The 68,258-nt window shown below is 36.1% G+C and overlaps 9 protein-coding genes, 1 long non-coding RNA gene and 1 other non-coding gene across 18 annotated transcripts; 5 read left to right on the top strand and 6 right to left on the bottom strand.

Annotated features, from left to right (window-relative positions):
* Positions 1-2,958: 2,958 nt before the first annotated feature.
* Positions 2,959-5,524, bottom strand: LOC147532991 (calcium uniporter protein 3, mitochondrial-like). Its single transcript, XM_086647390.1, has 2 exons — positions 4,796-5,524; positions 2,959-3,695 (listed from the first exon to the last, which is right to left on the bottom strand). The coding sequence occupies exons 1-2, from the start codon at positions 5,387-5,389 to the stop codon at positions 3,195-3,197; spliced, it is 1,095 nt and encodes a 364-aa protein (XP_086503516.1). The 5' UTR covers positions 5,390-5,524; the 3' UTR covers positions 2,959-3,194.
* Positions 5,525-9,714: 4,190 nt separating this feature from the next.
* LOC147532990 (NAC transcription factor 32-like) lies at positions 9,715-11,942 on the bottom strand. Of its 6 annotated transcripts, none has more exons than XM_086648737.1 (7): positions 11,760-11,942; positions 11,245-11,493; positions 10,922-11,145; positions 10,736-10,825; positions 10,490-10,637; positions 10,121-10,309; positions 9,715-10,017 (listed from the first exon to the last, which is right to left on the bottom strand). In XM_086648737.1, exons 2-7 carry the CDS (start codon positions 11,441-11,443, stop codon positions 9,944-9,946), a joined length of 924 nt encoding a protein of 307 aa, XP_086504863.1. In that variant the 5' UTR covers positions 11,444-11,493; positions 11,760-11,942; the 3' UTR covers positions 9,715-9,943. The 6 variants fall into 6 exon arrangements, with proteins under 6 accessions (XP_086504863.1, XP_086504859.1, XP_086504861.1 ...); XM_086648733.1 differs by having other exon boundaries at positions 10,415-10,637; positions 11,760-11,941; XM_086648735.1 differs by having other exon boundaries at positions 9,715-9,951; positions 10,415-10,637; positions 11,760-11,941.
* Positions 11,943-16,233: 4,291 nt separating this feature from the next.
* On the bottom strand, positions 16,234-18,284 carry LOC147532989 (NAC domain-containing protein 92-like). 2 transcript variants are annotated; one of them, XM_086651050.1, is made up of 6 exons: positions 17,969-18,284; positions 17,466-17,713; positions 17,142-17,365; positions 16,953-17,042; positions 16,770-16,854; positions 16,234-16,570 (listed from the first exon to the last, which is right to left on the bottom strand). In XM_086651050.1, the coding sequence occupies exons 2-6, from the start codon at positions 17,662-17,664 to the stop codon at positions 16,437-16,439; spliced, it is 732 nt and encodes a 243-aa protein (XP_086507176.1). In that variant the 5' UTR covers positions 17,665-17,713; positions 17,969-18,284; the 3' UTR covers positions 16,234-16,436. The 2 variants fall into 2 exon arrangements, with proteins under 2 accessions (XP_086507176.1, XP_086507175.1); XM_086651049.1 differs by having other exon boundaries at positions 16,674-16,854; positions 17,969-18,156.
* Positions 18,285-21,746: 3,462 nt separating this feature from the next.
* On the top strand, positions 21,747-25,219 carry LOC147532988 (ALA-interacting subunit 3-like). Its single transcript, XM_086648348.1, has 8 exons — positions 21,747-22,426; positions 23,073-23,131; positions 23,226-23,300; positions 23,390-23,503; positions 23,595-23,665; positions 24,094-24,391; positions 24,482-24,771; positions 24,883-25,219. The coding sequence occupies exons 1-8, from the start codon at positions 22,345-22,347 to the stop codon at positions 24,935-24,937; spliced, it is 1,044 nt and encodes a 347-aa protein (XP_086504474.1). The 5' UTR covers positions 21,747-22,344; the 3' UTR covers positions 24,938-25,219.
* Positions 25,220-27,583: 2,364 nt separating this feature from the next.
* LOC147532987 (uncharacterized) lies at positions 27,584-30,811 on the top strand. The gene is made up of 8 exons (XM_086647633.1): positions 27,584-27,878; positions 28,849-28,998; positions 29,160-29,336; positions 29,451-29,539; positions 29,617-29,681; positions 29,826-29,928; positions 30,352-30,462; positions 30,568-30,811. Exons 1-8 carry the CDS (start codon positions 27,752-27,754, stop codon positions 30,685-30,687), a joined length of 942 nt encoding a protein of 313 aa, XP_086503759.1. The 5' UTR covers positions 27,584-27,751; the 3' UTR covers positions 30,688-30,811.
* Positions 30,812-31,058: 247 nt separating this feature from the next.
* LOC147532986 (B3 domain-containing protein Os01g0723500-like) lies at positions 31,059-34,032 on the bottom strand. Its single transcript, XM_086647634.1, has 4 exons — positions 33,710-34,032; positions 32,268-32,688; positions 31,616-31,761; positions 31,059-31,463 (listed from the first exon to the last, which is right to left on the bottom strand). Exons 1-4 carry the CDS (start codon positions 33,794-33,796, stop codon positions 31,224-31,226), a joined length of 894 nt encoding a protein of 297 aa, XP_086503760.1. The 5' UTR covers positions 33,797-34,032; the 3' UTR covers positions 31,059-31,223.
* A 1,853-nt stretch (positions 34,033-35,885) lies between these two features.
* Positions 35,886-39,251, bottom strand: LOC147532985 (Haloacid dehalogenase-like hydrolase (HAD) superfamily protein). The gene is made up of 4 exons (XM_086647857.1): positions 38,786-39,251; positions 37,194-37,617; positions 36,469-36,675; positions 35,886-36,384 (listed from the first exon to the last, which is right to left on the bottom strand). Exons 2-4 carry the CDS (start codon positions 37,449-37,451, stop codon positions 36,097-36,099), a joined length of 753 nt encoding a protein of 250 aa, XP_086503983.1. The 5' UTR covers positions 37,452-37,617; positions 38,786-39,251; the 3' UTR covers positions 35,886-36,096.
* A 16,521-nt stretch (positions 39,252-55,772) lies between these two features.
* On the top strand, positions 55,773-57,031 carry LOC147532984 (uncharacterized). Its single transcript, XR_015227969.1, has 2 exons — positions 55,773-56,065; positions 56,678-57,031. It is a non-coding gene; the product is annotated as an uncharacterized LOC147532984 (long non-coding RNA).
* Positions 57,032-58,538: 1,507 nt separating this feature from the next.
* LOC147532983 (GTP-binding family protein) lies at positions 58,539-63,328 on the top strand. 2 transcript variants are annotated; one of them, XM_086647884.1, is made up of 10 exons: positions 58,576-58,653; positions 58,885-59,415; positions 60,368-60,457; positions 61,132-61,280; positions 61,460-61,618; positions 61,708-61,774; positions 61,900-62,007; positions 62,097-62,236; positions 62,335-62,804; positions 63,261-63,328. In XM_086647884.1, the coding sequence occupies exons 2-9, from the start codon at positions 58,885-58,887 to the stop codon at positions 62,417-62,419; spliced, it is 1,329 nt and encodes a 442-aa protein (XP_086504010.1). In that variant the 5' UTR covers positions 58,576-58,653; the 3' UTR covers positions 62,420-62,804; positions 63,261-63,328. The 2 variants fall into 2 exon arrangements, with proteins under 2 accessions (XP_086504009.1, XP_086504010.1); XM_086647883.1 differs by having other exon boundaries at positions 58,539-59,415.
* A 517-nt stretch (positions 63,329-63,845) lies between these two features.
* TRNAY-GUA (transfer RNA tyrosine (anticodon GUA)) lies at positions 63,846-63,934 on the top strand. The gene is given in 2 exon segments: positions 63,846-63,882; positions 63,899-63,934. It is a non-coding gene; the product is annotated as a tRNA-Tyr (tRNA).
* A 542-nt stretch (positions 63,935-64,476) lies between these two features.
* On the bottom strand, positions 64,477-68,059 carry LOC147532981 (choline-phosphate cytidylyltransferase 1-like). Its single transcript, XM_086648040.1, has 8 exons — positions 67,706-68,059; positions 67,231-67,344; positions 66,120-66,215; positions 65,871-65,913; positions 65,594-65,749; positions 65,374-65,454; positions 64,911-65,021; positions 64,477-64,815 (listed from the first exon to the last, which is right to left on the bottom strand). Exons 1-8 carry the CDS (start codon positions 67,846-67,848, stop codon positions 64,645-64,647), a joined length of 915 nt encoding a protein of 304 aa, XP_086504166.1. The 5' UTR covers positions 67,849-68,059; the 3' UTR covers positions 64,477-64,644.
* Between the last annotated feature and the right edge of the window lie 199 nt (positions 68,060-68,258).

The following is a 68,258-nucleotide window of genomic DNA, read 5'->3' as shown; positions in this document are numbered from 1 at the left end:
AACAGTACAGATTCTGATGGACGGGTTGTCAGATTCTTTTTCAGAAAAAAAATCGTTTCCCGAGAAATTTCGATGGCAATTTTGTAATTTTCTATGGCATGAACGGTAAATACTTTATTTTCTAAGGGCCCTTTACGTAATTTTGAACCCCAAACTGACACATTGGACCTCCCTTTCATTTTTAGACAACCTTGGGTGGGATTTTCATTTTAGGCCCCTTTTTGGACCAATGGCCCAATCCGCCTTTTAGCTATAGGAATTACATTTTAAAATGACTTACACAAAAATAAATTAGAAATGTGAAAGAAGAATGCGATTCTTCCTAAAGGCCTATACCTAGAAGATGCGTAGGTCAGCGTTCTCTTTCCATTAGAGTCGTCAAAATAATTTATGAACAAAGTCGATTTATGCAATCCTTATTCTTAACTAAACTAAACAATGTAATAAGTTATTGTCACTTACAAATGGAAATGAATGGAAAACGAAATACCCTCAATGTCAATGACCAAATTCACATTTTTGTAGATCTTGACAAAAAAATAAAAATAAATAAACTTGTAAATACAAAGGAGATATGTTGTTGTTGGCCGGCATATAAACTGACAACCAACTCTTGATAAAAGATTCTTTCTGCATATACAAATGTATTTTTTTTTTTTTTTGAATGGTTCAAATTGTGCCTCGAACCCTTGACCTCTAAGTGGAAGATTATACCTCTTACCACTCCAATCAAGGATTGTTGGCTGCATATACAAATCTTTATAGTTTTATAAAACCATTAAACTTTTATCAAAATCGAAGAAAATAAAAGTTCAACAAATTGGGGGAGGGTTGGAAAAATTAATTGAAATAACATAACCAAGACAAGTGATTTTTTTTTCTGAAAACTTAGATCGTTTGTCCTACATTCAGGGACAAATAGTTCATTTTGTCCCTATATTAAGATTATTCGAGACAGACGTTGAAATGTTCATCTTTAATATACCTCTTTTTGTAGTGAGTGTCTCTCAAGATACAACAGTTTCACCTTTCTGATCAGGGTCGTTTGGATCAGAAAATCATTCGAACGTTGCGCAAGTAATGTTTCCCATTGGATGCTTCAACTCTCTAAAAATATTATATATCGTAAAAAATATATTATTTCGTAAAAGCAAGATAATAATAAATGCTTACCAATTTTTCACCGATGTCCACAAAATACATAAATATCTACAAAAGTCCGTCAAAATATTTTTAAAATACCAATGGAAATAAGTTACTTTATTTAATAATAATAATAATAATAATAATAATATATCCACCAATTGCTCAACAATACCTAGAAATTCATGTCTATAAAAAGTCTGACACGGACACCATATTTTTTAATGGTCACGATTTTGGGGAATAAAGAAAAATCTATTGTGCATAAAGACTTAGTCAATCAAGATTGACTTAGAGAGTATATTTTTATTTTACCCCGAAAATTTACTTGATTACGCTCTGCCCCTAATCTTCTCTCTCTCTCATGGTGCTCTCTCTCTCTCTCACTGTCTCTCACCATCTTTCTCTTGTTCTCTTACTCTCTCTTCTTCTCTTACCCCCTATCTCCTCCTCATTGTATATCTCAATACCTCTCTTTGTCGTTCTCACTATCTTCTCTTTCTCTTTCTCTTTCTATCGTTCTCACTATCTTCTGTCGATATTTCACTGTTTCCCTTTAAACTCCCACTGTTTTTGTATCGGTCTCTCACTCCCTTTCTCACACATGGCACCGCTTCTGAAGGAATTCTTTTCGGAAGAACATCATTTTAAGTTTTAGTCAATTTTTCGTTCCCCTTTTATTTCTCCCAAGCTTCCACTACCATTTTATCTCCATGTTGGTAAGGGTCGTTTTCAAACTGCCATTGTCGACGACCTTTTATATTTTTTTACAGATCTTTCTGTTACCTCTCCCCCTCAGACCACCACTGTCAAGCACCACCATCTCTTTGTCCCTCTCTCTTCGAATGAAACTCTTTCCACCCTCATTCGCTCTTTGATTGTAACCTAAATTTCAGTCAACTAAGACCTAGCGGTTCAGTTGGAGAGAGTAATGAGAGAAGATTTCAGTTAATGTCTTACATATCTTGAAATATAGTCTTTAAAAGTTTTCTTCGTTGTTCATAAAAAAAGTCGATTTTTCGGCGAAATAAGAATATTTTCCGGGGAAGAAAGTTTTGGGTGGAAACAAATTTTTTTTGTTTCCTTCAAACACTACCCACTTCTTATGTTTTTATTTTCTAGTTCCTCCATGTTCCTTCTCATCACCACCATCAACTCCAACAACCATTAATTTCGGCGACAACAACTCCGGTCGTCTATCTCCTTCTTTCTCTCTTCATCCCTTTTTTTTCATGCTTCGGACGAAGGGGATGCCCCTTCCCCGGAACCCTCATCTGAAAAACCAGACGAGTTGTCTGGTTATGGACTTCAAACTTTCCAGACGGAGGGTTCCGGCGAAGTGAATGGTCCCTTCGTCGAAACTTAAAGAGAAAAAAGAGAGAGTGAGAAGAGAGAGTCGGCTGGAGATGAGAGAGAGAAGAGAGATAAGGTGCGTATGACGATTTGTTTTTTAGCTTCCCACCTTTGTGCCGGGGATTTTTTTTAAACACGATGCTTTTAAGAAAAAAGAAAACGAAATGTAAGCCAAGTCTTTCCAAGGTAGGCCCCAATCTTCCCTTGCAGATCAAAATCAAAACCAATTCATGGGAATGTGTACATGTCATTAATGAGAACCCACCACACCACAAAGTTGTGGATTTAAATTCAACAATTGGCTAAGAAACAGCTACTACCAAACTAATTATCTGCTGATATATACCAGAAAACACCTCAACTGCTGATGACAAACTTTTGCGTGTCTAACTCCAACGATACTGAACCTCACATTTCAAGGAAAGAAATCGTCCAGAGAAATTAAAAAAGCAAGAAAACAAATAATATAAACGAAGTTTCTTATGGAGTGGTGTGGCATTTACTTAGAGAATACACAACACGACAACAACAAAATACTAACACCTTACCTACACCGAAACAAAAAGGAAAATGTATATAAAACTACGATAAAACTCATATCAAAATTCCATTACTTATCCTCTACCACCATTATCGAAACAATAGTATTAGACCATCCTGCCCCCATAGTACTTGCTGTCTTGTTTCTTATAAAATTTTCAATTCTGAAGAGCACTCATCAAAGTCCTCTCAGATTTATCAAGTGGTGTACAAGTATTGGAACTTGACGTCGTTGACTTTGAAGAAGAAAAAGGATAATAGATCCTCTTGAGCTCATTAAACCTCTCAACATCGAATTGCTTCTTCTTCATTAACTTTTTCTGTTTGGCAGTAAATCGACTCTGGAAGAATCCTTCGAATGAAGGTTCCTTTGAAGTGCGCATGAAGAACGTGTAGCCAGCCATGAAGTACATGGATGTGACAAAGAAACAAATTGGCTCCATCACGTCCCACGAGAGTTCCCAGAAAGTTAACCTCATGAACCCAGCTGTTTGGATCGTCATGAAACCAAGTCCAGCCCATAACTCTCTTTTCACCAAAATTTGGGCTCTTTCATCTATCTCCGCCTTTTCCTTCTCCATTTTCTCAAGTTCTATCTTTCTTGGATCGTCACGTTGAGCCACCGGTAGAGGAATTAAGCCTCCGATTGCTCTTGTTACCTGCAACCACAAAATATTGTAATGATTTGGGAAAATCCGCAATTTCAAGCGGACTAGTCATCGGGTCTTGGATTACTCAATAGGGCTATAAGAATCAACATGACTACTTAGACACTTAAAAGACCTAATCCAAGAAGCACCCAAACAAATAAAATTGCATAAGAAATTTTTTACTTTACAAAAGCTATATTCTAATCCAAGAATCAACATGTTCTATATCAATGAACCCACTAAAGTTTTCATGATAGTTAAATCAATGCCACAAATAAACAAATCATCTTCTGTTTGATTTAAACCTTTAGCATGATACACCTCCCTAGAATAAGCATTCAATAAATAAAATGGGCATAAAAGTACTCATAATAGACAAAGAAATAAACCAAGAATCGATTTTTTAATCAATTTATAATGCTCAAATTCTCATGGGCAATTAATCCCTCCTAATCCTATACTAAATGTGATTATTTTATGAATTTGTGCTTGCCAATGTGATGTATATCTAGATCTGAGTCATCAACACCTAAGTAATCAAAGAAAAATAACTAAGAGGCCAAACAAATCAAACACTATCAAGCTGGATTTCATCATACATGATGACTATATATCTAGGGTTTCTATCACTTTTTTCCCCGAAGTGGTTGAGTGACTTTATGTCTTTTTGATTTTCTTGGTTTGGGCTAGGGTTTGTTTTTGTTTTCTTTCTCTAATTCTATGAGGTAAGAACAAGATCAATGTGGGTTCCAGACTGACTGACTGATGCAAAATAAACGCAACCACCTCCAAAATTTTTGGTCACAGTAACAATAAGGGTTTTTCTTTTGGTCATTCCGTAACGTTTGTACACGTTATTAGATCTGGCGAAATCAAGGTTTCCTGTAGAAAAAGAAAAACATGGATAAAACTCATCAGATCTTTTGTCTAACAAAAAAATTGATTCTTTTCGTTTTATATTTTACTTAATTTTCACTTGAATGAAGGTTGAAGATCGTGAATTTCTTGGAGTTTGGGCTTTTGATGCAAAGCCTGACACAAAACAGAAACGAAAACCCTAAAAATTGGGGGAAAACTAAAAACAAGAAGATAAAGATTATTATTATTACCTCTTCAGGACGAAGGAAAACAGTTTTTCCTAAAACGATAACTGATCCAGATTCATCCAACATCTTCGCAAACTCTAATCCTTGATCTGAATTCGAACATTCAACACAGATTTGAACGAACTCCGAATACGAAATACTTTTCTTCTCAATCTGTCTCAGATTCATTTTCAACATCTCTAAATGAGCTAATTTCAACAATTTCTTAGCATCCTTCACAGAAATCATATCTAATCCATAATCTGATTCCTTCACCGGAGGAGAAGAAGGAACTGGTGTTATTAATCCATCAAATCGAATACGATTTTTACAAACATTAATCGATTTCAACTTCTCGATCAATTTATCACCAAACGGCAAAGACGTCGTCGGTACCACAGAAGATTGTGTACCTATCTCTCTTTTCTGATGGATTCGTTTATAAAAACTTAACCTAGGATCAGCACTAGTAAGAAACTCTCGATTAAATGTCGTAATAGCATGATTTTGAAGGATTAGGTTTTGTGATTGAGATAATGATCGGTTTAGGGCTTTGATTTGTGAGATATTGTTGTTAAGATGGAGGATTTGATTGATTAGGGTTTTGCGAAACGCCATTGATGACGAACAGATGAACAAAAAGAAAAAGTAGAGAGAGAGAAAGAGGAGGAGATCCTCCGAGCTCCGATTAATGAGGATTGAATTCTGTTTTATAACGCATGAATGCTGGTTAATTTATTTTTCTATGAAATTGATATCAGTATTTATAGGTCTCTTGATTTGAGAGAAATTCAATACTCAAAATATCGCGATATGATAAAATGAATTAAAAAAACGCGAGAATTTCAGAATATTGATTATTTGTTCGTGAGAATATTCGGAGATTGTGATAGATTATTAGTGATGGATTAATTAGGAAAATCATGATTAATTAGCGATAAATTAGGGAAGTAGATGGGGTTTAGAAAGGTAAGAAGACGAAAATACCCTTGAACACGTCAAAGATGATCGGTTAAAGATGAGGACAAACTGTTAAGAGATGAATAGGAGCCAGCCAGTTAAATTAGAAACGTAATTAGACCGAATAAACGTTGGTTGTACATTAAATGCGGAGGATTCTCCTCTATTATTTTTTCCTTATCCAATTAATTGGAAGTTGTTTAAGATCTTGTGTCTATCACTCTCTAGTGAGTCTTTTTTTGGTTCTTTTATTGATTTAGGGCTTCAATGGCTATATATTTGCATGGAATTAGTACGTTTATGGACGCTTCAAACGTTAGCGGTTATTGATATTGTCGTTATTTTAGAGATTCACGCTCAAGTTTAATAAGTGCGGGGTTTTGTTTTTGACGAAGACTCTACTAACCCATTTAAGAGACCTCTTTACTTAATAATTTTAAATATTTACTTACGACGCTTAGGACTCTTCCAAGTGATGCACAACTATCACTATTTTTTACCAAAGCAAAAGCCATTATTTTGTTATGGAACAAAATTTAAAAACACACACTATTTTGAAGAATATGGGCCACCAGCTTGTTTTGAGCAGTGAAATTTAAGGCCTCTCACCTAATATTATATTTTAAAAGAAAGTTAAAAAACACCCAAAGCACCTATTGTTTTAGTCCTCTCAGTTAACTTGTTTACAATCTGTCTTTGAATTTCGTGGACTTGTCTTTGTTCTTCTGAGACATTTGTATCCTTTTATTATGAAAGTAATCTTATTTAAAAAAAAAACACCCAAAGCACCCATTGTTTTAGAGGATTTTTAAAAGCACCCGATGGTTTAAAACGAATATGGGGCCACCAAACTCATTTATAAGGGATCGAGCAGCACCTCTCCACCTCTTGACGTTTTCTAGAGAGAGGTGGTTTGTTCAAGAACATACCTCCTCTCTCTCTAGATCTAATTAGAGCATCTCTCATGCAAGACTCAATCTTAAAATCTTAAGTGCCATCTAGGACTTTAGAGTTTTTTTTTGGGAAGTTTTATAGGGCCTCCCCATTTTTGTTAAAAGGCCTCCCCATGAACCATTTCACTTGAGAAATAATCATTGAGGGGGGCCTTTTAACAAAAATGAGGGGCCCTATAAAATCTCTTTTTTTTTCTTTTTGAGAAAAAACCTCTCCAATGCAAAACTCAATTGAGATCTTAAGATGATGTGGAAGCATTAAGTTTTAAGATGTCTCAACTAGAAACTCTATTTTTGAAATCTCTTTTGAGAGTCTTAAGTGTCCTAGTCATCAAATTTAATTTTTGGACCAACAAAAAGCCTTTCTTTCTCAACCACTTTTTTCTATTAAATGTATGTGTGACATGTGTCTCTATTAGAGTTTTGTAGAGTGTTGCATTGGAGAAGGACTTGAATTAGAGACACTCAAGTTAGCCACATAGGAAAGAGAATCTCAATTGAGACTCAACACATAAGCCAATTAGAGTTTTTTTTAGTTTTGCATTGGAGATGCTCTTAGAGAGGGAGAAGAGGAAAAAAAATTTAGAGAGAGAGGAGAGAAAAAAATTAATGTTTGAAGGTCGCCAGCCGAAAACTTGCCGGCCGGCGACCCTCGCCGGTAAAGACGGTCAGGTGGTGAGAAGATGAGGTGGCAGAGAGAGAAGATGAGATGGAGGAGAAAAGGTGATGACTAGTTAACAGTGTGCTAGCGTTAACTGAAAAAAGAGGTCATATGGGAATATTTGATAAAATTAGGAGCTAGGCAGGAAGATGGTGACAAAGTTAGGGGCTATTTGAGAAATAATCCTAATTTTTTTTTTGTTATTCCTCTTACCCTCCCCATCCTACTTTCTAATTTGTAACCCAAACTAATAGGTTAAGCTTGAGGAAATTCTTTTTCTCAAATTGCTTGCCCCAAAAATCATTAACTATTTAATCACTTCATTTTTCAACTTCAAGAATAAAGAAGTTATTGGTATTTTTTTTAGAGAAGTTATGGGTACTGATTATTTTAGAGAGTCCATAACATTTAAGAGAATTTTCAAGAAGTTTCATAAGAAGGAACTCTGGTTGAATCGCTTGAAGTCAGAGGTTTGCATATTTTCAAGTTCGAATGCTTTATGATTCGAAGCACCATTAAATCCAAAGGTTAATCTTTGTATCCTGTGAGACAAACGCTGGTAACTATGTGGTATTACACAATGCATACATTTTTCTAAGGAAAGAGGAATAACTCGCCTCAGTTAAAATCTTCTTTTTCTAATCCTCAGTTTTTTTTTCTTTTACTTTTTTCGATTATTTAATTTCTAAATCAAAGACATTCTGATTTTTTTGAATCAGAAATGTATTGATTTTAAAGTAATAAATCAGATAAAAAAATAAGAATACAATTCATCTTTCCAATCTTAAATTGATAGTGAGTTTCGACTATGAATCGTCTGTTTTTTATAACATGCATTATTGGTTATAAATACGAAAGATATCGAATTGTTATCTTCCTTGGTCTTTCTCCATTAATTTTGGAATGAAAGTGTTTTCGATTGATTTACTAACAAAATCAAAGTAAGAACCTGTTTCACCAATGACTTGGATAAGAGACTCATTAAATCAACTCGTTAAATTGGTACGACGAAAACAACAATTTCCCAAGGTAATTCTGATTGACTGAAGCCTTTATGCTTTAAAGAATATTTTTTAACGCCCTAAAGTCACGACCTTCATTTTTCAAGTGATTTGCGAGTCTATCCTTTTGTTCAAAAGATTGTTATAGTTAAAGAGAAAAAAAAGGTTAATTCCTTTTCAGACCCTAATTTGTGAACAACTAATCATTTTAATCCTCAATTGTGTCTAATAGTTCACTTTGGCCCTCATTAAGGTGGTTGAGGTACAAATTTGAGTGTTTTTTTGTGACGGTGATAGGAAGACAAAAGATGATGCCATAGGTTATGGATGAAGACCAAGTTGACCGACAGAACAAACTACTAAGTATAATTAAGAAGGACAGAACTCTAGAAGTCTAGATTGGAACACGAGGTTGTTTTGGTGTTGTTGAGATTCCGAAGGTAACAGTTGTCTCATATGATTTCATGTTTATGTTAGCTAATTGGGTATTTTGAGGGTATATGTTCATATTACTACGTAATAGTTAGACTTGCTATGTTATGTTCAAATTAAAGGTAAAGGCAAAGAAAGATCTTCAGGATCTCCATTAATGGAGGACCTGCATGCCCTCTTAGAGAAAGAAAAGAAAAGAAGAAAAATCCTGTTTTAATTACCAAATGATTTTTTAGAGAGAGAAAATCTAGGGAAGAGAAGAGAAAGAGATGATAGGAAAGGGAAATAATTTTTAGAGAAAGAAAGTTGACTATGTGGTAACTCAAAGAAGGCATTTCAGTAAAATTTTAAAAGAAGTTAACAGTCAATGGACGGTAACATTAAAAAGGAAACCATCTAGATATTTTCGATAAACAGGGACTAGACGGAAAATTGGTCATAAATTAGGAGGACATTTAAAAATAACCCAATTTTTAATAAACACTTGAGCTATCCTATGGATTGTTAACGTTCTGAAAATTTGGCTAAAAACTTACCATTAAAAATCTCACTCTCACACCTCATTTTGTTGATCTATCCTATGGATGGGCACAAGAACTACCTTTTCAAAGTGTATATCTCAAACCCTTGCCTAAAAAGATCTCCTCTCATTTATAACTAACTCATCTGTTTGAATCCTACATTTTGACTATCACAAATATGTTTAAATCTTCTTCTCTTTTCATAAAAAAAAAATGGAATCGGATGGCCCGAGTCCCTCTATTTTCTTCACCGAGGAGCAGACCTGACCCCTAAGACCACAATGATTTTGCCCTCAGAGTGATTTATGAAATGGACGTTACAATTGCTTGCACCCCATTTGACTCATATATACATTCCAAATGTTGGTATCGAACAACTTTAACAATGTGACCCAAGTAAAAGGATACTCGAAAATGAAGTGTTAAACAAAATTTGAATTTTATTAATACTTCAGTAAGATATCCTATTCGAAAATGAAACTCTTATGGAAATAGAATTAAAGAATCAAGTTTTGCCTGTGCTCATATCATGTCTGTACAAAACATATGTATCTAAAACCTAGATTGCCTAAACATATATCAAGCTTCACAAAGATCCATGTGAGCCATTATTCGCATGGTTTTGCTGGTTGATCGGAATGTTCTCAGTCTCCTACAAAAAATGCATCCGTGTCAAAATCTTCTGGGTCAATATAATCATCCGGTCCTAAATTTTCATCTGCATTAGTCCCACATAGATAAACCAAGGTTAGTCTATAATACAACTATATATATATACACACAATATTGTAGTGTGCTAAAGTGAGTCGAAATATCTTAACCTGGAGGATCTAATGGTGGCTCATTAAGATCAGGCAACTCTACGCGGCTCTCATTTGTAAAACCGTAGTCCTCAATATTCAAATCGTTGTTCTGGTTAACACCTTGGTTGTTCTGGTTAACACCTTGGTTGTTCGGGTTAACACCTTGGTTGTTCGGGTCAATAACTTCATCCGGTCTTAAATTTGCATCTGCATTAGTCCCACATAGATAAACCAAGGTTAGCCTATAATTCAACTATATATATATATATATACACACAATATCATAGTGTGTTAAAGTCGAAATATCTTAACCGGGAGGATATAATGGTGGCTGAACATTAGTAAAACTGAAGTCCTCAATATTCAAATCGTTGTTCTGGTCAACACCTTGGTTGTTCTGGTTAACACCTTGGTTGTTCAGGTTAACACCTTGGTTGCTCGGGTTAACACCTTGCATCCAATCCCGAAAACTTGGGTCTCTAGCTTCTTCTGTTGGCTGAACATTTGGCACAGGCGCCTCATCCTGAATGATTTCCTGCAATATATATGACATCGAAAAACTTCAATATCGAATATGAAATAACACAACAATTCTTTTTTACTACAAAACAAAGTTAAGTTCATAATCTTTACATTCAAATTATCCAAGATATTATCACTTCCATCTTGGTTTTGTGGAATTAGTTCGCCATCGTAGTAAACTCTACAAAGTGATCTTGTATCCTGCCAAAAAAAAACATGGGGTTCGATGAAAATTAAAGAAAAATGACATATTTGTATTCGAATATCGGATTAACAATTAATCGGTCTTTAACTTACATGTTGTTGGTTGATTTCAAGTAGTCTTATATAATCAATCTTATATAAAAGCATCCTCCAATTGGTTTTAGTCCCATTTGGGAATTTGCCTGTATTGAATTGAAGTTGTGATTTCACACCAATTGTAGGAGAATTCAGAAATCTATAGGTTTCTTCTTCAATCGTATCCCAATAATAGTTTTCAGGAATTTCAAGAACTTCCTCATACAAGTACCAAACATTTGCTGCCCATTATCATATACATCAAAAGTTAGTGAATTTTGATATATTTATGACTGACTTCTTAAGAACTGCAATAAAAAATGAGATAAATTGAATGGTACCTGGCAATGTTGAAGGCGACACATTGAAAGGGTTTACATTTGTAAGCACATTAGACGGGATACGGTTTTCGGCTATTATTTGTTCTAAATATGTAAAGATTTGTTCTTCAGTCCAATCAAAACCAATATCTTCAGGTGGTGGTGGTGGTGGTGGCGGAAGAACAACTGGTGGTTGAAAAATGATAGGTGGTTGAGACATTTTACCGGAATTTGAAACAAGGCGGAGCAACTGTCTTGATCGGTTCTGACCTAGAAGATGATAAAGATTTCAAGAATTAAAAGGAACCCCAGATATTATAATTCAAAGTTTTGAGGATAAATTGTACTGGAACTAAGAATCAAGAACATCAACAAGAATTTCAATCACATTGAAATTTGATTAAACCCAGAGACACAAATTGAAATTTGAAACTTAGAAATCGAAACAGAGGAGAAAAGATTGAAAGAACTAGTAAAGTTGTACAATCACATAATTTACGATTGGGTAATGAAAGAAACAGTAATTCTAATCTGACCTTGTAATTAAGATTCTTGAGAATTGTTCTGAAGATTTGAACGAGTTGTTCTTAATCCTTCTTCTTCTTCTTCTTCTTCTTCTTCTTCTTTCTCCTGTACTCTGCTGTAAATCCTCTGTTTCAGAGGTTCATGTTTGTTCTTATTCTTGCTTCTGTTTTTATAGTTGAATACTGAGAGGGAAGGGAGAGAGTTAAATACTTAATATCTTTTTTAATATTAAATTGTAAGAATTTATGAAATTTCTTAAGCCGAGGTTATAAACGGAACTCCATTCATAGAGTTTCACTAGTGGAGTTCGGTGCTCTTAGCATTGTATTCTAAGTGGTCAAGTGATATTGTAGTTGCAGTTTGGGCCAAATTTTGGTTTGGGTATGTGTACTTTTATGACGGACTTTGGCCGTCACATAAACTCCGTATTTTTGTAGTGAACACTACTTAGATGATTCGGGTAGTCTCAGAGACATGTAATTCCCACCAATGAACTCCAAATTTCTATCCGTTTTTCAGATCATCAAGCCTTCTTAGAAGATTATTTTAGAGAGTCTAAGCATAACATTTAAGAGAATTTTCAAAGAGTTTCATAAGAAGGAAGTCCGGTTCATTCACATTAAGTCGCAGATTTAACATATTTTTAAGTTCGAATGCTTTATGATTCAAAGTACCATTGAATCTTAATCTTTGTATCTTGGGAGATAAACACTGGTAATTATGTGGTATTATACAATATATAAATTTTCTAAGGAAAAATGAATACCTCCCCCCTTTTAAAATCTTCTTTTTGTAATCCTCCGATTTTTCTTTTACTTTCTTGTTTATCTAATTTCTAAATCAAAGACATTTTGATTTTTTGAATTAGAAGCGTATTGATTTTAAAGTAATAAATCAGAAAACACAAAAGGAATGCAATTCCTCTTTCCAATCTTAAATCGATAGTGAGATTCGACTAAGAATTATCTTATTTTTATAACATGCATTATTGGTTAGAGATACGAAAGATATTGAATTGTTCTCTTCCTTGGTTTCTCCATTAATTTTGGAATGAAAGTGTTTTCAATTGATTTACTAACAAAATCAAAATAAGAACCAGTTTCACCAGTGACTCGATTAAGAGACTCATGAGGTCAACTCGTTCGGAACATCAAAAACAACAATTTCCCAAGGCAATCCTGATTGTTTGAAGTCTTTATGCCCTAAAGAATATTTTTAATGCCCAAGTTTTCACTCGTTGTCTGCAAGCCTATCTTTTGTTAAAAAAAAAATTATAGTTAAAAAAAGGTTAATTCATTTTTAGTCCCTAATTTGTGAATAACTAATCATTTTGATCTCCAATTGTGTCTAGTAGTACACTTTGACCCTCATTAAGGTGGTTGAGGTGTAAACTTGAGTGTTTTTTCTAGAGATATGTTTATTGTGTTTTTTATGGTGATAGGAGGATAGAAAATGCCTAAGCTATTGATGAAGATGGTATTGTGGTTGGAGAGAAAAGAGAGCGAATGTATGGAAGGGAGAGAAAGTAATAGAACAGTTCAACAAAAAAAAGTAATAGAAGAAAAATGAAGAAATTAAAGAGTGGAAAACAAAATAAAAAAAACAAACAAAATTACATAAACGTCATAAAAATAAAATAAATAAGTTTGTCAAAATTAGAAGCCAAAACGAATTACCAAACACACAATACACAAAACGCCTACTAGATCCAACTGATTATTGATCGCCAAAACGTACTATTAAATACAATTAAGAGGGTGAGTATTCTCTCTAAATTGGAACATGAGGTTGTTTCTGTGTTGTTGAGAGTCTAAAAGTAACATTTTTCTAATTATGATTGCATGTTTATGTTAGCTAATTTGGGTATTTTGTAGGTATATGTTCATATTAGTATGTGATAGTTAGACTTGCTATGTTTGACAAAGAAAGATCTTCGGGGATCTCTATTAGTGGAGGACCTTGATGCAACAGACCTAGCAGCGTTAGTATTTTATAATAAATGGGACCGTGATACAACATAGCTCAACCCTGCTTGGTCAGACCTGGGTTTAGCAAGTCAGCCCTGCTAGAGGATTTTCTATCTTTCTACTTTTCTAGTTTTTAGCAGTTTTTCAGTTTTGGTTATTTTCTAGTTTTTAGCAGTTTCTCAGTTTTGGCTATTTTCTGGTTTTTAGCAGTTCAATTTTGGTTGTTTTCCTAGTTTTTAGCAGTTTTCTAATTTTGGTTGTTTTTCTAGTTTCTAGTAGTTTCTAGATTTTAGATATTTTAGAGTTTTAGCAATTTTAGACTTCTATTATTTTAGGGGTTAAAGGCTATAAATAGGCCTTTTATGTTCATTGTTAAAGGAGCTTAGTTTATCGAATATAATTTTGTTTGATTTAATCAATCATAGAGGAGCGATCACTATACTTTTAATCTCTTGCCTACTACGCGCAGCATCAGTTGGTACCAGAGCTTGCGTCGATCTTTAACAATGTCATACGAGAAGACAACCTGCTAGAGGTAGGGAGAATCACATGGATATTGTTAATGAAAGAGATGAAACTATAAATCAACGATTATATGGTGTTGACGAATGACGGCAACAGATGACTCAAATGATAGAAGGGTTGACGCATTGGATAGATGCATTAATTGTTCATCAAAGGGAACCGACTTCACCAAAACGTCACTAAGAAAAGGATGATGGGTCTACTGAAGATGATTCCGATAACCCTTTTGCTAAAGACGTTCAGGTGAGAAGGAACCAACCCAATCACGATTCTCGGAGATGGGAAGCGGGTTTGAGGATTGATATCCCAGAATTCGGAGGGCGTGGTCAACCTGAAGAATTCCTTGACTGGCTAACTGCGGTCGACGATAGAGTTTAAGGAGGTACCCCATGACAGGCAAGTTCCTCTTGTGGCTACTAGACTTCCTGACAGGGATGCTGCATGGTGGCAACACCACAAGTTAATGCGGTCCAAGACAGGGAGAAGATGAAAAAATATATGCGTGCAAATTTTCTTCCACATAACTACATCAAGTTAATGTATCAAAAATTGCAACAATTGAAGCAAGAGTCTCGTATTGTAGACGAGTATACTACTGAGTTTCACTTTCTAATTTCTCGCAATGAACTTGCTGAAACCGAAGAACAATTAGTCGCTCGCTACATTGGTGGTCTTAAGGAAGACTATCAGGATACAATCAATATGTTTGATCCATTCACGATATCAGATGCTCATCCACGTGCCCTTATTTGGGAAAAACAAGAAAAAAAAAGAGGTAGAGGAACATCTTGGAATTCGTTGTTTGGGAGTAGTCGTGTTGAGTTTAGGCCAGTTGGTGGTAACCAACAACGAGGCAATACATCGGGTCCTATACAAATACCCATAACTACAAGACAACAAGCTAATCCAGTTAATCCATCTCAAACTAGTGGTTCGACTATTCAATGTTTTCAATGTGGTGAACTTGGTCATCGTGCTAATCAATGTTCGAAAGGATGACCACATGGTAAAGGGTTGTATATTGATAACATTAGTCAAGAGGGGGCCGATCAAGAAGATGGTAGTGATCCCGTGTATGATGATGATCAGTTGGAAGAATACGTCGAGGGGGATGTTGGTCCCTTACTGGTTGTGCGGCGGGCGTGTTATGCACCACGTAGTCTTGAAGGGGAAGATTGGTTACGAAATAATATCTTCCAATCTACTTGTACGATTGGGGGAAAAGTTTGTAAGCTTATCATTGATTCTGGTGCATGTGAGAACGTTATTTCTGAAGAAGCAATAACCAAACTTAACTTAAAGACAGAACAACACCCAAATCCTTACACATTGGCGTGGCTTAAGAAGAGAATTCAGGTAACTGTTTCTAAACGGTGTCTTGTTTCCTTTTCTGTAGGAATAAAATATTGTGATAGTGTGTGGTGTGACGTCGTCATTATGGATGTGTGTCATCTATTATTGGGTAGACCTTGGCAGTTTGATAGGTCAGTCCTTCATGATGGTCGAAAGAACACTTATAGTATTCTATTCGACAAGAGAAAAATTGTGTTGTTACCAAGTAGAGGGGTTCCTCCTACGACTGAGAGAGGCGAGACTTCAAATTTATTATCTCAGAGGTTGTTCGTTAAGGAGGTTAAACAAATGGATGTTGGATATATGTTAATTAGGAAGGAAATTAGAATTGAGGATGACGTTATTCCTGATTCTGCTCGTCCAATATTGGAAGAATTCACAGATGTTTTCCCTAAAGACCTATCCGACGGCTTACCACCGTTGAGGGATATTCAACATTAAATCAATCTTGTCCCGGGCGCAACACTGCCTAATAGAGCTCATTATAGGATGAGTGCTGAAGAACGCGAAGAACAGAGACGTCAAGTGGAAGAACTGAAAGCTAAAAGGCTTCATTCGAGATTATGAACTGAAAGTTAAAGTTGGTATCGAACAACTTTAACAATGTGACCCAAGTAAAAGGATACTCGAAAATGAAGTGTTAAACAAAATTTGAATTTTATTTTATTTTTTATTTTATTTTTTGGAAAATTGAATTTTATTAATACTTCAGTAAGATATCCTATTCAAAAATGAAACTCTTATGGAAATAGAATTAAAGAATCAAGTTTTGCCTGTGCTCATATCATGTCTGTACAAAACATATGTATCTAAAACCTAGATTGCCTAAACATATATCAAGCTTCACAAAGATCCATGTGAGCCATTATCTGCATGGTTTTGCTGGTTGATTGGATTATTCTCAATCTCCCACAAAAGTTCATCCGCGTCAAAATATTCATCCGGCTCAAAAAAATCATCCGGTCCAAAATTTTCATCTGCATTAGTCCCACATAGATAAACCAAGGTTAGCCTATAATTCAACTATATATAGATATACAATATCATACAGTACATTAAAGTGAGTCGAAATATCTTAACCATATAATAGTGGCTCATCAAGATCAAGCAACTCTATGTAGCCTTCATTAGAAAAATCATGGTCCTCAATAGCCAAATCGTTGTTCTCGTTAACACCTTGAATCCAATCCCCAAAACTTGGGTCTCTAGCTTCTTCTGTTGGCTGAACATTTGGCACAGGCGCCTCATCCTGAATGATTTCCTGCAATATATATGACATCGAAAAACTTCAACATCGAATATGAAATAACACAACAATTCTTTTTTACTACTAAACTAAGTTAAGTTCATAATCTTCACATTCAAATTATCCAAGATATTATCACTTCCATCTTGGTTTTGTGGAATTCGTTCGCCATCGTAGTAAACTCTACAAAGTGATCTTGCATCCTGCAAAAAAAAAAAAAAAAATGGGGTTCGATGAAAATTAAAGAAAAATGACATTTGTATTCAAATATCGGATTAACAATTAATCGGTCTTTAACTTACATGTTGTTGGTTGATTTCAAGTAGTCGTATATAATCAATCCTATATGAATGCATCATCCAATTGGTTTTAGTCCCATTTGGGTATTGGCCTGTATTGAATTGAAGTAGTGATTTCACACCAATGGTAGGAGAATTCGAAAATGTTTTAGTATCTTCTTCAATCATATCCCAATAATTGTTTTCAGGAATTACTACATCTTCCTCATAGAAGTACCAAACATTTTCTGCCCATTATCATATACCTCAAAAGTTAGTCAATTTTGATATATTTATGACTGAGTTCTTAAGAGAAATGCAATAAAAATGAGATAGATGAAATCGTACGTGACAATGTTGAAGGCAACACATCGAAAGGGTTTACATTTGTAAGCACGTTAGACGGGAAACGGTTTCCGCCTACTATTTGTTCTAAATATGTAAAGATTTGTTCTTCAGTCCAATCAAAACCAATATCTTCAAGTGGTGGTGGTGGTGATGGTGGAAGATCAACTGGTGGTAGAAAAATGTAAGGTGGTGGAGACATTTTACCGGAATTTGAAACAAGGTGGAGCAACTGTCTTGATCGTTTCGACCTAGAAGATGATAAAGATTTCAAGAAAATTGGAGATTATGAGAATTTAAAGGAAACCCAGAGATAAAAAGAATCAAGAAGATTATGAAGAATTAAAAGGAAACCCAGAGAAAGTAAATTCTTTGATTAAACCTAGAGACTCAAATTGACATTTGAAACTTAGAAATCGAAACAGAGGAGAAGATTGAGAGAACTAGTAGAGAAGTTCAATCACATTACGAGTGGGTAATGAAAGAAACAGTAATTCCAATCTGACCTTGTAATTAAGATTCTTGAGAATTGTTCTGAAGATTTGAACGAGTTGTTCTTAACCCATTTTCTTCTTCTTCTTCTTCTTCTTCTTCTTCCTCCTGTACTCTACTGTAAATCCTCTGTTTCAGAAGTTCATTTTTGTTCTCATTCTTGCTTCTGTTTTACTAGTTGAAATACAAGAAGAAGAAGAATAATGAGAGAGAAGGGAGAGAGTTAAATACTTAATTAACTCCATATCTTTTTTAATTTTAATTCTCAAACTAACATTTGGTATTATTTGTTCTCTAACCCTTGTATATTGATTTTGTGTGTGGCCTCTCATTTCATTTCAAAAGTTGTAAAAATTTATGAGAAATTTTGGGCGGAGGTTATAAAAATGGAGTTCTTCAAATCGAGCTTCACTAGTGGAGCTCCGTGCTCGTAGCATTGTATTCTAAGTTGTGAAGTGATATTGTAGTTGCAGTTTGGGACATAATTGAAAATTTGAGATTGCGGTGCCAAATTTTAGTTGGGGTTTCTGTATGACTATACGAAACTTACGAAATCAATCATAATTAATTAGGCTGAATGATGAACATGCTCGCATATAGCACTAAACCATAATTTGTGGCTTAAATATTAGTTCTCAACAATAATTTCATTACCTCAACGTCTTGTGTTTCATTTAGATTGAGAATAATAGCTCTAAGAAGATCTTGGTGAGATGAACATGCTCGCATATAGCACTAAACCATCCATGTGTAAAATAACAAACTCAAATCCTCAAAAATGTTTTATGTTAAAGATGGGTTAGGGGTTCTATAGACCATCATTATTGCTAAAGGCGCCCTTTTCCATATCAATTGCATCCCTTAACAAGGTCCCCTCAAAAATGTTTTATGTTTTAAGGCAACTCCCACTCTTACTAAAAGCACCCTTTTCATCACCTTTGGCACAAGTTAACTCCTGATATAAGTAAACTAAAACCGCTTGAGCACTGAAGTCGTTGTAGTATAGTGGTAAGTATTCCCGCCTGTCACGCGGGTGACCCGGGTTCGATCCCCGGCAGTGTTAGACTTTACAGATAAACACAGTGTTAGACTTTACAAAACTATTACCTATGGAAACCTAAATTGGCATTTCAATCCGGCCAACGTAGTGAACCACACCCAACGTAGTGAACCACGCTATCGCCCGTGTCTACAGTTTGGTGGACCGAATAGACTTCCTATCAGTATCAACTTATAAGCATGCATTTACACTACAAGACACAAGACAACACAACCGTTTAATTTATGATTAGGTTGTTTTTGTTTGTTTTTTCTATACTTTTCATATCTGAAATCTGAACAGAGAGAATGCAGATTTCAAATGTTTATTTTTCTTTTAAGCAATATCTGAAAGTTGGGTTGAATCGGCCAGTGTTATTAATGGGCTTAATAAAAACCTAGTTTTTCAGACTTAAAAACAAGTTTGAAATGTACCGAATGGCAATTTTATATCCAGAGGAAATGAAATGTTTCTCTCTCCATCTTCTTTACTTCACCATCACAGACAACACACCGGTGATCACAACCACCACCGACACCATATCCCTCTTCATTCCAGAGAAAGTGCGATTCTTCACCACCGACACCATATCCCTCTACATTCCAGAGAAAGTGCGATTCTTCATCTTCTTCAGTTTTGTCTGACCTTCGTCGTGTAAGTCCTTTTCCGGCAAAAAAACTCAGGTTTGTGTAGTGGATTTAAACTGAGAAAAAATCTTGTGGCATTAGAGTTAGAAGTACCCTCTAAAATATACTCATAAAAGGTGACGCAAGGAATATCATAAAAGATTTTTTAAAAGGTTGAAGAGAGGTTGAAGTTAGACAAAAAAATATTAGGATTTTTAGAAGTTAGGATTCCTAGATTCGGAATAAGCAAAGCAGAAAAGTAAATTGGACTCTCAGTGCGAGTGAAGAAGTAGAAAAAAGAACCATATAGGACGGCATTAAGGTTCTTTATATGGTCATGGAGCCCAAGATATCTTTGTAATAGTAGTTATAGAACTTATTTAGTTCATAATGTATCATGTAGTCATGTAATGATGTAATGACTCTTGAGTCTATAAAAAATGAGGTAAGAGAAAAAAAAATTGGATACGAATATTATGAAAAGAAGAGGTGCATGTCGAAATAACAAGGGGAGGTGTTGTAGAAATAACAATAGGAGACGCCTATAGAAATTCAGTTGTATGACACTAGTACTGTTAAAATAAGAGACACAATAATTCAGATTAAAAAGCAAACTTTCTGACGTGAAAGACAGTCAATTCAAGTTGAAATCTAGCTAAAAGAAAGTCAACACACAAACTTGGTCTTATATTGATAACATTATTTGGCACGCCATGGATACGCTAACAGTAATAACGGACATAAGCTCTGCTCTGCATTCCAGCTCTGTCTCGGAGACCTGCTTCACATATCAGCTCTGCCTCGGTGATCAACCCTATTAACGAATCTAAAATTCTGCACCGAGACCGAAACGGGTTAGCAAGTCAAAAACCTAGTTAAATCCCATATTCAAGACACTTTTAACACATTGAATCTGAGTATCAATAAAATAAAAATAAATTAGATGTGTTTTAGATAGACCCCGCTGACCCCTACTATAACTTTTGACGATTACTTCAACTACTCATGATAAAACTGAAGTCGTTATAATAACTATCCAATGTACGAATCTTAATTTATCTTTGTATTTATTTTTAGTACGATTTACCAACATCTTGTAATATTTGCAACAAAAAAAAACATCTTTTAATATAGTAATTGTTAAAAGAAAAATCTTATTAAATCAATATAAACACAATGGGAGCGTCCAAAAGCGCCTCCCAAAACTACTCCCAAATTACTGTTGGCACCTCGCTTCTGTAGTGGCCTCCCAAAACTATTGTAGGCGCCTCCAGAGCACCTCCACTTCACCTGTTCTTCGTTCCTTTTTCTTTCTCTCTCTTCAATTGGAAAGCAAAGATTACAAATCAAACTCAATGAATAACAATCAAAAAGACATTAAACACTTGTTTATGATAAAAGATACTTTTACAAAGAAATCTCTCTTAAAGATTTTTTTCACCATTAAAAAAGCAAATATTAAACCCTAGATGTCTCTCACAAGATCTCTCTCAAAGACCATTTTACCATAAAAAAGCAAAGAATAAACCCCGAAAATCTCTCTAAAATTTGTGACACTAAACTCTATAAATCATCTTCTCAAAACTAAGTACTAAAAGTTACTCTCTACCCACCCACCACCTCTACCTACATTACAAATCTATACAAACAAAACTACGATTAGAGATAGAGAGATATGAAAGCAACGGTTAGAGAAGGGAGCACTCGTTGGAGAGAGAGGGGAGCACTATGTTAGAGAGAATCAGAGGGATAATAGTGGTGTCGGACGGGCCAGTCTGAAGCTCAAAGAATAACCTCGTACTGTCCCAGTCCGAGACAATGCTATGGGCCTCGGACTGACCCATCCCGAAAAGAGGCGCCCACAAATGTCGGGGTTGATCATGGCCAAACACTCAAAAGAGGCTCCTATAGTAATTATGGGAGGCGGTTTTAGACGTCCCCAACCACAATAAGTCACCAAATAAAGTTAATTGCATCCCCACGTGCGACACCTATAAAAGAGGAAAGAAGGCCAATAATTAACTTTTTCAATCAACTTTATCTTTATTAAACTTCGTGCTAACGTGCAACAGTAACTCCCGCAACTTTCAAATCCATATTTAACTCCCATTACCACTATATAATTTCGTACACTTTCAAAACCTAAAGTTACTTCCATCCATCCATAGTCATTAAAACCATTCATTTTTGATAAATTAACGGCAAGATTGAGATCAGATTATATAACAAAAATAGGAAAAGAAGCACCTAATCATAACTCTTTCTAATTTCTAATATTCAACCAAGAAGAAGAAGAAGAAGAAGAAGAAAGGCCACCTACTAATCAAATCAACCGCGTTTTTTTATTTCATACTTACTTTTCTTCGGTCTTTCCTTCTTCTTTTTTTCATTTCTAGAGAGAGCCGCCGGCTATCTCCCTCCCTCCCTCCTCTAAGACCCAAACAACAATACTCTCTCTCTCTCTAGGATTTTCTCTCTCTAGATTATTCAAAGTCAAACACAAGAGAGAAGGAGAAAAACCCCCCAGAGAAAAGATTATTCATTCATTCATTCATTACCAACCTACCTCTCTCTCTCTCTCTCTAAAATATACCCATTTCATAGTCTCTGAATCAAAACCAAAAATCTCTTCTTTGAACCCTTGATTTCTTTTCAATTTTTATACTTTGGGTTTGTTCTGTTTTTCTTCTTGACTTTGTTTTTTTTTTTTTTTAAAAAAATTTCGATGAATTCTAATGCCGGGACAAGTTCTGGTGGTGGATCTGGTGATGTAACTACACCTAGGAAGGTTTCAAAAAGACCCAAATGTAAGTTTTGATTCTTCACCTTATTTGGTTTAATTTTAGGGTTTTTTTTGTGTTAGTTAATTCAACAAGCTAGGGTTTATTTCTTAGCTTAATTATTCATATTAATCTCTTAAATGAGAAAAAAAATAACTCTAACTTTCATATGTTTCTAACTAAAAATTACCCATATCTTATACTTACAAATTTTTCCAATTTGTGAACTGATAAAATTTTAATTTCTAGGGCAATTAACTTCATATGTATCTGATACCCCCAAAGTATCATCCTATAGCTCAAAGGGGAGAATTTGCTTGCTTGATAATTGAGTTCATAACTAGTACCATAGTTGTTTCATGGGAGCTTGAAGACCAAACCCTAATAGGAAGAAACTTGTTTGTTTCTTGCTACTTTTTATTTTGAACCTTCAATATCATATTTTAGCTGTCGAAATTAAAAGATCGATGTTTCGATCATGAGTTAAGTTGTCTAAGTTTTAGTTTTTATGTAACTTTAGATCACAAACTTATTAATCCAATAACCAAATTGTACATCAATCTTTTAATGATGTCAGTTAGAAAATTACCTTAGACTTGAGTCCGACCCACAAATTTATAGAACCTTCGATGATCTCCGTTCAACTCATATGTACTTCAATTTTTTCTTCCAGATTCAAAGTTTACTCAGCAAGAACTTCCAGCTTGTAAGCCGATTCTAACACCACGATGGGTATGTTAGCGTCAAAATATATACTTTCTTGATTCAGTGTTTATTATGCGTAATTCGGGTATGATAAATTGAACATATCCACTTTTTGGTGCAGGTGATTTCAGCATTTATGCTCATCAGTGTAATCTTCATTCCCATCGGTGTTGCTTCCTTGCTCGCTTCACGAAATGTATGTTTTAAGTCTTGCCCTTGAATAAAACTTTAATTTGTTCTCTATTTATTGGATGTCTGATACTAAATATTTTGCCGTTCTGAAAGGTTGTCGAAATTGTTGATCGATATGAGACTGAGTGCATACCAGAACCTCAAAGAAGTGATAAGGTTAAATTCATACAGAGTGCACAAAACAAAACATGCAACAGAAATGTAACGGTAAGCTCCATTTTTTCTAACAAAACCTTAATAAGGGGAAGAACCATTTCAGAATTGGTATGTGATTAATATCATTTAAATTCATTTGCAGGTGCCAAAGTTTATGAAGGCCCCGATTTACGTGTATTATCAACTTGATAACTTCTACCAGAATCATCGGAGGTATACTTTAACTTTTTGTGCTCTCACATTCTAGATACCAAGTCTAAGTACTTAGAAACCGTTTAGGTTGTCAATCGGAGATGTAACCAAGAATTTCTATACTTTATATTAATCGAAAAAATAGTTTTACCTATTAGATCCTGTAAATGGAGCTAACCACTGATGGGCTAACCAGGCTACATCCAGGGCTAGCCCCTTCATCGTTTTGCCCATGTTGTCAACTATGATAAGAAACATTAAAAATGTAATAGTATGTTCTTAGACTGAGATGCTTCAAACTTTCATTATCTTGTTATGAACTTATTAAAGTGAAAAGAACTACTATAAGAAAGAAAACTAGAATAAGCTGGTGGTTTCTTGCATGGTTAAGAATTTCCTGTTAAAATATTTTTTGTGGGCTTTAATTTCATGATAACTTTGTGTCTCAGGTATGTCAAGAGTCGAAGTGATGCACAACTAAGAAGCCCGAAAAACGAGAATCAAACAGACCTGTGTGACCCCGAAGGTAAAAATGGTGGTCTATCTATTGTACCATGTGGTCTCATAGCTTGGAGTCTATTCAATGACACATACAGTTTCTCTCGAAACAACGAGCAATTGAAAGTGAACACAAAAGGTATTGCGTGGAAGAGTGACATGGACAAGAAATTTGGAGACAAAGTCTTTCCAAAAAATTTCCAGAAGGGACCTCTTATAGGTGGTGGAAGCCTGAACACATCCAAACCCGTAAGTAATTTCACTCTTTTCGAAGTTTTGGGTTCATTTTGGTATTTGATTTAAAGCCCTGATTTTGTTGTTATTGATCTTCTGTTACAGTTAAGTGAGCAAGAAAACCTCATCGTTTGGATGAGAACAGCAGCTTTACCAACGTTTAGGAAACTATATGGGAAGATAGAGGTGAATCTTGAAGCGAATGAGGTTATAAATGTGGTTCTGGAGAACAACTATAATACATATAGTTTCAGTGGGAAGAAGAAGCTCGTTCTTTCAACAACAAGCTGGATTGGTGGGAAGAATGATTTTCTCGGAATCGCATATTTGACAATTGGCGGGCTGTGCTTGTTTTTGGCCATGGTTTTCACCATTATATATTTGGTCAAGCCAAGGTGAGAACTCTATTACTAATACATATCGTATATAAACAATAAAAAGTTCACAGTGTCTTCAAGTCTCTTGGTCTAACGAGATTATAATGTTTGGTTTCTTTTTTTCGGCAGGCAACTTGGGGATCCTTCATATTTGTCATGGAACATAACTCCAGCAGGGCACTAAGACGACGTTTTAAAGAGGTTCCTTCAGATAATCAACCTTGGTTTGTTTCGGGTCGATTAATATATCATTATGTGAACTGGTAAATACAGTTAAATTTACGTGTATACTCTTTGTTATTCTTGTTTTCTTTCCTAGAAATGCAGTAGTTGAAAGACTAAATCATATTGAGAGAGAGAGAGATAGAATTAGAAAATGCATGTATAATTTAGAGAACTTTCATGTAAGTTGCAACTTCATTGTAAAATGTCACACGACCGATACATTAAATTTCTTTTGAAGTAATTTCCTTCCAAATTTTATCTTCTTTAACTAAAGATGGCTTGATTAAACGAACAAGTCGATATGAGAGTATGAAATACCTTTCTGTCAACTATGGGCATGTGGCTCATTTGAAAGCTCCATATGCAGTCATAGCTTCCCTTCATCGACGGAAAATCAGTATAGTTCTACCAATTCCATTGATGGAACAAACTGGGAGTCTCAGTACACAATTGTGGTGCAATCTGTGCCTTCAGTTTTGTGTTAGAAATCATCTTAGCAAACCCATGAGGAGATTTTGAGCTTTATGGGATTAAGAGTTGTAAGAGGATTTGAAGTCACATTCCCAAAGGCAACTTTATATCTCATTTTTCCAAAAAACCATTTACCTAAATGAGCACGAAGGTAAAACCAAGTCGTTTATATATTTACAAGTCAAAGTCTGTAGGTACAAAACAAGTTGTTATCTCGTGCTTATCACGTCTATAGATTTTCTTTCTTGAATTATGTTGACTTTTCTAATCTCAAAATAAACATTCTTTTCATTTTTTGTAACATGACATTCCTTTCATTTTCTGTGACATGAAGGTTGGGAGGGTCTCCCCGTGCTATATAGGACAATGTTTCTCTTTCTTATTTTGTTGAAAGTATTTTTTATTAACTAATAATACCGTGTACTCCAAATAATTATACGTATGTATATTTAACTGGTGGAATCTCATACACTTGGTTGATTTTATCACACGGCTATAAGTGATATGTATATTTCATTAAAATAAACTTTATAAGACTTCTCGACAAAAAGAAAAAAAAACTTAAAAGGCTAAGATATTTTGTATGATTGAAATTTCTTCATGCTCAAATAAGGATTTTTCTTGTTACACTCATATAATAAACTTTTCATGAGAAAAAAAAGTCATGAAACTACAAGAATCTCTTATCCAAAAAGAAGTCTTTCCATATATTCTTCTTATCACTTTGGAGATCCATTTCCTTTTTTATCTCTCAATGAGTGACTGTGGTAACATATTCTTCCTTGAAGTTGCACCCACTCTCAAAATAACAACAAATATTAAAAACAAATGGAGCAGTTGTTTTTGCACTTTTATATTCGCAATTATTGATTTTTAATTTCTTTTTTATTTCTCTTGCTTGAGACGTTATCAACAAAAAAGATTTCTAAACAATAATTCTACAACGATCGTATAACCTTCTATATAACTCTTTTGAGTTATCTTACATTCCAGAAACAATGGTAATATGTTCTGAGATCCCCTAAAGTTCTTGCTCCACTAAAGAGACTCAAGGGAAAGCAAGGACTTTCCAAATTTTGTTGTCAAATTATAGTACAGATACACGTTGAATGTGTCTTGAATATGAGTCAATATCTAATCAGTTTGCGATTCTCGAACTCATTTTTCAGGCACTAAATTTTCAGGGTTGACATTTAAGGTTGTCGAAGTAGGGTTGATCTCCGTTGTCTGCAAGGCAAAACTTTCTCTCTATAATGGGTATTAATGTATATTCCGACATTAGATTGAGAGGTGGGATTAGAGTTTTTCAGTAAACTATATAAACTGAATCCTTGAGAATTGAGATATCTTTGTAACTTATTCTTCATTTAGAGCATCTCCAATGCAAGACTCAAGAAAAACTCTAAAAAAATTATGTGTCAAGTGTGAAAAATGGATCTCTAAATGGTCTCTTTCCTATTTGGCCATTTAGAGACACTCTATTTCAAACCCATCTCCAATGCAACACTCAAGAGAAACTCTAAAAACCTATATTTTTGTTTAAAACTAATTGATTTGCTTATGTGGCACTTAGAGAATCTCAAGAGGACTCTCTAAATTTAGAATGTCCTCTTAAGGATCTCTAAAATAAATCTTGACACGTCACTTCAGAGATTCATGTTGGGTTTTGCATTGGAGATGGATTTTAAAGAAAAACTCTAAAAAATCCTATGCGGCACTCTAAGATTTAGGATTTCCTAGTTTTTTATTACTAAACTAGGAAATAATATAAAAATCTATCTAATATTACCATTAGATCGTTACAAGAGATATTCTGAATATATTATACTAAATATTACATATGTTCACATATCTTCAAATATCTTCATATATCTTCAAATATATTCTGAATTCTTCTTGATCGTCGGATCTCGTTTTCTCGATCCGTCACGTACATGCACGTGTTACACACGCATATTATTTCTGGAACTCATCTTGACCGTCAGATCTCTTATTTTCGATCAGTTGTATCACGCATCCTATTAAGTGTCTAAAACGAATAATACAAACATTTATTCAAATGTCTTCATCTAATGACATCAACTCTAATGAACCCTCAACAAAAAAAAAACTCAATGAACCCCACTAGGCCACTACCCAAGGTGCAGCCAAAACCACACACACTCGTGCTCCACGTGAACCATCAGACTTTTGCTTGCACCCTTTTCTGGTTATGATTATCAAATCTTCATTAATTGACTGACTACTAAGACTCTGAAAGAGAGAGAGAGAGAGAGAGAGAGAGAGAGAGAAGAGAAGATCCATGTTCAAATCAGTGTTTGGTGGAGGAGTTGGAGGTGAACCCACAGCTAAAATCACCTCAATATTCATCTACCCAATCAAATCATGCAGAGGGATCTCTGTTTCTCAAGCACCCATCTCTTCTACTGGTATAAATCCTAATCCCACTCCACTTCTTATCTTTTCCTTTCTATCTGACTTTCACCATCATATACACTTATTTTCAACTCATTATGTAAATGAAAGCATTTCAATTACTTCTAATTTGTGTCATATTTTTTCCTTAATATCTATGATGAGCTAAAGTGATCCACTTTGTGTTATACTTTGAACCTCTGACCATAAACTTATTTATGAACCATCTTGGGTTTCTCTTAAAATTTCATTTAACCAATTTTTGTTATCTTGTTTGGGCTTTTTTCCACTATAATCATTTTTTTTTTTTTTTAATTTACTCGCCTTTCTTTTCGAAACAGTAAGATTCTAACTCTGATCTATTCAGAAGAGAGAAACACACATATTTCATGGTTGCAATTCAATAGTAGTCTATTAAAGTATGATAGATAGTTTTTTGATATATTTTTTTTAGATTTGATGCTTTTACTGTTCTTTTAAAAATTTAAAGAATCATAACCCCCCATAAAATGATTGTTTATATATCTATTTGTGATGTGTTTTATCCAATATTACCGGAAACTTTAGTCCATTCTAGGGACCCTGTGCATACCGCGTACCACCGACCTCATACTATGATTGGGTACTATGTCAATTCATATTCAAAATTTGGCGTGCTGAATGTTCTGTTAGTTTACGAACTTTATTGTAAGAATTTATAGGACTAAAGTAGTGAAGTACAAGATTTGTTCATTTACGTAGATGAACTATTAGAGATAAGTGTACTAAGATTCATTGTTGTTTTCCTTGGTTCTCTTTTGTCATTTTTCATAAAGTTTTGTTTCATTTGATAAGGGATGCATTCATTAATTGATAATTGCAATTTCTTAACTTCTACTTGGATGCAAGAGATGTCGAAAAAAGGATGAACTAGAAGATATTCGATGATTGGTCTCAATGAGAATGCCGTATTCCTCTTATTTTTGGTGTCCTTTTAATACGCAGGATTTCGATGGGATAGACAGTGGGTTGTCGTAAATGCTAAAAGACGGGCATGTACTCAAAGAGTCGAACCAACTCTTGCTCTAGTTCAAGTTGAGCTACCAACTGAAGCATTTAATGAAGTATGGCAACCTACAGATACCTCATACTTAGGTACTACCAAGATCTCATTTTAAAGAGAACTTGTTCATTTTAAATCCTTCACTTTAATTTGCAAATACTGTTAATATTCATCGAATACAAAAATCCTTCATATCAACATTCAAGTTCACATTATTCCTGTGTTTACTTTTAGCTTATACTTTCTCTTGCAGTACTAAGGGCACCTGGAATGGAAGTGCTAAAGGTTCCATTGGGCAAAACTTGTGAAGTGATTGATAATGTCACTGTATGGGAATGGACTGGTTCTGCATTGGATGAAGGTGCTGAAGCAGCGGAATGGTTTTCTAAATATCTTGGGAAACCTAGCCGTTTAGTGCGTTTTAATGCAGGTATATCCCTCTATTTCACATTTTTTTTGAAATAACACAATACTTCAAATCAAGTGTTGATTTTACTAAGTGGAGATCCCAATGACTAAACCATAACTTGGTTAATTGGTGCAGCATCGGAAAAGAGGAATGTCGATCCCGCGTTTGCCCATGGGCACAAAACCATGTTCTCAGATGAATATCCATTCATGTTAACGTCTCAGGTTAGACAAGTCCGAATGTTAAGCCTTCCTCATAATATCAAGTTGCTATTTGGACTAAGTATAAAAAAGTTTTGCAGGGATCGTTGAATGCATTAAACGAGCTTCTCCCAGAACCGTTGCCCATTAACCGATTCAGACCAAAGTTCGTAATCAGATCTTCTTATAACTATTTTAGCCATGGTCTAGTTCAACTTTTTTTGCAGAGAAGTTCTCTACACTTCATGCTTGTTTTCTGTTATCGTTTTGTCTAATAATTATATCGCGTTTCTTACTTTGATTCTACCAGCATTCTTGTTGATGGTTGTGAGCCATTTTCGGAAGATTTATGGACAGATATCAAAATCAACAAGACACCATTTCAAGGTGTGAAGTTATGCGCACGCTGTAAGGTATATTAATCATTATCCAGGTATTAACTAATATGAGAACACAAACGTGTACCCAATTGATTCAAGAACCGATTTCTCTAAGAGCTAGAATTTTTAAAAAGAGATCATTTTTTGTTATGTCCCCCATCACTTCTTGGAGTGTACAGAGCCCACCCGTAGCTGCGAGCTCAAATACGGCAAGTGTTGAGGCATTTTGGGTGGGTTCATGGTGTCCTTGGCCGGAAAGAATACCCTGTACATCAGATTTGGGTCGTTACAAATTTATAGTTATGCAGATATAGACGTCGCCCCTCTACGGGTTCACACTAACGACTCAATTGAATCATTGGGCTATTTGGATCTTTTTGCTCTGATACCATATCAAACACAAACTCTTTTAACTATTATTCAAACTTGATATATGTTTATCTCGTTGTTTATCAGGTTCCTACGATAAATCAAGACAATGGGATCTCAGGTCCCGAACCAACTGAAACACTCGCTAAAATCCGCTCTGACAAAGTTTTACGTCCCAACAAGAAACAAGGAAATAAGGTAATAAGAAAATTGATGTTCTTTCTCTTAGTTCTTTATTAGTGGAATGAACAACGAAGAAACTAAGTTTTAAGTTTTTTTAAGTACATAAAATTTGGTTTGCAGGTTTACTTTGGACAGAACTTAGTATGCAAGGACTCTGCGAGCGAAGGAAAGATCATTCATGTTGGAGATCCAATCTATGTCTTGAAGAAGGTCTCGTCCACAGCCGATGCTGCTGCATGATCTTTCAAGTGTATTACTAGTATTAGTAGTATCAGTGTACGTATTTTCTAACTACGAATTGTTTGAATAAATCTGGGATGTTGTACAAACTCATTTTGCGTGAATAAAATTCGATTGTCTTAAATAATCTCTCTCTCTCTCTCTCTCTCTCTCTCTCAGTTTCTTCTGTCTGTGTTGTTCATAGTCGTAAACTTTGTCTTCCAAGATGTTTTGAAACAAGATTTCAATTAAAAATGTCAAACATGGGTCAGGACGATTTTGTTCATTATACGGCAATAACCTAAAGTGCCTAGTGTTTCCTGAGTAAATTAAGTTTGGTAAGACGATTCAGAAGAGTCGAATTTAGAGGAGCCAAAAAACAAACACCTCCGTAGTAAGAAAGAATATCACCTTGATAACAGGTACAACATTATCAGATAAAAAGCTCCACGAAAATAAAGTATAACCTTAGAATGAGTAACACATTACATAACATTTAAACGGAAAAGCTTACAGTAATCGTCTCTTGGCCTTCTATGAATGATATAGGTCAAGTTCTAGCATCTATATATATGTACTAGTAAGACGGAATGATCAATCAGCTCAAATACACAGTAATCTCCTACCTTCAAATGATTATCTTCGACGAATGATTTGAAACCTCCGCGAATGGCAACTTGATTCTTACGTACATACATACTCACCTCCCATATCCTTCCCTTTTCATTACAGATCTCCAACTTATTATATCCGTTTGGTCTTGAGAGATGTTCACGAGCAAAAACAACTGGTATAGTCTGCAAACACGGTAATGGTATCCTTCTTACGTACATGTTATATATGGTGATTAATGATAATAGATGAACCAGAATAAAAAAAATAAACAATTTCCAACTCTTTGTTAGTTTGTTGTTCTTTTCTTAGAGAAGCCGTACTTTCAATTACTTACCACATTAAATGGTATGTGCACGGCGGATGGCATTAAAAGAGACACGAAATAAGGAAAATGAGATGTAAACGATTTGGCTGCTTCCTCTGCTCCCTTTTTGAATTTTTTCTTAGACCTCTGGGTGGTTGATGGCGAATCTAGTTTGCCTGTATCAAATAGAGAATAGTTAATTGAAGTAGAAGACTAGAGGAGACAACTACCTTCGAACTCTAAAAGAGTCCGTTATAAGTTCAAATAATCTTTCATTCTGAACCCGCAGCAATGATATTGTTGAAATGGAACATACCGTATCTATATGTAGTCTATTATCAAAAGGAACGTGTCCTTTTTGGCAAGTGATGTTTGAAGATATGTAACTACATACAATTTGATCCATAAAATCCTACCCTAGGTTAGCTTCATCTGCATCCATGTCTCTGTACTGTAATTCGAGTTTTGAGATTCTTTAGGTTATCTTAGGGAATACCTCATGATGGTGTTAGGAAACGAAACTAGCACTGATGTTCATGTTACATATAGAAAAATTATTCCATGGTTGATCTCTACAATTCTAAAGAATGATTTCCTTGTCACCACTTTTGACCTTCTAATAGAGTCATATTGTTCACGCAAAAATTAAGTAAACGCTAGAACCAAGTATCACTTTTAATACCTTTTGATGATTTCAAGTTGTCATCTGAATGAGGAATCTGCAGCTCAGATTCAGCGATTTTCTTTTGTTCTGTTCCAACACTTTTTGGTTTGATAGCCTTACAAGGCCTGCCTCTTCTTCTTATCCTTTCGGAAAATTTTGATAGTTGAGTAGGTTTGACGTGAATTGCGTCCTCCCGCTGGCATGCACTTGTACTAAATATTTTTACACTAAATTGCATATTACCATCATATCTGAAGACCAAAAACTCACCTTTCTTTAAAGAGTGATCTTTATAGAAAGTCTCCCAACCATCTTCTAGATACATGGGAGCATTAGTTGAGTTTACTTTAACATACCAACTATTACCACTTGGACCAACTAAAGTAGCAATTTCAGTTGATTCTTCTGCTAAATGTTTAAGAAAACCATCTGGAATCCGCTACAAAATCAGAAAAATGTTGATTTTGAGCATTACAACAATATAGATGATAAATGTGTTCGTAAGCTTAAAACTAATATCCTCTTTTTCTTTTCTTCTATTTTTTTTTGTTTTCAATCAGTTACCAAAATAAAACTTCGCCTACGTACGAATAAAGAGAAATGCTAGGGAACAAGAAAAACCAGGAAGACTTGGGTAGAAATCTTATGCGGCTTGATGTGATTCGTACTTCCGATGATTCTAATCCACTAAACGCGAATCACGGCAAGCCACATAGGATTTTTGTCTAGAGTCTGCCTAGATTTTCTTGTTCCCTGACACTAGCAGTATCTATTTGAAAAACTAGTACTGTTGAAGCTACTAGATATTCAAAGATGGAGGTTCACAATTTTCACATAAAAGGGCAGGAAAAATAAGAGATGGGTTGTGCGCAAAGTGCCTCGCACATGGGGCGACGTCTAACCCACTTTGGAACTACGCCAACGGCGCCCGAATTTTTGGCCCAAACTGTTTACTTATGTTTGCCCAACTCTCATTAGGGGTTGTAACCAATGTAAAAGATCATCCTATTTTGAGGGAGTTAGAGGCAGTTGAGAGTTAGGGTTTTAGTGAGTTACAAATATTAAAACCCTTGATAAATCTATATGATCTCGTCCTTCATTCATTGTGAAAATCATCGCGCCATTCTTCACCGTTCGAGTAGGTCTCACCAACCGAAAACGTAAATATCTCGTGTTTGTGTGATTGTTTACTACGTCGTAACAAGCCGAATCAAAACAAGAAGCATATATTGTACTACAAATTTGATGGTTGCAGCTATTTAGAATGAGAAAAAGGAGTAAACACAAATTGAAGCTACAAACTTGATGGTTGAAGCCAAAGTGAAATCAAACTGAAATATTAGCATTTGGGGAAAATTTAGGTGTTTTTCACAGTTGATGTATATGGATGGGTAAAACTAGAACAAGACAAATAAAATTTTTCATAACAAAATAAACTGAAGGGGGGGGAGTTATTTTACCAGACTGGTCTCGAAGTCTTTGAATAGAACTTTAAAGAAGTGTGGTTTAAATGTTGATGATGAAGATATCCTTCTTTTGTTCTCCATTTCTCTCTCTCTCAAAAGAAATAAAAAACAATCCTTTTCTCCTTCTGTAAAGCCCTAACTTCTAACTCAATAGTTCATAAAGCATGGTTTAGTAGTAGCCGTCCCTTTCTCCCTCTAAAGTCTAATCTCTCTAACTTTGTACGATTTGTTCTGTTGGGTTGATGATTGTACGGAGATTGTACGTGTTGTCCAAGAGCATCATATCACTTCTCCGGTCCAAAACTACCAAAAAAAAACGTCTGACAGTTTGGAGAAATAAGACTGGTGGGTAAAGATTTTGTCAAAAACTAGTCAACTAACAATATATTTTCTAATTGTTATGGAGAAAAAAAATTGTCGATCATTTCTTCTCAATTCCGACAAAAATCGCCCGTAAACTGCATTGCCTGGCGACTTCAGTTTTTTTTTCAAATCTTTCTCTCTCATCTCTACTTTTCCAACCACTAAATCTAGCCACCACCGTTATCATTTACCTCTCTCTCATTTTTTGTCTCTCTATTTTCCTCACTGTATTCCCCTCTCTCTATCGCTATTTCTCTATCCCACTGCATTTCTCTCACTATCACTGCCTCTCTCTCCCTCTCGCTCATTGTGTTCTCTCTTGCTTCTCGCTCACTGTGTTCTCCCTCTCTTTTTGTCTCAATGAATCTTGTTATCTCTGTCTCACTAAGTCTCTCGCAGCCTTCGTGGTCGACTGATCACGAAAAGTCTGTGGTTGGTCGGCCACGAAATGTTTCGTGGTCAACCAGCAGCGAAACCCTCTTCGAGATGTGGTTCCGGTGAAGGGAATGCTTCCCTTCGCCAAAATTGTGTATGCAAAAGAGATAGAGATATAGATTTGGAGAGAGATAGAGATATAGGTTGCGAGAGAGGGATAAATAGTGAGAGAAAAAATTAGAGAGAAAAATGGATTGTGAGAGGGCGAGAGAGCTAGAGAGAGTGAGAAGACAATGAGAGATGGAGAAGGAGAGCAACAGGAAAGGGAGGGATAGGAGGAAGAACAAAGAAGTGAAGATGGTGGTGGTGATCGGAATTGAAGAAGAAGAAGAAGAAGAAGAAGAAGAATATCCTTATTTTTATTGTTTTGTCTATCTTTTTTTCTTAGAGCTCCCATATCTCTTCGATGTAATGTTTTGCCGACGAATCTTCATTTCTCATACCTATTCTTTTACATCTTTCTCTACTTTACCAACAACAATTACCGAAAATTTTAGAATTAATAAATCACAAAGAATACCGATGCAAATTGAAATTATGAATTAAACAAAAAATTAAAAAGTGAGAAGAGAAAGTATTAATTGAACTTACAAATTATATAGAAAAATTCATGAAAGACCGAAGTTAGAGTGTTATGTCAACCGTGAGCTTACAAATTACATAGAAAAAATCATGGAAATGCGAAGTTAGAATATTATGTCGGACGTAGTGATATGAGAGGGAAAAAAGAAAATATAATAAGTGTTGGGTTATTTTCTTACTTTTAAGTGTAAAAAGAAGGTTTCACTAATATCCAATCAGTGGTGAGGAAGTCGCTAATTGGACATCAGTGGTGAAGGGGCATCGTTAAATTCCTCCAAATAAAAATGATTAGTTTTATGTATCAAGTTACAGTTGAGATTTTCATTTGCAAGTGTCGGAAGTAGGGATTGAACAAGAATACACAGCCAAAAAAGCTCATTTGTAAGTGTCGAAAATAGAAATTTTGATCTCATCTCGCAGACGACAGGATGATCAGGATCTGTTTGATGCAAAATCCTGGTTGGATGATCAGGATCTGTTTGATGCAAAATCCTGGTTTGTTTTCTCTTATGAGATTATTATCGAACAAGAATACACAGCCAAAAAAGCTGTCGAAAATAGAAATTTTGATCTCATCTCGCATACGACAGGATGATCAGGATCTATTTGATGCAAATTCTGGTTTGTTTTCTCTTACGAGATTATTATCGACCTCGGAGGAAAAAAGAAATTAAGCCAGAAGTAGGAGTCAGATTTAAAACCTATAGGATGGCTGGCTGCATTTGTTATATTTTGTTATGCCCTCTTCCTCGCAACAAAATAGAATCCTAACCTGAAAACTAGTATCGGTCTACAAGATGTTTCATATATGTGAACTGAATTAAAGTAAAATGTATATATGTAAACTGAATCAGCAAGATCTATTACAGAAAGTAAGCTAATACATCACTTGTTTATTTTTCAACTTTTACGATATCTTTATGGAGACAAAGCAATTAGTGGCTACTTACTAATAAACTTTTCTGTCATCCATCATATACTTTCGAAAAATGAAGAAAACTTCAATTCTCTGAAGTAAGCCAAATTTTAGCAGCATCTAGATCGGGAAGAACAGTAGCACCAGAATCTCTCCAACTCTTAGCATCAGGTGTCTTGAATCTATCCAATAGCAATGCCTGCATTCCCAAACTCCTCGCCGGCAGATAATCTTTCCGCATACTGTCCCCGATATGTAACACTTCTTCTGGTGCAATATTCCCAGCTTTCTCAAGAGCTATTTTGTAAATTCTTGGGTCAGGTTTTTCCACTCCTTCGAGACCAGAGAAAACACCGAAATCCCATTCTGTTCCCTGATTTATCAAAAAGGAAAATTTTAGGATACCATGGTTGCAAATATATGAAGTATGAAGCCGAGTTTCAGCTGATTCGCTTACCTGATTCAAACCCAAAGCTGGGAGGATGACATCTTGGTAGCGGTATTCTGCGTTACTGACGATCCCAACAATAATCCCTTGTTCACGTACCCATCTTAGAAATGGTTGGGAATCAGGAAATATGGTGTAAGGTGCAGAGGATCCAAAGACTGAGTATATGCGCCTAAACACTTTCTCAAACGTCTCATCATCGTAATCATAACCTGCCTGTCAATCAAACAAGACTTTTGTGAGAATAGTCCTACATGGCTTGTGAGAATAGTCCTACATGGCTTGTGAGAATAGTCCTACATGGACATTTGCACTCTTGGCTTGTTTGAGTTAGATGTCCATAAACATAATGTCAATATATAACACCACTGACATATAAATGTTTCAATTTGCTTGGATACTACTTGGTATTCCATGAGTTGTTGCAAATATTCAAAATCTGGTTCATACTTTGGTTGTCTTTCCAAGTACAGACAGGTAGACCAATTTGTAGTTAATCAACATGAGGTCGGAAAATTTTGGTGTGAATATTTATAATCATGTTTAGAACAGCAAATTTTCAAACCTTGTGCTGCAAATTTCATGTCGACTAACTAAGAATTGGTTCATAAGGTAGACCTTAAATAAACACAACCAACTCATAGAAGAAAACACAAATATTAGCGAATACTCACAGGATATCAAAAAAAGGTTCATATGCTAACAGATGATAAGAAGTAATGAATGAATCTTACCTTGATGAAGGAATCTCTCACACATGTCTTCCACCAAACAATGTTCGGCATTTTTGCTGCATGACCAAAACATGGGTACTGCTTTGCCATATCAGTGTACGCATATTTAAACCCTTCGTGCATTCGTTTGTAGTCTGGACAAGGCAACCCAACAGATTTGGCAGCCATGCAGTAATAGTCTCCAAGTTCTCCTTTGTAAGCTATTAACGTTCCAGTAACGTCGATAGTTATACATCTTAATCTCGATAAAATCGACATTTCCAGTTATCAAAGCTCAAGACCACTTCTCTAAAATTGTATGGGTTTTAGTAATGGAGGCAGAGACAAGAAAATTTATATCTTTTATGCAGACGGGTGAGATACACCATATGAAATCAGCTTCTTCAGTGTTTCAAATAGCCCGTACTTGTCCAAACATCAGTACCTGTATATCACATACATACGTTTGTAACATTAAGGAGCAAGCAAGCTAATGAGACTAAATAATTTCAAGAAAGGCAAGAAAGTATATGACAGCGATGCACAATCTTACACCTTTAGCAAGAAAGCATAGAAAAGTGAATGACCGAAACTACATTTTCACGGATATTTGTGTTGTTTCACTTTTCAGTGTTCCTACTAGAGTACTATGCCAGACATTATAACTCATCTCGCATGGGTTTTTAAGTATCAATGATTTACTCTAAGAGATAGCAAGTACTCACCTGAACGCTAATTATAGTGGTAATTATGAACACAAATTTATATTCCCCGACCAAGTAATCACAGTGAATAGCTCATGCTCTTGGAAGATATCACACAAATTCTCCATCACCTGGCTCTATACGGTAGAATTACAGACTTTTTAATACATATTCCTACACACTCAAGATTCTTAGTCCGGCTTCTGGATTTCTAGCGAGTCATATATAGAAGTGCCAAACGTTCCACTAATAACCCTTGACTAAAGTTTGAATCATAGAAGGGAAACATATACATTGACTCAATGAAAGCGAATCTAATACACGGATGTTGATTGTAATCGTTTACACGAAACAAGAGTATTCTTTGAAGCATAAAAAGTAAAAATAGCATGTGAGAGAAGCTACATTTGGGGACAAACTAGCAAGCATAGACATTTAACAAAGAAGTTATACTTGACTAGAGTTCAAGCTATCCCACTTCAGAAATGTATAGAAACTCATCCATCATAAATCACATTGTTTGGATTCAATATAAACTTCTCTACTTTCTCATCAATCATCCAAGAAAATAATTGAACCCCCTTAGGATCTTACTTACTAAATATAGAAAACAAGCTTATCTGAAAAGATAAACCTAGTTGTAAACCTAATCAAGACATTGAAAGAAACCCAAGCAAGAAAAGGTGAGATACCCATTAAACTTAAAAACAAATGTGGACTATCTGAAACATTTCTTCCCTGATTTTGAACATCAACAGTAAGAGTAATCAAAACCCACAAAAACAAACTGTTAATTTCACTCAAAAATAGACCAAATAGATCATTCCTAACACAACTGTTAATTTCACTCATACAAAGTTCCATAACAAGAGAACCCATAAAGACAAACTGAAAGGTTTAAGAACTTACCCAGAAGCTAAAATTATCTGAAAGATTTCATCCTCCATAGACCAAATCGCCACAGCTTAGAAATAAGTAGTAGTATATTTTTTGGGTTTTAATCTTTCATTTATACCACCACCCATTGTTTCTTCTTGGGATTTGCCTTGGGTTTTACTCTCTTCTCTTCAGAAGCAATTAAACTCTCTCTCTCTCTCTCTCTCTCTCTCTCTAAAACCTATTTTAATGTAAAATCTTCACTATTTTAATGGATAGCACATAGATAGATCTTAATACATTTTCTGATTTCCCTAACATAGCATCCGTTGGATTTTCTTGATGGGGTTAATTAACGGCTGAGATTGGAGAATAGTATCTTCATATCTATACTGCCCAACTTGAAGAAATTACTAGTATTGTTTGTTATTAGTTGAATTGGAGAAACTGTGGACGTCCGCAGCGGTAATTGAGTATTATAATGTGCTACCGGGTACCATTTAATCTCAATAAGACACCTTAAGTATAATGGTGGTAATATTTGCTTAAAAATGCTAATAAAAGACCCTTTTTTTAACTTGTGGAAAAGATTCTTAATTGGACTAATCTCCCTTTTTAATCGTTGGTTTGATTCAGTATTCGCGTGGCCAAAGACTGTAAAAATCCACATACGTGCTCAGAATGACAAATTTATTCTTTTCAATCTTTCTTCAATGCATTGCAGATCAAGAGAAATTGAGAGTGAAGCGAGAAGAGATCTAGAGACGTACCGGATGTATGAAAGAGCAAGAGAATTTGGTCATGGCTACTCGATGTTGAAGATAGTGACAATGGTGATATCTAAGTCGTTTCATGCTCATATACTCCACCTTCATCAATTATCTATCCTACTTCAATTCTGTTTCTTTGATTTGAGAATCTAACAACGACAATTATTTTAATCTTAGGATAGTCTTGGGCTCGCCGCTTACCACTTTAATCAAATTTAGGAGTGTAAGTGATTAACCGACGTTGGATAACTATATCTCCATGTTGTTCAACTAATTGGGATTTTGGAAATTTTCTTATACAGTTGATGGATTTTGTTAAAGAATTTCTCTAGTTTTGTCTTTACAGGAGTGTATCTATGTCTTCAATGACATCAATATGTGTTTTCGTAATGGTGGCTCACTCAATGTGCGAGTATGAGTATGAAAGAAAACTCAACACATTACAAAAGATGGACTAAATTTTTCATAAACAACTGATCTCATTGAAAGGAAACAACCACTAATATGGAATGGGGAAGCTAACCAACTCTTCTCACCTGATCTACTGTCTAACAATGCTTCCTAGAGGTCGATAGACACTAATGATGATATGACCAGAACCCCTGAGAACTCGACGTCTTCAAATCTTCAAGAACTACTTCAAGGGATAAACACTTAAACTAAACAAACACACTTTTTTCTTTGATTTTTCTATTTTTTTTTTTTTTTCAATACGCTTCTGGTAATAAAACTCAAAATACAAATACTATTTTCTTGACATTATTCTTTCCTTGGTAATATTCTTTTCCTTTTGCTTTATGTCCTATTCTCAGGGTTCTAATGAAGGAGTTGAAGGAGATGTCCTTCGACCAAGGTGACAATGCGAACAATTTGTCGGATAGGACAATTGATGTGGAAGATCATCAAGTCCGATTGATTTAGGGATCGTAGAGTTGTAGCTAGAGACCAACTACGATCGTCGAATTACGAAGTAATTCGCGGCTAACTTCGATCGGATCCTACAACGGGTTACACATAAGAGTGAAAAATTGATCTAGGATATGACTAGTGGGAGTGAGATATAATCATGGGAGTGTCCCATAAACATATCTCATAGGCCTAAAAGGAATTAGGCAAAGATAGTACAAAAAGGCCAAAAACAGGGTTTTTGGGCCTAGACCGGTTCGGGTACTTCTAGGACTCGGATTGGGCTGAATTTTGGAGGGTTAGTTGCTGATATAATAAACATTATATCTGCCAATTTTCGTGGTGTTTGGGCACCTCCTCCTTAGGGAATTGAGAAAATATCAATAGTTGTTATTTTCGACTATTTCCCTAAATCTTATTCTAAAGGGTGTTTTAGGAAACCTAAAAGGAGGTGGATTCTTATTAGGGTTCTATATAAACACTCTTAGGGCAGAGAATAAGGTGTGGAATTTCTCTCTAAGCTTTCTTACTCTACCACATCAAGTAGAGAGGAGAAAGTGAGCTAATTCCCATTAACTATCTATCTAGTCAAGAAGAAAGGAGTTCTTCTTTTCAACCACCATTGGTGTGCTAGCTATACAACAAGGTGGGAGATCAAATTGTTTGCTCTTGTCCCAAGTAGAGGAGCTACACTTGAAGCTCTTGATCTTCTCATAAGCAATTGGAAAGGTTCGAGGGAAAACTAGCGAACAAGGTATTTATCTTTCTAGTTTTAATTAATGATTATCATAGGTTTATGCATGTGATCCTGGGAATACTAGTGTAGACATTAGATGTCTTAATTCCGCTATAAACACTAGTAGAAGGGTGTAAAACCCAACAGTGGCGTCAGAGCCTCTTGCAATTAGCCTATCTTATCTAAGTTTTGGACCAATTCCATGCTTTTCTAGATAGATTATTGTGTTTAAAAGTGTTTAAAACACAAAATTTTTGATTAATTTTGAATAAGATTCAAGTATTTGTCAAAAGATTTCAAAATTTGTTCTTGAAAAGAATTTCAAAACCTAAAATTTTGATCCAAATTGGTTTGATTAAAAGAGTTGTTTTAAGTTTTTTGGAAACTTGTGAAAAACAAAATTTGGAAATTTAGAATAGTTCTAAAAAGAATTTGAAATATTTTAGAAGTGTTTCAAATTTTGGAAAAAGCAATTTAAAATTGCAACACAAAAAAAAAAAAGGGAAACTATTGAGTTTTTTAGAAACTCAATAGGTCCGGCCAGGAAGCTTCCTGACCGGACCAGTAGCCTGGAGGACGCGTCTGGTAGACGCGTCCCAGATTACTGTTGGATGCGTCTGAGGACGCGTCCAGCTGCTCCAGGTCGCGTCTTCCAGACGCGACCAGTAGCTTAACCAGGACGCGTCTTCCAGACGCGTCCAATAGCTACTACCAGACGCGTCTTGAAGACGTGTCTGGGGTCCTGGGTGTCTCGGACTAAGTCCGAGACACCTAGTGCTGGTCCGGTCCAGCACCAGATGCGTCTAGGACGCGTCTGGTGCTTGGACTAGCGTCCTGGCTCCGGCCAGGACGAGATCAGGCCTATTGGCCTCGGTTCGGACATGCCGGCCCTATGGGCCGTGCCATATCCGGACCTTGTCCAAGCCCTTTTGTGGGCTTGGGCCGGGACTTGTCTAGGACTTGTCCCGGGTCTTTTCAAGGCTTTTCGGACCACGAAAAGGGACCACTATTCGAGTGGGAGTTTTATCCAAATTTTCTCCCAAAATTCCAATCCAAATATTTCCGAAATTAACCCGGGCCATTCAAGGCCCAAACGGAATTTCTCTTTAAAATCAAATTTTAAAATCAAACCAAGACACACCATTAGTCTAATCTTTTGATGTAGACTTAAGGTGCGTACATGACATACGGATGTCGACAAAAGTATCTCCCGGATATACATGCATATATAATTGATAGCCTTGAAATATATTATATGATTGCATGTGATGTGAATGCGGAAACTAGTATGGCCATAGAATTTATTTCTTATTCTTGTTTTGAGCACGGATGGGTGCATGTTTTGTAATAATTTTAATTTCAAGTTTACACGATCTGCGAATCGTTTGAGTCTTGTAATTAGAGTTTAGGGTTTATGAGTCCATTGATGAAACTCAAGGAAGAAATTCAAAGGCGAGTGGGAGAAATCAATGGAGGTTCAAAGACGGAGATCTAGACGAACTAAAAAGGCGAAACAAGAAGCAAACCAAAGGAGATTAGATCTTCTAGGTTAGGGGTCATACTAGGATCCATATGTGCTTGATTTACTTTCTCGCGCGCATTTACTTACTTATTTACGCTTTATGTCGTGGATGTTAGTTAGGCTAATTAGTTCACTAAAACGAACGCCAGACTAGCGTAAAAGTCCCTAAAAGTAATTTTGAGTACAGTGCCTATCCAAATTAAGACACTCCTTGCGCCCTTGTTCGAGAAAGGTTGGTCGGCCTTCGCAGAGTACCTCCTCTACCTTGGGACATTGCGGGTAGGCCTATAGAAGAGGCCTACATGTCTAAATGGTTCTACTCAACGAGATCAGCAAGAGAGTCTTGGATACTCGAGGCAAAAGGATGGATTTTACACTAAACATGTAATCCATCAACCGAGAATCATATGGTATGATCAGTGAAAGTATTCACTCACCTAAATCAATGGGAATTAAGGGCAGGGCCCTAGTCCGCTTAATCCTTGAGAGATGGGATCTCGGAATCGCATTATTCATCTAGGGACACGTTTTATCTTGAATAATGTGGCAAAAACTTAGGACTTTTTGCAAAAATTATCGAATGTAATACTTAGCAAAATCCTTTTTTCTGTTTCATGTAGTTTTACTATGGCAAAAATCAATCTTTTCAACCTATGTTCAATCCTTAATGAGGACAAATTGAACATGGATAACTTCCTTGATTGGGAAAAGAGATTGAGAAGTGTTCTCAAATCTACAAACAAAGAAAGCGTACTGGATACCCCTATTCCAAGAATAACTGCGAACTCAAAGATTGAGGAACAAAAGCAGGCCAAAAGTATCCGGATGAAATCAATTTCAGTAACTTGCCTTATGTTGGCAACCATGGAGCCTAATCTTCAAAAGAGATTCAGGAAAATGGATGCGCACACAATCATCCGTCGATTAAGGGACATGTCCCGAAACAAATCACGGTTGAGGAAGTACGGAACTTCTAAGGCAATCCGGAGAGGCATTGGAATGTCTGAATCAAAGAAAGAACTTCAACTGATTCAGAAGAACAAAAGGAAAAAGGAAGGAACTCACGATTCCGACCAAGGTATCTATGTTATCGAAGTTAACTTAGCAAATACATTTGATTCTCAATCCTGGGTATTCGATACCGGATGTGGTGCTCATATCATTTATGATGTGCAGGGCCTTAAGGGAATCAAGTATTTATCTGGAAGGGAGCTTGTCCTACGAGTAGCAAGTAGAGCAACGGTTGCTGCGAAAGCTGTAGGAACTTTCAGTCTACCTTTGGAAACTGGTCTAGTTTTAGAACTTCATAATTGCTATTATGTACCCTCTATTTCTAGAAACATTATCTCAGTCTCAGAATTAGACAAAGAGGGATATCACCTATTAATAAAAAACCAGCGTTGTTCTTTATACAAAGGTGAAATGTTTTATACCAGTGCTAAGCTATACAACGGTCTCTATATTACGAATATTGAGAACGAAGTCTTCAACATAGAAACCAATAGGCTACGGTCAGATGATTCAAATCCAAGTTACCTTTGGCATTGTCGTTTGGGTCACATTAACATGACACGCATGAAGAAGCTCCATGAACATGGACTTCTAGGTTCGTATAATTTAGAATCATATGACACATGCGAATCATGTTTAATGGGTAAAATGACGAGGTCTTCTTTTAAAGGAAAAGGAGACCGAGCCAAAGAACCCTTGGAACTCATACATACGGATGTATGCGGACCAATGAGTACTCCGGCGAGAGGTAACTATGGCTACTTCATCACGTTCACGGATGACTTCACTCGTTATGGTTACATATACTTGATGAGGCATAAGTCCGAATCGTTTGACATGTTCAAACAATTTCAGAACGAAGTAGAGAATCAACTTGGCAAGAAAATAAAAGCCATTCGATCCGATCGAGGTGGTGAATATTTGAGTCAAGAATTTGACGATCATCTTAGGAGTTGTGGTATAGTATCTCAACTCACTCCGCCAGGAACACCCCAGATGAATGGTGTTTCTGAAAGGAGAAATCGCACCTTGTTAGACATGGTTCGATCTATGATGAGCTTAGCAAATCTTCCAAACACGTTCTGGGGGTATGCTCTAGAAACGGCTGCTTTCACACTTAACCGAGCTCCGTCAAAAGCTGTAGAAAAGACGCCATATGAGTTATGGTTTGGAAAGATTCCAAAGCTGTCTTTTCTCAAAGTCTGGGGATGCGAAGTTTATGTAAAACGCTTACAAGTAGACAAACTCGCACCTAAATCAGACAAATGTCTCTTTGTGGGCTATCCAAAAGAGACAAGGGGTTACTACTTCTACCACGAATTTGAGAACAAAGTATTTGTTGCTCGAGATGGTGTCTTCCTTGAAAAGGAATTCCTTTCCAAACAGACAAGTGGGAGAAATGTAGATATCGATGAAATTCGATATGAGCAACAAATAAACACAGATATAGAAATATCAAGAGGTTTAGCGGCTCCTATCTATACACAAAGTATGGAAGAGGAAAATGAGGTCGAGAGAGTACCTCCCGCTCAAGTCGAATCAAATTCGCAGGAGACATCTCAACTAGTTGAGAACACTCCAAAAGTTGCTCAGGCCCCTCGTAGATCTCAAAGGCTCCAGGAATTATCTCAGAAAACAGATATCCTACTGTTAGAAGATAATGAGCCGAGTACCTACAACCAAGCTATGACGAGCCCCGACTCCGAAAAATGGCTAAAAGCCATGAGATCGGAAATGGATTCCATGTCAGAAAATCAAGTATGGAACTTGATCGATTTGCCCGATGGAGCAAAACCAATCGGATGCAAATGGGTTTTCAAAGTAAAAACTGACAAGGATGGAAACGTTAGCGTTTTCAAAGCTAGACTCGTGGCAAAAGGATACAAACAGATTCATGGCATAGACTATGATGAAACCTTTTCAGCTGTCGCAATGCTTAAATCCATTCGGATCATTCTAGCAATTGCAGCTCATTATGATTATGAGATTTGGCAAATGGATGTCAAAACCGCCTTCCTGAACGGACACTTGGAAGAGGATGTGTACATGACACAACCCGAAGGTTTTGTAGATTCCAAAAATGCTGGAAAAGTTTGCAAGCTTAAGAAATCCATTTATGGACTCAAGCAAGCAAGCCGGAGTTGGAATCTTCGATTCGACGAGAAAATCAAAGAATTTGGATTTCTCAAGAATGCAGAAGAATCTTGTGTTTACAAGAAGGTTAGTGGGAGCGACCTAGTTTTCTTAGTCCTTTATGTCGATGACATATTAATCATAGGAAACAATATTCCGATGTTGGAATCAGTTAAAGACTGGCTTCGGAAATGCTTCTCTATGAAGGACTTAGGGGAAGCAGAATACATATTGGGAATCAAGATCAAGGAGGATGATCGGACTTAGTCAAGAAACTTATATAGATAAGATTCTTCAACGGTTCGAGATGACAAACTCCAAAAGAGGATTCCTTCCCACGTCACATGGTATGGTGCTTAGCAAAGATCAGTGTCCTAAGAGTCCTGATGAGCTAGCACACATGATGAAAGTACCCTATGCTTCGGCAATAGGATCAATCATGTACGCCATGATCTGCACTCGCCCAGACGTCTCATATGCTTTGAGCATGTGTAGCCGTTACCAATCAAATCCAGGCCAAGCGCACTGGCACGCCGCCAAGAATATCCTAAAGTACCTAAAAAGGACTAAGGATCATTTCCTGGTATATGGCGGGGAAGATACACTAAAAGTTGTAGGCCATGTGGATGCAAGCTTTCAAACGGATAGAGACGACTTCAAATCACAATCTGGGTTCGTCTACTGTCTGAATGGAGGAGTGGTATGTTGGAAAAGTTCCAAGCAGAGCACAGTTGCTGACTCTACCACTGAAGCAGAATACCGAGCGGCCTCGGAAGCTGCAAAGGAAGGAGTCTGGATCAAGAAGTTCATGATAGAACTTGGTGTCGTACCTGGCATGGAAGAGGGCGTGACTCTCTATTGTAACAACAACGGAGCTATAGCTCAAGCCAAGGAACCAAGAGCACACCAAAAATCCAAACATATCCAAAGGAAGTACCACTTGATTAGAGAAATCATAGAGAGAAAAGATGTGGTAATTTGCAAGGTTCATACGGATGATAACGTTGCAGATCCGTTAACCAAACCGTTACCTCAACCCAAACATGATTCACACATGAGGGACATTGGTATAAAGCGCATTGGGGAATGGCAACAAATGTAATTTGGATTCATAATAGAGTTTATGTGCCTAATTACTTACATTCGATAAATAAAATAAAAGAAATTTTATTTTGTCCTTAAAATTTGGTTTGGTATTTTAAGAGACAGTCCACACGATAAAGAAAACGCTCCGAGTAGGCTTGTCAGATACGTGATCTGATGAATGAAACCCTACTAAGTGAACTTGGAGTGATTCATTATCAATTCCCTAGTCCAGGTCATTGCATGGACAACAATGACTCACGAAGACTAGTACGGGAGTCGATGGGATAGCGCAGTTTCATGGGCTATAGAAATAGTGTATTCGATTCGACTACGTGAGTGCATAATAGGGATTATACACTGGAATAACCCTCAACGTGAGAAGTTCATCCAAAGAATGATGAAATCGTCAAACTTCTCACAAAGACAAGATTGAAGAGATTCCTCAAAACATGAGTGCTCAGCTCATCTTATGTAAGGAATGTCTGACTTTGGTTCCGTTAAACGCCGCGCCGTAAAAGGAGGTTATAAAGGCGGATACTGGGAAGGACAGGATAGACATGAAGTTGAGTGGGAGCGCAAGAATGGATTATGTCCTCCTAACCATGTTAGGGTACAGTGTCCTCGGGCCACTTGACGAGCAACAACTGAAAATGCATGGCCGTGCTCAAATGGATTAAAAGTTAATCATTTGTTTTGACAGTTGTACTCGAGATCAAGAAAGTCTGAATGAGGTGACGTATCAGATGGGATACTAAGTGACATGGGAATCGAGCATTGTACTTGTTCTAAGTCCAAGTGGGAGTCTGAAGGAGTTGAAGGAGATGTCCTTCGACCAAGGTGACAATGCGAACAATTTGTCGGATAGGACAATTGATGTGGAAGATCATCAAGTCCGATTGATTTAGGGATCGTAGAGTTGTAGCTAGAGACCAACTACGATCGTCGAATTACAAGTAATTCGCGGCTAACTTCGATCGGATCCTACAACGGGTTACACATAAGAGTGACAAATTGATCTAGGATATGACTAGTGGGAGTGAGATATAATCATGGGAGTGTCCCATAAACATATCTCATAGGCCTAAAAGGAATTAGGCAAAGATAGTACAAAAAGGCCAAAAACAGGGTTTTTGGGCCTAGACCGGTTCGGGTACTTCTAGGACTCGGATTGGGATGAATTTTGGAGGGTTAGTTTCTGATATAATAAACATTATATCTGCCAATTTTCGTGGTGTTTGGGCACCTCCTCCTTAGGGAATTGAGAAAATATCAATAGTTGCTATTTTCGACTATTTCCCTAAATCTTATTCTAAAGGGTGTTTTAGGAAACCTAAAAGGAGGTGGATTCTTATTAGGGTTCTATATAAACACTCTTAGGGCAGAGAATAAGGTGTGGAATTTCTCTCTAAGCTTTCTTACTCTACCACATCAAGTAGAGAGGAGAAAGTGAGCTAATTCCCATTAACTATCTATCTAGTCAAGAAGAAAGGAGTTCTTCTTTTCAACCACCATTGGTGTGCTAGCTATACAACAAGGTGGGAGATCAAATTGTTTGCTCGTGTCCCAAGTAGAGGAGCTACACTTGAAGCTCTTGATCTTCTCATAAGCAATTGGAAAGGTTCGAGGGAAAACTAGCGAACAAGGTATTTATCTTTCTAGTTTTAATTAATGATTATCATAGGTTTATGCATGTGATCCTGGGAATACTAGTGTAGACATTAGATGTCTTAATTCCGCTATAAACACTAGTAGAAGGGTGTAAAACCCAACATCTAAATGATGAGGTTCCTATCTTCCTTTAGTTGAAACTGTTTTCAAGTTTCTCAGACTACAAGAGAAAGGTTTACTTCCTGATGACATCCCTAGTGGTTGTAAAGTTTGAACTCAAGAGATCAAATGAGTTCTTCTTTCAATATTGCGAGGTTGAGTAGCTCTTCATTCTACTCAGAATTAGCTCAGAAGAGATCACTCAAAACAACAAGGCTCAGAATCTCACATGGGTTAAGTCTCCACTAATGATCGATTAAGTTCTCTCAGAAAAGTCTACTCTTCACCTATCTAACACTCACATGGCTAGTGCACAGACAACCTTAAGACTCGAAATTCGTGGAAAAACCTTTAGCAAAAGTGTAGTACAACCAACTAGACTCTATGACCATTAACAAAAAAAAAAAAACAACTAGACTCACATTTTCAATCCAAAAATTTAAAATTTTGAAAAATTTTGAACCCTTTTGAATTTTTGAAATAAGGACTTAGCAAAAAATTCATTCCCCTATCCCCAAACTTAAACCGAACATTGTCCTCAATGTTTTGAAGACTATGTAAAAAAATAAAAGGGTGAAGGGAAAGATATTACCTGATTCGGAAGTCCTAAGCGTGGGTTGCCTCCCAGAAAGCGCTAAGTTTAACGTCTTCAGCCAGACGAAACAGATGACTCGAAAAAATAGAAAGAATTATACCTACTGGATTACAAAAGTGTAACTAACTGTAAACCAATAATCGATACATCTGTGGGTCCACCCAAAACAATAAGTTTTCAGTGAACAATAGTCTCACACTTAAATAAATTGGTGATAGTGTAGGTGAGACTATCAAAAAGGAAGGGCAATCCCCAAACTTAGACGACAATAAGGTCGTTAAGTTTGGTACTGCACCAGAGAGTGTACAAAGCGGATAGAAAGGGTCTTCATATGGATGATCGACAGAGGGAGTGAGTGTTTCAAAATCTACACATGGTCTTGAGGGACAAAATACAAAGCAATCTAGAGGACTATCAATGACACCCGGACTTAAACTAGGGTTCTCTAAAACAGGTACTTCGGGTTCCTTCAATGGAGAAACCCTACTATCAGACTCACAATCCCTAGAAGTCGAGTTAGATAGTCCTTCTATAATTTCTTTTATCATGTTATCATCGGTGTCCCTAAAGAATTCTAAATCTTCGCCTAAATCAGGCGAGTCAATCCTCTCATTTAGCAAATTGGTCAACCATGATTCATCATCCTCAGTTGAGTCAAACGACTTCAAATCATCTTCAACTCTAGTGAACTCTTCATTTTGTTCTGAATGGATTTCAAGTTCGATACAATGAGAGGATATCTCAATATTGGGCTCCATCGTTTCTGAGACTTTAGTCTCAATAACGATGTTGTCGGGAGAACTGTACTCCTCTAAAATTGTATCCTCGTCATCATAGTACACAGGACATTGTGGACCGTACTCTACATTCTCATGGTGATCTTCTTCTATAATACTAGTTGTTATTTCTTGTAGAGTTCTATAGGTATTGTCATTCTTTTCTTCTAAAGTCTGACAAAACTCGAAAGTACTCTTTTGAAGATCACTAACAGTTTGGGTCAATGAAGATGATCCTAAAGATGAAGAGTCAACCTTTTCACCGTTATCCCATTGAGGTTGAGACACGTGTGGAGCAGAAGACTCTCCATTAATCCTCCTTAGCGCACTCATAGTCTCTTCATGAACCTTCTTTAACATACTCATAGTTTCGGCCAACGAAGATGATGCTAAAGATGGAGAGTCAACCTTTTCACCGTTATCCCATTGAGGTTGAGACACGTGTGGAGCAGAAGACTCTCCATTAATCCTCCTTAGGGCACTCATAGACTCTTCATGAACCTTCTTTAACATACTCATAGTTTCGGTCAACGAAGGTGATGCTAAAGATGAAGGATCAATAGTTTCACCGTTATCCCATTGAGGTTGAGATACGTGTGAAGCATAAAATTCTTCGTTATAATGCATGTAAGAGTCATTAGTTTCAATGTTTTCCCATTGAGGTTGGGACACATTTGGAGCATAAGACTCTCTACTATAATGCATGTAAGATGATCTGTCAGGATATCTATAATATGGTTCATAACCTTCTTGAGGTTGGTAATAATCCCTACGACCATCATTATGCACATTGTCCCTAGGATGACTACTACGATTCTGCCCATTTGCTAAATACCACCATGGTAGATTTGAAGAACTCTCGTCCCTTCTGCCATTATGTTGGGACCACGATCTATCCATTTCTCATCAATATATATATATATTTTTTTTAACACGAAAACCGAGGAAGCACTACGAAGATCTTATAAAAAGTACCCACTAACAGGGGATTCGTGGGTGATTAGAGAAAGTTACCTCCCGTTCGAGACGGGCGACGACCTTTGCAGACGACCCGGGCCACTCTCCCCGCGAGTGTTCGAACCCGAGGCTTCGTTTGATTTTCGGTTACAATTTAAAAGCCCTCTAATTTAGGGTCAAAACTTTAATCCAAATATAAAAAAAAAACTAGAAAGTCTAAAGTCTCTCTCTCACCAAAAATAAAATAAAAAAAATAAAACTGTAAATTTCTTCTTTTCGACTCCTCCTCCTTGTTTGCGCCTTCTCTTTCGCTCCTTAATGCCCTAAACACCAAAAATAGAGAAGCAAGTCAAAGTGGCCAAAAATCAAAACTTACCAAAAATAAAAAATTTCCAAGATTAGAACAAATTTAAAACATAGTCCCCGGCAGCGGCGCCAAAAACTTGATGGGCCTAGGAAGTTTCCTAAATAGGTCTACACCCGCAAGTGCACGGGCGTCAAGTAATAGTTCCGGTAAGACCGGGTCGATCCGCAGGGACTAAGTGAAACCTATTCTAAGACTTGGAAATAAATCGGTTTTTCTTTGAAAATTGTTTTGGTGATTATAAAATCAAATACTGAAACAAAATAAATAAAAATGAACTCAAGGAACTCAAATGGGGGAGGAGTCTAGAGATCAGAATCCACCTTCACCTATCATAAATGATTTAACTCTTTTCTAGCATGATTCCATAATTTTTATAACTCAATATCTAGAAAAATAACCTTATCTAAATATCGGAAAATTGAACATTTTGAACAAATACATTCGGGACAAATTATGCTAAATTGAAATTCTAAATAATCCTATCCCAACTATCGCCTATCAAACGACAAGTATAAATCATCAAAGAGACTTACTTCTAAGTATGACCTATCAAGCTATAAGTATAAACGATGAAGTTACTAGTATTACTCGATGGAATCAATTAGGCATATTAAGCAATGAAGCACATTAATGAGAATCATGGCAAGAAAAAGATTAAACTATTTACTCATATTCGAAGCTTCATCTTTGTTCTAGAGAAACAAACTTGGTTACACATATTCATAGATGGTTTCATTATAAGAGTTAAGATAAAAAAAATAAGTAGAAAGAAATCACCCAAAGATAGGCTCCTTAACGATGGTGATGAACATTGATGTAGACGAAGAAGGTGAATTAATATTGATGAGATTCTCTCTCACAAAGAAAACTCAATAGAAATTCTCCTCTCAATCTCTCTTTACAATCCTCTCTCTGTTATCACAAAAGAAATAGAAGAACAAGACTCTTTCTGTCACTAAAATTATCTCTCTCTGCTCCTTTTCTCTCTCTACAATTCTGTTCTAACAAGAGAAAACAAAAAACAAAGTCTTCACTTTCTCACTCTATAACTCTCTATTTTCTATCTGAAACTCTCTTTTTCTCTCTTCTCTGTTCTAACCTGTTACATTCTTCTCCTTATCTCTCTTACAAATATTTCTTTAAAGCCCAGAGATAATAAGAAGAACAACTATCCAACTCCAACCAAGTCCTCTTCCTGTTCAACCCAAAGATCAGATCATCCCCTTCTCTGTTTCCCTTCCCTTTTATATGAAAATAAGAAGGTCCAAATAATAACCCAATCTCTCTGTAAAAATCCCGCAAATCAGCAACCAGAATATCTCTTGAATCCCATCTTCTTTGTTTCCATCTTTAAGAATATAACTTTCTCTGTTTCAAATAAAGAGTAAGGTGCTGTTTGTTTTTTAGTTTTTTCAGATCTGAAATCTGAATTGGAACCCAATTCAGATTTCAGATGTTTGTTTTTTAATTTAATAAAATCTGAAAAACTTGGCTGAATTAGAGTGAGGTCTGAATTGGCTGAAAAGTACCCTACATTTTTCAGACTTAAAAACAAGTCTGAAAATAAATGTCCATGGCTGAAATATGTTAAATGTCAATTATACCCCATAAATGAGAAACATTCTCATACTCAAATATTCTATGTAGCACCACCACCATCACCACCACCACTACCGCCGCCGCCGCCGCCGCCGCCGCCGCCACCACCACCACCACCAATCAAACACCCACTGCCACAGGTACAAACCACCACGACCACCACCAATCAGACGACCACCACGATAGGTATGAACCACCAAGAACACCACCACAGGAACACACCAGCCAGACCACCACCACCACCTGCCGGACAGCCACCACAATCACAAAATAAACACCACTGCATCAGGAAGCTTGGTTGTGGTGAACCATTTTCCGATCTACTGTTAGAAAGAGAGCGAGAGAGAGAGGGAGAGAGATAGAGAGATAGAGAGAGAAACAGGATATCGAAGTGAAAATTTCGTAACTAGGGTTTTTATCGAAATTGCTTGTTTGCTTTTGATCCAATAGGGTAGAGCTTATGTAAACACTGATCCCACTATTGTAAATCACAAAATAAACACCACTGCATCAGGAAGCTTGGTTGTGGTGAACCATTTTCCGATCTACTGTTAGAAAGAGAGCGAGAGAGAGAGAGAGGGAGAGAGATAGAGAGATAGAGAGAGAAAGCAACTGAGAAAGAGAAAGCGATTGAGAGAGAGAGCGAGAGAGACGAAACCTTTGTTGAATATTGTTACAGAGAGAGGGAGAACGATTGAGTGAGAGAGAGTGACTGTAGAGATGGAGAAAGAGGGAGGCAGAAACTAGGGTTTCTTGGAGAAAGAGGGGGGCAGGAACTAGGGTTTCCTGGAGAAAGAGAGAGAGAGGGTAATTAGGGTTTCAATTTCCTTTTATTTAGAAAAAGGAGGAGTACATAAAGCTTAAGGGGATGTTTGTTAAAAATACTATGAAATAAGGGTATTTATGTCAAAGTACAAATTCAGATATAGTGCTTCAGATAGGGAAAACAAACATTCTAACTTGTTAGACAATTAAGCTAATTCAGATTCAGCTAATTCAGTTCAGCCAATTCAGATTCAACAATTTCAGATTCAGACATTAAAAAAAAAACAAACAGCACCTAAGAGAGGTGAGGGATTGACTTACCAAAAAAACCGTTTGACTGAAATGAGATTCTGATTCAGTGTATTGCATGCGGTTTAAAGCAATGAAACAGTGCACCTTGCAATCGCTGGATGGAAGAGACTACATAGGAGCCGTTAGATTAAGAATGACACGGAGATGGAACACGAGATTGCCTGGATCATCCTAGCAGCCTAAGTTTAGATGTACTAGATAGAAATGAGAAACTTCCTAACACCCAATCAGAACTTTCTTAAATATTGCAATCAATCATGTTATCTCTTTAGAGCTCTCAAGGGCTGGAATTTGCTGCAGCTGGGGACATCAAGAAAATGAAGCACTGCCCACATGTTTACTAATCCACACGTGCTAAGCTTTTCAGCCGTCAGATATCTGTGGACCACCGTATTACATTGCTTCCCGTTACAAAGGAACATAAGCTGAGCTCAGATCCGAATGTAACCCGCTTATACCGTGCACGTCTAGATGCCCCGTATTCTCCCACTAAATATGTACCATGTGTCCTCCATCTAATACTTAGTCAACTGTCTTTGACCCAATCTTTGACCTAGTCTTTCTTGTTCGTCGGGACTCCGATTAGACTCCTGTTTTCGCCGTTGGGTTCGACTCAATGTCTAATTTCATCTGAGCATCAACATTGGCCAACTCACAAGACTATCATAATCTCCAAATGACCAGAATGCCCACAATTATGTCTTTCTCCCGTTTTTATCTATTTTTCGCGCACATTTCCGTAGAAGACACCTGGAAAGAGAAACAAGCAAATTATCAGAGTAAAGGCTCGAATTGGACTAACTAGTCCGAGTTATGAGACTCAGATGAGACATTTTCATGGCTCATCAGTACTGATATATGAAAAGTGTTGAAAGAACTATTTTGATTGATGGAAGGGTAGCTAGCCGCTTGAAAAACAAATGAAGATTTTATAGGTGCTACTTTAACTTGATTGTGCCACAAGATATGTGATTTGTGGAAAGTTTTGTAATTTGTTGTTTTTACTTTCTTCACTCTCGTAAGTAAAAGGATTAGCAAGGTAAATTTTTGTTAGTTCAACCAAATCCTTAAATCAAAGAGGATCCATTTGGGGAATTGATTTATAGAATGATCTTGAGAGATCTAATGGTGACCAACTCAAGCTCATACTTCACCATATGAGCTCGAGCTCATTGAATCACCTCTCATATTAGTGAATACTTTGAATATCTTATCTATCATGTTTACTTCATAGTCTATTTTTGTCTATTTTTCATAGTTTAATACCTCAATTGTAGAGCATTTGCACAATAGCTAAGATATTAAGGGCTCACAGATTTATTTTCTTCTTTTTGAGTCACTCAAACTTCTCTAGATATCAGGTGAATTCACCTTTGCAATTTCTTTCCCTCTCATAAATTACTCTATCTTCCATTCCATTTTCTTGTTGATTCCTCTATCTTTTAGTTCTCTTCTCTTAAATCTCTAATTTCTTTTATCTAATCTCTACTTGTCAAATTTAACCGTTTAATGCTAGTTTGGATGGTGTGAGATGATAAAATTCAAGGGAGAATTACTGAAACCCCCCAACTTTGATAATGCCTTTACTGAAACCCCCACTTTAATTAGTAATTACTGAAACCCCCCAACTGAAACCCCCCAACTCCGTTTGATTAAACAGATTTGAGCTGTTAGTGGGAGGGAAATTACTTAAATCTCCCTTTGCTAAATCCGGACCTGATAAAGTGAGCTGAAAATGGGGCGCCTTCGACAAAAAATAAAGGCGCTTATATCTTCTCCCTCACTTTCCCTTGTCCCAACCCAAATCGACTTCATCTCCCACCCCAAATCGACTACATCTCCCAACCCCAAATCGACTTCATCTCCCAAATCGACTTCATCCCCACATCGACTAAACAGTGAAGTGAAGTTCTTGGGGCTCTGCATTTCATTCTCTATACGTATACTCTCTCTCTCTCTCTCTCTCTCTCTCTCGGAGGACGGCTCAGCGAATTACTTTCCCACTCATCAGGTAGTAGTAGTTCATTCATCTTTTGTACAGAAAGTTGTCATTTTGTTCAGGTTAAGTGTTCATTCATCTTAATTTATCTAGTATTTTCGTAACCCTAGATACCATTTAACTCTGCTCAAATTAAAAAAGCCCAAGATAATCTAATAGTCTTTAAGGTTTAACCACTTTGAAATGTTAGTACAGTTGTAGTATACATGTTTGGTGAAATTCCTCAAACAAAAAGTGGAGAGGAAGTTCAGTATATATGTACATCCATACTTTCTATACTTGGATTATAACTTAAATAGCATAACACCTTATCTTAGCTTACAATATTGATTAGGTCTTTGAGTGGGTTGGAGCCTAGATGATTGATACCTAAATATTAGTATGTTTCAAAAATTCGTCACCTTGTAAAATTGGCATCCTGAACCATTATTCTGTTATCACCTGTAGCCCTCTAAGGATGTTTTAACTTCAATTCTAACTATATTTTGTTTCTTAGACTCACTTGCGGCCTTTCCACCATCTTCTTTTACTGCAAAAAGAAAAGAAGACATGTTGTTTAATGTGCGAGCTTTGGGCATAGTCTGATGTTGCTCCTCATCTGTTTTCTTCCTATGTAATTTGCAGGATTTGAGTGAGCTGTATGGTGGCAACCGGGTAGAGGTTGTGCGGAGCCTTCACTTGTTTCTTTCATCTCTGCTGGCATCCTTGTCAAAGAAACAATCGATCGGCTTGTACTCTTTGGATCTCTATTTTGGTACAAATCATGGTGTTATAGTCAAACTTCAATTTTAAGTAGTCCCAAATTTCTTTGCCCATCAATAATGTAGCAGCTAGTATATGTTGAGATTGAAAAGAATATTTACTTTGAAATCTTAGATGGATTTGTTTTGAAACTCTTAAAATCATCTCAGATGTTCTAATGGTTCCTTATATTGCTTCTTACTATAATCACAAAATAAAGAATGTATTAAAGGTGAATGTGAAAATATTTTGAGTGGGTTAGAGCCTAGATGATTGTTGGACTAAGCTTTAAAAATGGGCATCTAGGCGCCAAAGATTATACCTGTGTTGGCTAGGCACTGGTTTTGTTGGCTCGGATCATGTGGGTCCTTTTGATTATACAAACTCAGGTAGAATGGTAGGTACGTATGATTGTGTCATTGAGATAAAATATGACTTAATTCCAATTTAGTCTCATGGGGTGTTTCTAAGAGGTACTTATTTTGTAGAAAGAGAGAGAGAGAGAAACTATTAGTAGGGTTTGGTTTAATTGGTTTTACTTTTTACAGAGTCCCTCTTTAATTACTAATAAAAAATGGGGGGTTTCAGTAATTACTAATTAAAGTGGGGGGTTTCAGTAATTATAAATAAAAGTGGGGGATTTTAGTAAACGCATTATCAGAAGTGGGGGTAAAATGTAAGAGGGTAAAAAAGTAATATTGAAAATATCAAAGTTAAATCAAACGGAGTTGGGGGGTTTCAGTAATTACTAATTAAAGTGGGAGGTTTCAGTAAAAGCATTATCAAAGTTGGGGGGTTTCAGTAATTCTCCCAAAATTCAAAGTTCTCAATCTTAAAAAGTTACGGATAAAAGTGTCAAAATCCTTAATCCAAATGTTACATCTAGGGGAGTTTGTAGAAATAAAGGCATCTGCAATCAGGAAAAGATTTACTCAAAAAATGTTAGCCGATTATATACCAACGTCATACATTAAGTTTTCATTAATTTGCAATTTTATATCTATATTTACATACTTTCAATTTATTTTTATTACTTTGTTTATAAAGATATTTTTTGGCTCTCACATTTTAGTTAAACAACAACGTCGATTGAAGTTTGGCACCAGACCCTCTATAATGTGCCATGCACGATCCTGACAACCCCCCCCCCCCCCCCCCCCCCCCCCACCCCCCCCCCCACCATACCAAACTTACTTACAAGACTCCCATCCCTCCAGACCAGACACCTAATAGGACTCGATTATTTACCAACTATCATTATCTATATATATAAATAGTTTTGGGATTAAGCTTAAATTTAAGCATGGATGTAGAGGCCTATGAGTTTGGGCTGAGGTTACCCAATTATTTACTGTTTTTTTGAATATGGACTATGTTCTACGTTAGTTATTACATGAAATTGATACATCATCAAAACGTGATAAGTCCGATAACGGCCGAAGTTAAACTACAAATAAAAAAGGCCTAAAATCCAAAAACATAATAACGAGTCTAAAGTCCAACAAACTTATTACGTACACTTCTATTAACCCAAGTACAATAACCAAATATTTCACCCTCTTCATAATAAAGACGCCTGAAGACCAACAAACTAATTACTTGTATCTTAAATTTGAAGTTTGTAGTTCTAGCATATAGGCCCAAGTAAGGGAGAGTGTGTGTTATCTGCCAAAGCCCATTCGACTTGGGCCGAGGTTACCCAATTTTCTTGACACTAACAGTCCAAGCCCAGTGGGCTTGTTGTAGTTTGAAATCAGTCTCCTGTCTCTCTCTCTCTCTCCTTAGCAGTTAGCCCTAATCGACCAAAAATAAGTGAGTGAGAGCAAGAACCGAAGAACCCTCTTCTTCTTCTTCTTCAGGTTAGTTCTAGTGTTCATCTGTATTTAGGTCTCATTTTGTGGTATACTTATGCTTTAACTCATATTCTCTTTTTATAGAGTTTGAGCAAAAAAACAGAAATTGGTAATCCACCCAAACATATAAAAATCCATTTTTTGGATTGTTTTGATATTCATATGTATTTAGGGCTGATTATATCTAAGATTGTGAGTCTGATTTAGTGTTTTTGATATTCATGTTTTGATCTTGAGATGAAAGCTTTGAGAAGTTTCAGATTTCTTAAACCCGTTTCTTCATCTTCTTCTTTAAACCCTCAAAACCCCCATCTTTCAACTTCTTTCTATCTCTTCCGCTTTTACTCAGCTCAACCTCAAACTGAAGATTCAACCCATACAGTAGAAGATGATGAATCTCAACCTCCTGCCTTTGATAGCAGAGATTATTCATTCCCAACACTAGATTCCAATTCCTCTAATAAAACTTCACAACAACAACAACAACCAACATGGGATAAAGCTTATAGAGCAAAAGCTGATAGAGTTATCTTTGGAAAAACTAAACAGAAATCGGTTTCTCATACAAATGATGATGATGATGAGAAAGAAAATGAAGAGAGAAGAAGAGCTAATCTTCTTGCTAAAGCTTTGCTTCAAGCTGCCTTGGAAAAACCTGATGATGTTGAAGAAGAAGATATGATTGTTAAAGAAGAAGATCAAAAGTCTTTGTCTGTTGGGATTATTGGAGCTCCTAATGCTGGCAAATCTGCTTTGACCAATTTCATGGTTAGTTTCTTTAAATTTTTTTTTTACTAACTGTTTCAGTGTTAGGGTTTCTATAACTTGATCCAATTCTGCAATTAATGTGTTGTTTTGATGAAAGTAGGAAATGGGTTTTTGTTGTTTTAGTCATAGTTTTATTTCCGATGTGAATTTGGTCTTACTATAACCAACTGTTAGTGTTTGTTCCAAATGGTTTGATTGGGGAAGTTTGAAGTGGTTTATTTGGTTGTCATTCATTATGAAAATGTTTGTGAGAAATCCACTTAAGTACTTAACTTACCTAAGAACCAAATTTGAGATTAATTGCCAGAAAACCTAATGTTAGAATACCTCAGTAATGTTTACCTACGAGTGGAGTGTGACGACGAAGCTGAAAACAAACCTTGCTTATTTATTTGAGTCCCAAAGATGTATATGAAACAAAAAATTTAGAAAGAGATTGTGACTATAATTTGGATGAAGTATGAAATGCACGAAAAGAGGTATATTAATTTGTGGTTCATATACTCATGGTTGGCTAATAATCTATGAGGGCTATCAAATATGTATCATGGGCATCGGTGATTCGGTTCTAGGTGTCAGTTACTCTGAGTAGAAAAGAGCTATTATATGGTTATACAATCATAATTCACACACACACACACACACACACACATATCTGTGTGTGTGTTTGTTTGTGCAAGTACACTCGAAGAGTCGAAGGTTACATACAGAATCTTACTTAATTCCCTCGGAAGTGACCAGAATATCAGGCAGGAGCTTCCGAGGCCCCAACTATTCGAGTGCCTGACGTGGCAAGTAAAGCTAAAAATAACTACTGATACCCGTGTGCAATTGAACATTATGTCGCTGACTACATTGAGTTCTGTTTGTTTACTTTTATACCCTTGTGTTTTTGTTTTCTTGGTATTATTTTAGACATATATGTATGATTTCTTACAAAATTTTGGTTTAGGTGGGGACTAAAGTTGCTGCTGTTTCACGCAAGACTAATACGACCACACACGAAGTTTTAGGAGTGATGACGAAAGGGAACACTCAAATAGTAAGTGCATTATCTTATTTCGTCAATCACATCTCGTCTTATGCTCAAGAAGTCCGGATTTAAATTCTCTGAATTGAATGACTTGTGGCCGAAGCCCTTCGATCATGGCATAAAGTGTCTTTTCTTCACCGTCTCCATAAATATGTTTTTCCATTGGAATTAACATGGCACCATAACTATTGTCATGGTATTGAATTTTGGCCAAACAATCACTATTTGAAATTCTTACAACTTCATCTTCTCTTTCTAGGATTGAACACGACCTAAGTTATGTGCCAATTAGATTAAGCATAATCACATGTTCCTTCGTCTTGGATGGAGGAGACTTCGTCCAGGCTGCACCCAGATTTGTAGGGCTAGGTTGACTAAATACACGAAGCACGGATTATAATTCTGCTTACTACTTTAAGAGCTCTTGAAAGTAAAGTGACCTGCTTGTTCATAAGTGCAATACAAATGCTGACCTCTTTGTGTAGGTATGCTTTTAATCTTAGTCCTAATAATGGGATCACTAGTAATACTTCCTGTTATTCTGAAATAAATTTCATAACTTCCATTAAATTTAAGTTTTTTGCATTGGTGCATTATAGAACTAAACTGTCCAGTAGTTCTGCCCGTAGTTTCAAATAATCTACTTAGACAATTTATATTGATTACTTGTATGCACCATGCAGTGCTTTTTTGACACGCCAGGATTAATGTTAAAGAGTAGTGGTCATCCCTATAGAACTGATGTCGGAGTCCGGGTAGAAAGTGCTTGGAGCTCAGTTGATCTGTACGATGCAATTATAATTATTTTTGATGTCTACAGGCATCTTACCATGTAAGATATGATTGTCTCAACTCTTTCATTTCTGCACACAATATCCAATTGATCTCTTCTTAAACTTTCATTTTCCGAAGGTATTTGAAATGTGACCTATTTACTCATACTTATTTGTTTTTTATGGTGAACCACTATATCTGGCATCTGTCGTTGACTTTAAATTTACACATATGTAGGCCCGACAAAAGAGTGATAAGATTGATAAAACATTTAGGAGCTGAGGCACACCCGAGACAAAAGCGAGTTCTATGCATGAATAAAGTTGATTTAGTTGACAACAAAAAAGACTTGTTGAAAGTTGCCAAGGAATTTGAAGATCTTCCTGGATACCAAAGGTTGGGTTATTAATTTTGTTTAATTGTTGGTGATGCTCCTGATCTGCTTTTCTTTCCTCATGTTCGTGCTTTTATCTTCATATTTGTAGATATTTCATGATTTCTGGGCTGAAGGGATCAGGAGTAAAAGATCTTACTCGATATCTGATGGAGCAGGTATAAACCTTTTATGGCTTAACTCTTCATTGTTGTGACTTTCGATGCTCCGTTGTACGATTTTCTTCCCACTTGTGTACGTCACCTGGCATGGATACCTTAATTTTTGTCTTATTAATGATTAGGCAGTTAAGAGACCGTGGGATGAAGACCCTACAACCATGACCGAAGAGGTTATGAAAAATATATCACTAGAAGTTGTCCGTGAACGGATGTTAGACCATATTCATCAGGTATCTTTTTATCTTCTCTCCATGTTATTTATAAGGAAGTTGCTTTTCCCTCAAAATGAGCTTATTCCTAACTTCCATTCTCGTTTCAGGAAATTCCTTATGCTTTGGAACATCGCTTATTCGATTGGAAAGAGTTGAGAGATGGTTCTCTTAGGATCGAACAACATTTTATAACTCATAAACAAAGTCAACGGAAAATCCTTGTTGGAAAGAATGGATCTAAAATAGGGTAATTAAATATATATTGATTAATGTTGTCTTGCAAAATTAATATAGCTCAATTACCGTGAACTTATTAGCTTAACAAGTTAGGTGTGATAACTTCAGGAGAATAGGTATGGAAGCGAATGAAGAGCTGAGATCGATCTTCAAGAGAGATGTGCATCTAATACTTCAGGTCAGAGTCACATGAAGTAATCCAATTTGGATGATATCCAAACGTTTGCAGTCAATCATTCCTACACTCTATCTGGTTGCGCCGTAGTTGTGACAAATTCAGGTGAAGTTGAAAGCCATCTACATACGTGAAGATCTACTAGTTAATCAAAGTGAAAGAACGACGAGTATGGATGGTTTAGGTGGGGGTGTGTATTGAGATCGAAACATATCCATACTACAAATGGGTTCTTATAATCTCTTTTTCTTATTGGGCTATTCTCGGAACGATGAAGCTCAAGTTTGCTCTTGTTTTTGTTATGTCTTACTTATGTGGACGTCAAGAAATAATAATGTTCATTTTATTTACCATGCTCTCCTGTTATTTTGTATGTTTTTTAAAAATTGAAAGTTAATTTATGGTGTGTTTGGATGACGGAATCATGAATCCGCGGATTCATGAGTCCTTGGGATTCATGATTCCACGGATTCATGAATCCTAGTAATATTTTTTGGCTTGTTTGGCAACTAAGAATCCTATGGTTTATTATTATTTGAGTATTTTTAAACGTCTTTAGAAAAAATATGATTTTTGAAAAAAATAATGATTTTGAAAAAAAAATAATGATTTTGTAGAAGGAAATACTTTTTTGATGATGTTAAGTTTGAAATTTAGGTTTATTAATCCAAAATCCTAACAAATCCTAGGGGGTAGGGTGGAATTTTGGTCCAATACAAATTTTGGAATTAGGAATCCTTAGGATTCAAGAGTCCTAGGATTCTTGGTAGCCAAACAGACCAAGGATTCATGATTCCTACTAAATTCCACTTTTAATAGGAATCCTACTTAGGAATCCTGCAACCAAACACACCATTAGTGAAATTTGAATATTGTACTTTTTTTTATCTAATTTTTCTTGAATGATTAAGAGAATTCTGCAGCTTATTCTTTTCTTATCTCTCTTTATATGCCTCTATGTCCTTTACTAGCACTCCCCCTTTCTCTTTTTTGTGTCATCTTTTGTTTTTTCCTCTGTCAATTTCCTCTTTATATGCCTCTATGTCCTGTACTTTGTTGAGAGTAGATGGCTTTTATGTTTGGATTCGAAATAACTCTTTCTCTGTTTAGAAACGAAATAGGAATTTATTTCTATGAAGCGTCCATCAATGAGAACATTCAATCAGAAATATAGGCAAGAATATGAGAACATTCAGTCAGAAATATAGACAAATTCCTGCGTAACTTGAGGAAATGAAATAAACAAACAAAAAAAAACGGCACGTATACTGTACTTCTGCTACAATTTTCTCCCTATTCTCTTTTGATATTATAATAGCTAATACAGTATTGTTTCAATTGGGTTTCTTTAAATAAATTGTTTTGGCATAGTTGGATTAGTATATTGTGGTTAGAAACTGGCTTTACATATACAAATAGAATTAATTCGTTAACATTTCACAAACCGACCTTAGCTCAGTTGGTAGAGCGGAGGACTGTAGTTGTTTCAACAGATAAATCCTTAGGTCGCTGGTTCGAATCCGGCAGGTCGGATACTTTTTTTTTTTTTTCTTTTTGATTCTTTTTTAAAAAGTTCATCTATGAATCTTTCTTTTTAATTCTTTTTTAAAAAGTTCGGCTATGATGGGGCGACAGCTAATCAATCAAGGCTATAGTCGACAGCGAGCTGAGGAATTATTAGAGGTGTGGTTGGGTTTTCTCTCATGTGCCATTATGCAAATCGAGAGCCATCCAAAGCAGATATCGTACGATCTAGAGATAAAACTAAGAGCAATCTGCAATCTAAATTTTGGCTTTAGAATTGGTCACATTTAGGGGAAACTCTAAGCTGATAATTGGCACTGTCAAAGCTAACACCACCAAAAAGGACGAAGCCGATTGAACCAGCTTTAACAATCTTGCTGTGAATCGATCAGCCTGTTTCCTAAGAACTTCTAAAGTTCAGTCAACACTTCCCAAGTCCTGATGATATATGATCTATCACCAATTCATATATCTTGTAGCTGAATAGCATCCACAATCGCTAACAATGCAGGTACGACCCAATTTAGAAGTTATTATACAGAGTAGAGTTCGTAACACGGTAATATTATATAATAATGGAAACATGTATTATACATAATAAAACCTCAACCCCGAAGATTTCACATACTGATCATTCCTTTTAACCAACTTCCATCCATTGCTATATAACACAATCGTTTTTTTGAAATGGTATATTCCAACAAGAGATAGTGGAATTTTTAAGTACCTCTTCCCTTGTTATCTTCTTCTTCTTCTTCATCATCGTCGTAATATTCTTCATCATCGTCGTAATATTCTTCATCTTCATAATAGTATTCTTCATCGTCAGATGATATATCACCATTGACAAGTTTTAGCTGTACTTGAATTCTGTCCCTTATGGCAGTTCCCTGAAAATAACCACAATTCTGGATTAAGCGAAAGAAGGAATCTATAATTTCAGGAGTCGACTTTTAACAGAAAAAAGAGGAAAAGGAAAAGTTACCATTTGATGGAAACCTTCCTCGAACCTTCCAAGGAAACCAGCAACCCAACGATCAGCGTTCTCCACCCACTCGTTACGAGTCATTTCAGCAGTTTTTGCAACTGTTTGTATCTGCAACGTTTTGATCGAGAAACATAATCATAAAATTTCAATGGGTTTCTTGAGTAAGTCAATAATACAAAGAGTTAAAGATAATGAATTCTAACTGTGTATCAAGTCACAAATGAAGCCGTATCTAATCCCTAATCGCTATTCATATCATCTCGAGGAAACAAGGCATCATCAGTTCAACTGATTTGGCGGAAGTTGCATTTTATTCCGAAGATGAAACCACACACACGCTTCTTTTCTTTCTTTTTGTTACTTTTTCTTCTATCAATAAACTCATGCACACAATGCATACCTATTTCCACCTACAAACTACTCAAACCCATAAACGAGTAATGAAGGAAACACATTTTACCTTCTCTCCTACTTTTTCTTGGTGTTCTTTTGCTTTATCCCGCAACTTCTTCAAACCCATGTTCACTCTTAGACGCTTTTCCTGATAATTAAGAAAACCCGAAATGAAAATCTTAGTTTGGAATTGAATTGTGAACAAATCCAAAAAAGAAATGCTTTCTGGTTGACATATTATAAATTATTGTAAGGACTAAACAATGACGTTTATGAAAGATACATGCCTTCACATAGCTAACATTTAGATCCTTTCGTGAATAACCACGATCAAGATTGCGCATAACGTACTCATTGAAATCTTTAAGAATTCTCATGATAATATCGGATGTAGAAATTCCGTCGGTACGTTGTGTTTCCTTAAATTTTCCAACCGCTTTAACCTGCACTGATTGACTCAAATTGAGCATGTCTGGACTAGAAATAGCGAAACGGAAGGAAAAATTAAAATCAATACAAAGAAAGAACAGAGGCACCAAAATGGCATCATCGATAATAACTTACAAATTCATATACGTCTTTTCCAGCTCCACTTGTATCAGCATAACTGAATATATTTCATGTCAAGAATAAATTACTATCTGAAAACACAATTGGAGCTACTTAAATTGTACTTATCAACATGAAAAGGGGTTTTTAAACTTGTAATTGTTTCCAATCTATGAATATGTGGAACCAAATTTTAAGAACATAATCAACCAAAACTTTAGCTTTCACTTGTAAATATGTGCATAATGGGCAGATTAACCTTACGGGAGAGAATCGTGAGCAACATAATCAATTTTATGATCATCAAGAAACTCCTGAGTGATAACCCACGGGGCATCTGGAATAACTTCATCGACCCACCTGCCAATAAACCAACAGAATGAAGAATCAATCAAAAGACACAATTAAGGGGGTTTCATTCCAACCATGATTTTCACACTTTGTAGAAAAGGTGGCCCAACCTGAGTAAGATATTCTAGGGAACTTGGTTACTAGCTTGAGTAGTACCAATCCACAAAGTCAAAAGTTATTGGCAATGAACGGAAGTACCTATACATTATGAGTTAAACTAGACACTAGATAAGAGGAAAAAATGCATCCTGATTTGACAACATTTACTTAATGTAACGATAATGTCGGCTTATACCTCAAATTAACTTTTAGTTCATATAAAACCATTCCACCTATGCCTTTTGAGTAAACTTCCCAATAAGGCAAAAAGAGAAATGACATCCCAATTTGATCATATTTACTTAATAAAACTATAATGTGGGCTTATAATACATTTTAACTTTTAGTTCATATAAAACCACTCCACCTATGCATTTTGAGTAAAATTTACAATCAAACAAAAAGAGAAATGAGATCTCCATTTTAATCAAATCTTCATATCATGTTCATCCTACTCGAATCATACAAAATCCTTCTTTTTATGTTTCGACCAGACCAATGTTTTCAAATATGTTTTTTTACGCCTGAAGGAGGATTGCTCTCACAAGCGAGGCGACTCCTTGAGACGTACACCTCTATGCGTAAAAGGCATAAACTATTTTTTTGTAAGAAAAACTTAATCAATTATGTATAAACATAACATAATTTTTCTACTTTACTACCATAATATGAAGTCCTAAGTGTTTTAACAAACAAAAACATTAACATTTTTGTGTCGCCCAACAACTCAAAAATAACAAGTGACTTCAGGCAAGCAAGTTTTATTCTTGAGTTCAAATATATATGCCTCGAGGCACTAGGTGACCGCCTCGCCTCAAGGTGTACGTGTACGCCTTCAAAGTTTAGACTTCCATCGATATCTATCACTCAATCGCTATATATATTCGTAGACATAAAAGAAATTGACCAAGAAAGAAGAACTTACCTACAATGGCGAAGAGATTCGTAACGTTCAGATTCATTCATGACAGTTTTGCCTTTAAATTTGTGTGTGACTTCATCACTACAACATCCAACGAGGAGATAGGTATTTGGAAACCTATGTGATTTTCAAAAGCAAAATAAAAAATTCATCAATACCCTTTATGCATTAAGATGTTAACAACAACCCCACAACTTCAAATTACAATAAAATGCAAAGAACACATAATGATCGAATGCCCCATCTTGAACCCCCAAAAAAAGTTAAATTTCAATACTTCAACTTTTATTAGAACTAGTACTTAATAAGTTTATATCTCGATCCGCACCAGGAGGAGAGAAAACAAAAAAGAAGAGGAAAATCAATTGGAGATTTAAAAGAAAGGAAGTCATATTAGGCATTAATTAGAGTAACCCAAATTAGGAAGATGAAATCAAATGAAGATTTGAGGAGTTAGAGAGAGAGAGAAGAAGATTACGATTTTTTAGCTTGTTCAAGTGATTTAGCATGACCGGAATGGAAGAGATCGTAGATTCCATCGGCGTAAACACGAAGAGGGCGGTCGGTAGATGGATCGGTAACACAACCACCGTTCATTGTTTCAGCCTTTCCGGTCTCCATTTTTCTCTCTCCTTTTCACTCAGTCCTCTGCCTGCCTGCGTTTTTACTTCTTTTTTTTTCTCGTGGTTTGTACCTCGTTGCGTTGGTTTGTTCTATTTCGCAAAACCCAATGACCAAACTCTTTCTTCCTCTACAAATTTCAACTTCCTTTCGTTTTCCATCTAATACCAAGTTAAAAAAAAAAAAAACAAATATTTTAACAAGTCAACTCACTGTGATTTATTCAAACAACAATTATATTTGGTTGTTTAACTCGTGGGAGGTCTCACCTTTGATTTATAGAAGAAGTGAATTTCAATTTTTATTGAACTTGAATTATCAAGTTATATATAACATAGTTGGGTCTTAGACCGTAATTTAATTGGATTTAGAGCATTTCCAATGCAAGACTGAAGAGAAACTCTAAAAAT

This window comes from Eschscholzia californica, unplaced genomic scaffold (genome assembly GCF_041429995.1).
Source record: "Eschscholzia californica isolate CP2 unplaced genomic scaffold, dmEscCali1.0.p SCAF_6, whole genome shotgun sequence".
Taxonomy (NCBI): domain Eukaryota; kingdom Viridiplantae; phylum Streptophyta; class Magnoliopsida; order Ranunculales; family Papaveraceae; genus Eschscholzia; species Eschscholzia californica.
The sequence above is the reverse complement of the archived record's forward strand: the minus strand, read 5'-3'. Positions and strand labels throughout refer to the sequence as shown.

Coding starts and splice junctions, on each gene's coding strand:
- LOC147532981 (XM_086648040.1), bottom strand. CDS start 67,848: ATGGAGACCGGAAAGGCTGAAACAATGAACGGTGGTTGTGTTACCGAT. Junction 67,345..67,705: donor CTTGAACAAGCTAAAAAATC/GTAATCTTCTTC, acceptor AAAATCACATAG/GTTTCCAAATACCTATCTCC. Junction 65,750..65,870: donor GAAAAGACGTATATGAATTT/GTAAGTTATTAT, acceptor CAATCAGTGCAG/GTTAAAGCGGTTGGAAAATT.
- LOC147532987 (XM_086647633.1), top strand. CDS start 27,752: ATGTTCAAATCAGTGTTTGGTGGAGGAGTTGGAGGTGAACCCACAGCT. Junction 29,337..29,450: donor TTTAGTGCGTTTTAATGCAG/GTATATCCCTCT, acceptor TAATTGGTGCAG/CATCGGAAAAGAGGAATGTC. Junction 29,682..29,825: donor ATTAACCGATTCAGACCAAA/GTTCGTAATCAG, acceptor TGATTCTACCAG/CATTCTTGTTGATGGTTGTG.
- LOC147532990 (XM_086648733.1), bottom strand. CDS start 11,443: ATGTCTCAACCACCTATCATTTTTCAACCACCAGTTGTTCTTCCGCCA. Junction 10,310..10,414: donor GCCACCATTATATCCTCCCG/GTTAAGATATTT, acceptor GGACTAATGCAG/ATGCAAATTTAAGACCGGAT. Junction 10,018..10,120: donor GCCACCATTAGATCCTCCAG/GTTAAGATATTT, acceptor GGACTAATGCAG/ATGAAAATTTAGGACCGGAT.
- LOC147532986 (XM_086647634.1), bottom strand. CDS start 33,796: ATGGAGAACAAAAGAAGGATATCTTCATCATCAACATTTAAACCACAC. Junction 32,689..33,709: donor AAGACTTCGAGACCAGTCTG/GTAAAATAACTC, acceptor CTGATTTTGTAG/CGGATTCCAGATGGTTTTCT. Junction 31,464..31,615: donor TGCACATACCATTTAATGTG/GTAAGTAATTGA, acceptor CCGTGTTTGCAG/ACTATACCAGTTGTTTTTGC.
- LOC147532985 (XM_086647857.1), bottom strand. CDS start 37,451: ATGTCGATTTTATCGAGATTAAGATGTATAACTATCGACGTTACTGGA. Junction 36,676..37,193: donor TGAGAGATTCCTTCATCAAG/GTAAGATTCATT, acceptor TTTGATTGACAG/GCAGGTTATGATTACGATGA. Junction 36,385..36,468: donor CAGCTTTGGGTTTGAATCAG/GTAAGCGAATCA, acceptor TTGATAAATCAG/GGAACAGAATGGGATTTCGG.
- LOC147532988 (XM_086648348.1), top strand. CDS start 22,345: ATGAATTCTAATGCCGGGACAAGTTCTGGTGGTGGATCTGGTGATGTA. Junction 23,132..23,225: donor CGATTCTAACACCACGATGG/GTATGTTAGCGT, acceptor TTTTTGGTGCAG/GTGATTTCAGCATTTATGCT. Junction 23,301..23,389: donor CCTTGCTCGCTTCACGAAAT/GTATGTTTTAAG, acceptor CCGTTCTGAAAG/GTTGTCGAAATTGTTGATCG.
- LOC147532991 (XM_086647390.1), bottom strand. CDS start 5,389: ATGGCGTTTCGCAAAACCCTAATCAATCAAATCCTCCATCTTAACAAC. Junction 3,696..4,795: donor TTTTCCTTCGTCCTGAAGAG/GTAATAATAATA, acceptor TTGTGGTTGCAG/GTAACAAGAGCAATCGGAGG.
- LOC147532989 (XM_086651049.1), bottom strand. CDS start 17,664: ATGTCTCCACCACCTTACATTTTTCTACCACCAGTTGATCTTCCACCA. Junction 17,043..17,141: donor TTGAAATCAACCAACAACAT/GTAAGTTAAAGA, acceptor TTTTTTTTGCAG/GATGCAAGATCACTTTGTAG. Junction 16,571..16,673: donor TGATGAGCCACTATTATATG/GTTAAGATATTT, acceptor GGACTAATGCAG/ATGAAAATTTTGGACCGGAT.
- LOC147532983 (XM_086647883.1), top strand. CDS start 58,885: ATGAAAGCTTTGAGAAGTTTCAGATTTCTTAAACCCGTTTCTTCATCT. Junction 60,458..61,131: donor CGAAAGGGAACACTCAAATA/GTAAGTGCATTA, acceptor TGCACCATGCAG/TGCTTTTTTGACACGCCAGG. Junction 62,008..62,096: donor TGTTAGACCATATTCATCAG/GTATCTTTTTAT, acceptor TTCTCGTTTCAG/GAAATTCCTTATGCTTTGGA.